Source organism: Anopheles ziemanni, chromosome 2 (assembly GCF_943734765.1).
Source record: "Anopheles ziemanni chromosome 2, idAnoZiCoDA_A2_x.2, whole genome shotgun sequence".
In the NCBI taxonomy this organism is placed as follows: domain Eukaryota; kingdom Metazoa; phylum Arthropoda; class Insecta; order Diptera; family Culicidae; genus Anopheles; species Anopheles ziemanni.
The window spans coordinates 72,859,966-72,913,343 of NC_080705.1; the positions used below are offsets into that span (position 1 = coordinate 72,859,966).

General features: G+C 45.0%; 3 non-coding genes across 3 annotated transcripts; 2 read left to right on the forward strand and 1 right to left on the reverse strand.

The window, feature by feature from the left end:
• Positions 1 to 36,555: 36,555 nt before the first annotated feature.
• Positions 36,556 to 36,629, reverse strand: Trnan-guu (transfer RNA asparagine (anticodon GUU)). The gene has a single exon. It is a non-coding gene; the product is annotated as a tRNA-Asn (tRNA).
• Positions 36,630 to 39,677: 3,048 nt separating this feature from the next.
• Positions 39,678 to 39,751, forward strand: Trnan-guu (transfer RNA asparagine (anticodon GUU)). Its single transcript has one exon. It is a non-coding gene; the product is annotated as a tRNA-Asn (tRNA).
• A 1,515-nt stretch (positions 39,752 to 41,266) lies between these two features.
• Positions 41,267 to 41,349, forward strand: Trnal-cag (transfer RNA leucine (anticodon CAG)). Its single transcript has one exon. It is a non-coding gene; the product is annotated as a tRNA-Leu (tRNA).
• The last annotated feature ends 12,029 nt before the right edge of the window (positions 41,350 to 53,378 follow it).

The following is a 53,378-nucleotide window of genomic DNA, read 5'->3' on the forward strand; positions in this document are numbered from 1 at the left end:
CTTTAGATTAAGCGCGAAGGGAGTTGCCAATTGTTTTCTTATATCTTGGACATACTTTATTCACTCATCGTGAGGAGCGGCTTGTTTAATAGTAATGGTACAGAATCGTATTGTAGAATGAATCAATCTATCTAATTTTAACCTGAAATGCTGCATGAATGAAACACCGAGTCAAGAAGAAAATCTTTTGTTTAGTATTTAAATTTTGTTTTAATTTGTTCTTACGTAGAAAATGTATCGTATATTGTACTATACGTTTTAAAAACGAGACAGTACACAAATTTTCTAAATCACTTTCACTTAATTTTCTAAATCACTTTTATTTGTTTGTAATAATATACACAAGTTTTACCCACAATCTTGTTGTACATAGCAATATAATAATCACAAGATACCTCGATTCATTTCGATAATAATTTATACAGTTCTTACTTACACAAGAGTGTGAAGTAATAAAATATATTTGACAGCAGCTAACGTTATAGTTCTCAAAATCACATTACACACAGCAAATTGCAAAGCAAAATGATAGTAACAAACAATTGTGACAAATTAAGGTAACCAATAGTGGTGCACTTAGTAATACAACTAACAATATGATGTAATTTATAAGTATGAAGAACACAATATTTTACATATTGGTACCAATTATGATCGACACGACTTTTCTTCTGGAAAACATCTATTTTCACCGAACACCATTAAAAATACACGAAAAAAGCGAATATTTCTTCTGATTTGGTTGCTCCTTTTATGATGATATGGTTTCTATAGCAGTGGTATCGTGTTCCTATAGTGGTGGTAGTACTTGGAAATGACTGAAGATATTCTGACTGTGACTTATTTTTGAAGCAAATTTAAAACAGAACGGCCAAAATATTCATAGGCCAATACATTGGCCTCATAGACTTATAGCCTTAAGGAAATCATGGCATACCTGATAAATTCTTAAGAAATCCAGTATATTAGAACAACCTGTTTGGAAAATATTTATTTTAGAGCCTTAACTTATTACGGAATGAGAAGGTTTATCTTTTAAACGCTCAGCAGAAGATCAAAAAACATTTCATAGTAGAACAAATATCCCCATTGTATTTATTTCGTCCTAGAGCTTGAATTTTGTTCCACTACATCCACTATTGGTACTAGCACCACTATAGGAGCACTTTTACCTTACAATTGATAGGAAACGATAAATAATTTGATAGATGTTAATGTTTTGCCAAGAAATTTGATTCAACGGCAAAGACAATTAAATTAGTGGTATAAAGTTTAACATAACAAGGAAAACATGTGAATAATTAATCATATCCAGTATCATGTAAGATCCTCTTAATCTGTAGTAGCAGGGAATGATTGGGACGTTATACTGGTTGTAACTATATGTTTTTCAACGTGTTTTAAAGTTAAATGCAAAACCAATCGATAAAATCCATCAAATTATGAAGTTTTACCATATTTCGGTATTTATGATACTTAGCTTTTCCAAGAGATTCGAAAATTATGAAAACGAAGTTTGATAATTGAGGTTTACGTTGATTCACAGACATGGTTTTGAGAAATGATTTAAGTAAATTAGGTTTCGAACTAAAAACCACCAATAATTATTATACAAATGGTTCCAACCAACCAGATTACGTATCGACGACGACTCTTGATTCCTCATTCCAGCCCGAATGGTTGGTGGAGTTGCTTCACCCACCGCCATCCAGTCACTCCATTTTGATCAATGTTAGTTTTCTCGATATGTTTTTCCCCCTTTCGCAAGCCGACGGCTGGGTTGGGGAAAAGAACATCAGCAAACCGGGCGACATGAAAAATAATCAATCCCAGAAAACGCACGGCCACCGCGCACTCATTACGCATTACGTGCGTTTTGCACGATCCGAACCCGGTTTGTCCGGGTCTGAGGCGGGAGGACACCGAGACGGATTCCGGCCACAACCTTTTCGCTTCTGGTCAGTCAGTCGGCGGCCAGCGCGGCCCATTCACTTTTATTTCGACTTTGTTTCTTTTTTTTTACCCCCTTTCGACGCCCGACCGGTGCAGTTGAAATCGTCACAAAAATCGCGTTTGAAAAACCGGTGTCGAGAAAATGCATTCCATCTGTGCTTTTCGCAAGTGCGTGCGGCATCAGGAGGGCGATAGAAGTGACGAAAGAAATCATCTGGGCGGGTAGAGCAGTCGATAAAGCGACCACGACGAACATTGCATAAAGTAAATAAATAAAAAGACACTCATTGCAAACTATTTCGAGTCGGCCAAGCCCCGCCATTTCCTAACACGTAAAGCAAGGCCGGTTTATGTTTTCCTCTTATTTAACGCAGGTTTTGGGGGTGCCGTTTTCCACCCCTCCGGCGACAGGATCGAGAAGAGGAGGAGGGGGGGGGGGAGAATGGGAAGAGGGGTTTGCGAGAAAGCCGGACGGCAGCATTCCGGGCGGTCGGTGGCCGTAAATCAATTTCCAACCTTTCAAACATCGTCCATCGTCCTGGCAGACCGACTTGTTGTCCCGAAACAAGATGAATGGATGTTTTCCTTCTTCCTCGTGGGGCTCCGCGAGACTTCTTGGTTGGCGTGGGTTGGTTGCGTAGGAGTGTGAAGGAGTACGTGGTTCTTTTTTTTCCTCCCCGAGCGCTTGGCTGCACAACCATGAATGTCGCCTAGCATTCATCATCGCACGAAAATGGCCTTCAAATCGACGACTGGACCATGTTTGGCTGATTGGAAACAGCGTGTCGGGCGAGCGCGGGAGTGCAATAGCTGTTTCTATGTTGCGCGTGTATCGACGAACGTTATCCAGCATAAGGGCGTAGAACATGGCACGCAGCAAGATTAGGGAATCCTTTTCGAGTTCGAAATTATTTCAGTGCGTTTTGTTTCACTTGTCTTTGATTCCTTGTCGTACCTAGTTCCTCGAAACTCACTGTGTGTGTGGGTAGTCTCATGGAGTTGTTTTTCAGTTTCTTTTAGTTGCAAAATAGTTTATCACAATCTCAACCCAGCGTTCGTTTAACGACTCAATAAAAAAAACCATCGTACCGAATAACTTTGGCTAACTTCACTTTCCGTCACTTTTCCATTTCCAGGTACGTGTTTTCGGGCCCAAGGACGCCGACGGAAGTGGAACAAAACTCGCGACGGTAGAGTGGTGAGCGGTGTTTGAACGTGGGGACGGATGACTTCTCGCAACCGGTCAGCCGGAAATGTGGCTTTTGCGTGAGAGTTTCCCATTTCACGCGTTTCCGTTTGCCGATAAGTCGCACTTGATGGGTGTTTCTTGCTTCTCTTCTTCAGCTTCCCTTTTTTTCCATTTAAGACGTTCGTGTGAAGTTGTAAAGTGGGTAGCAAAGGAAAGAGAGAGAAAAAAAGGTCCGAACGGCCAGCGAAAGGCATTTCCTTCCAGTGAAACTTTCCGTTTGATGCGTGCGTTCTTTGCGAAATTGGAATTCTTTTTCGCATGCCCAAGGATTGTTGGCAAACCCGTCTCACCCGGGCCACCTCTATCCTCTCCTCTCCCCCCACCCCTTGGACCAAAGATTTCGGTTCGGAAAATGACACAAATTCCGCAACTGGAATTGTACGTTCCTCGCCCACGCCGCCACTCTTTCCCCCGCACGATGCTGCGCTCTTCCGGAGCACATAAAAATCACGCCAAATTGATTTGTGACCCCCCCCCCACCCTCCCCCCACCCTCTCCCAAGCAGCCCGGAGCACGCACCCGCCCGCAACACTCGAGCGCTCGTTAATTGATCTTTGTTCTCGATTACTTACACGACAAGCAGCTCCGTTGGCGTTGGCCATGTTTGGCGCGCCTGGAAAAAGCGGTACGCCATTTAAATTTATTGGAATGTTGCCTTTTACGATTCCGATAGCATAATGGGGGCTGGTTACAGTTTTGGCAAAGACTCCGAAAAAAAAGGCTTATTAGATTATCAGCTGCTTGTTCGATTGAGCTATTTCGTTTATGTAGACGATTTATTACAAAACCGTCGTTCGATGTCTAGGTGAGGCAAAACAACCCGTGGAGGACCTTGAGATTTGAAATATTCTGTTGCGAATTTGACATGTTTTGAATCTAAAAACATGCCATTGTGCGTATTTCTATTTTATTTGTGAAATGAAGGCATGAATTATTACGGCGCATAACAAATTGGTCAAAAATCTATTCCTAATATGAGCAAAGGCAAATACTTGTGCTCTGTTGTGTAAATTCCTTTTTGTTTTAATAAGACAAGATCTCCATGATTTCATATACTGCTTCTATGTTTGCCTTGAGTTTTCTATGTTAAGTAAATAATATATTGATTAATATATCCATGACACTTTTCAGTACGTTAAAACCATACTTAGAAAAGGGTTTAAAAATGTAAATCAAACTATAAAATTTGTGCATACTTTATGGTTGCACTTTTGTTTCCAACTGAGATGATTAGGAAATATTATTACTCAATCCGATCATTATCATCTTTTTTACTGATTTATTATCATATTGCTTTGTGTTTATTCGTTACTCGTACATATCAAAGTTAAAAACTAACACGGTATAATGATGTATTTTTTCCATTTATATTAAGTTTGTTTGGACTCTATTTAAACTATCTGATTCAGGTTAATTTAACGTTTTTCAAAGTTTACTGTAAAGTAATTGATCAACATAAACACCCTACATTGTATGAAAACAAAAAGTGAAGAAATTAAACAAACAAACTCATTTTTCCTTCTCATTTCCTATCGCGCATCATTACCACCACCAACGTAAGCCAACCGCATCCATTATTACTCGGTTGGCAGCATAATGAGTCCAACACGGCGTCGTGGGCGCACGACACCCAAACCGCAACCAATGACCGAGCGGCGAAGAAGTTCGACGGTTCAGCTCAAGGAAAACTCGCTTTCCCAGACAGAAAAGGATCCGGATTTCATTTTCTTGCCCTGCACCGGGAGCGACGGAGAGCTTTGGTGTTCGCGACGGAGCGAAACCCCGCGACGGGTGTCTCCGCGAAGGGTTTGTCTGGGGCATTTGGTTTAGGCGACTCCCTTTTCGGCTGTTCTTTCAACTTTATCCTTTTGTCTCACCCTCGTGGACCCCCTTTAGTGAGAGTGCGCCACAAGCGTGTTGCCGTTGTGGTAGGCCATGGGCATCCTCCGTTTTCGTTTTCACTCTGTTTTTTCCCCCCGCTTTCCATTTCTCGCAAGAACAGTTTCTCTTTCTTTCGCCCGCAAAAGGATCGAAAGGGAAATCCCGCATGGAGTATGGGAGTGAGTGCATCGGGAGTCGGCGCATTGGACCGGGTGGTAAATAGTCCCGCTTTTGGGGGAATCCGAGCCTCCCCGACCCGCAAACTATGAAACCCAGACAGCCCCGCACGGGAACAGGGACACGCTGCAGTCGGGTCAGTTCGGGTTTGTTTCGGGGTTTTATTTTCGGGAGCACCGTCGAGAATGGACGCAAAAGCCGACGGTCGGATTCCCGTCTGAAGGTCGGGCCCGTGGCGGTGGCTTGGAAAATGGAGCCGCCTGGTGCCTCAGACCGAGTGGGTGGTCGTATCACCACGCGCTACACGCCCACACTGTTGCATGTGTTTGTTTTCGTAACGGTGGTAGTGCTGGTCGCTTGCCTGCAGACATTGCTGACGACGACGACGACGACGACGACGACGCTCCGGCTGGCAGTGAAAGTGATTCCGATTATTTATTCGCCTCATGAATTTTCCACCCCCGCACCGTGCACCGTCCGTCCAGTTTCGCTAGACGGGACGGTGGATGGGGAAGCCTTTTCGGTCGGTGAGTGAAGGTTGTTCCAAGGACACCGCCAACGTTCCGTCTAGCCTGGACATGAGTGCTGCTTTCCTCTCTTTCGCTCGCCCAACTGGTTTTCTCTATTTTCCGTCTTCATCCGACACTAGCGTGTAGTGGTGAGCGGCAACCAAACCGCCGGACGAGATCAGAATTTTCCTCGCATTCTCCGGGAACGTGCACGTCTGGGCACTCTCTTTCGCCGTACGAGCCGACAGGAACTCCCGGTCGGAGGACGCTTTTCCGTTCGGAACCAGCTAATAGGAGCTACCGTTACGGGTTGCTTTCCTGAAATTCAGCATCAAACAAAGCACACTCGACCCGACACGAACCGAAACCCGAATGGAGTCTCGAAACGGATGGGGCACGAAAGGGAAAAGAAGAACGGGGTTGGTTTTATAGAACGTAACGCAAACGAAAAGGGCGTTTCACTTTCACTGGTCGTTAGGGTGGCTCATTGTACGCTATTGCACGATGGTACTAACAACGGCGTCGACAATCGATGGGGTTTTCCGCAAATGAGTTTCGCGTTGAGGCGAGCGGAAAACTTGCGCTTTTCGGTGGGTATGGTCAGCCAACTCCTATCATGGAATCTTGATGATATAATATATGTTTTTTCTTGTGGGAATACTAATTTTTTATCCATTCACAAGAACCGATTTTTAAGGGTAATTAAAAAACAATTATGGTTTTAACCACAGTAATTATTTATTAAATTTTTGATGCGATATTTCAAATTTTCCTGAAAAAATAAAAAAAACCTTACTTTTGTATTCACACTGTAATAACACTTTCGATTGATTAGGCTGCGTGATACAATCAAAGCATTTACTTATGTATTTGTACTAGAGAAATTTATGGTAATTTAAAATGAAACAACTTTGTCAATGTGATTTCTTTAAACCGGATTGTTAAATTATTTAAAGCAAACAATTTAGTGTTTCTTAATCTAGTGAATGACTTGGTTCGTTTTATCGCATGTACAAATGTGAGAGCTCATTTCTTCGATTGAGTCATGGAAAATCACTAGAAAACCACCAAAAAGGGAAACTTCCTTCGATTTCGGTGAAAGTGAAACTTCCTCAAAGTATCCTTGAGATGGGTGCTAATCAATGTTTCAGCACAATATTGCGTTCCATTTTCCTGCGGTTCTCAGTGGAGGCCGGAAGTTGTTCCGGGCAACCATGATTTATCACACCCGATAACCCAGCACCGTTTCGTCCCTCTGTCCACCATGGATGTGTGTGTGTGTTTGTGGCGTGCTGAGTGTACGGGGTCAGACGAATAAAGGCTGGACGGGCTTGGCCTCATCCCGCCTAATGGCCATGTGTTGCTGAATATTTAATCAGCTTTACGCAAACACCGGGTCGTCTAATGACTTGCCTTCGTCGGCACTATTACGGCTGTAAACTTTATTATCATCTAGTTACGAAACTGTAATACCTATGGAAGAGTGGTAATGTTGAACTCTTGGTTGGTAGGTTGAACTCTTAATCATGCAATGGTCCCCCGAACATACAAAAGCAGGATGATAACAGCGTTGGTGTGCAAGAAGGAAATGAAGAAGTTGAAAGCAAACGAGCGAACAGAGTGTAGGAAGGCGCGATCGTAAATAATTTGCTAAATCACGCGTCAAATGTTTTCTCCATCGGCCCTCCACCAAGTAGGAAGTAACCAAATCACCGCACATTGTAGGTATGAGAAACCGGCCAGGCATACTTTTCTTCAAACTCCGACCGGGAAATGAGTTCATACGACCTCCTACGCGCCCGTCTGCGTCGGTTGCCCAACAATCGGAAAAGCCACCATTCGGCGAACTTTTTTCTGCGGTCCACGTTCTTGCGGAGGTCTCGTGGTTGCCGGGTTTATTTTCTTCCAGCCATCCTGACCACGGGGAAAAAACCGGATGGGGAATGGAAGGCTTACGATCGGAAGGTGTGCGGGTGGTTTCGTAATGATTGTTTCATAAAATTTATTGAGCATAAGCAACGGAGCTTTCCTCGAATCGATTCGGTGTGAACCGCGGTGGCGAAACCGGACGAGTTGTCGTGCTGGTCGAGATATTTCGGTACCCGAAGCAAAACCCCGGGCCTGTACTGCGGGACGCAGACTCGGCGTGACCGTGAAGGTGTGAGAGCCAACATTTCTTTTGCTCCACTCCTGATTTTTCCTTCCGTTCCAACGAAAGTTCTACCCCAAACCGGTGGGCGGGCGATGAGGTGGTGAGCAATTTCTTCGGGTAAGGAAAATAACCATGACTTATGAATATTCATTTATTTATTAGTCAGTGGCCGGACCCAGTACCCTCCATCAGTTCGCGGTTTGTTCTGCTTCGTCGCGCTGCCCGCCGACGCCGTGCTCACGCGAGCGGCGCGAGCCGTTTTCCCTTTGTGCTCAATTTCGGAAATGAAAATGGCCAACGCTGTGTCGAGCTAGTTTTGGCCGAATTTTAGTTAGGCAGGAAATATGGTTTCCGTTTCTGGTGTAGCATTTGGAAGTGAACGACGGCGGGGAGGGTTGTTTTTACTCAAATTTGCTTGCGGCAAACCCCAATTGGCTGCTGGTCGGACCTTCGCAAGCTTTATTACCCCGAAATTAACGCGGCAAAACACGCCCGTGCTTGACGGCGTAACATTGATATGGTGGAGCTTTCTTTTTTGTGTACAAGCCTTTTTTGAATAATCTTTCCACCGTCAATTATTTCGATGTCATCGATAAGGGTGGAAGCTAGGATTATTTGTGTGTCGATTGGTTTACATTACCTGGCTGGAAAGTCAGCAGCGTCGGGGAGTGAACTTCGGGGAGTCGCCAAAGGCTTCGGATTGAGTTTCAATAAGCTACACTGAAGTACAATTTCCCCCCCCCCCCCCCCCCCCATGATACACTCCCCCCCGAGCGTGTCCAATGTTCAACGCAAGTGATCAAGCACACACACAAACACACACAAGTACAAACACCTCCTCCATTGGACGGTGACCGTCTGGTCCGATGTAATTTCCGTGCTAATTTGTTCATTAATATTCCAAAAATTCCGGCCTACATCAAACGGACCCGGTCGCTTCGGGACGGAGGGCGTGCGGGTGGTAACCGGAAACACGGTGGGTAAATTAAGGAATGCCCGGTTGCCATATCCGGAAGCAATCCGGTGGGCACGGAACTTTGGGATTCAATTTTATTTTTCCGAGAACTCATCACTCTGACAGGCTCGTTGGTGCGTTCGAGAATTCATTTTAAATTTCATCAAACATTCAACAGCGATCGGAAGATGTTGTTTAAATAAAAATAAAGCACACCAGCTTTTCTACAAGTATTACATCTCAGTTGGCTTGTAAAATCCGGCTGTCCAAATGGGAAAGTAACAATTTAAACATTTGAAAGAAGTATGCTGCTAACGTGCAGACAGTATTCAATGTGATACTGATCCCATCGGTCTGTTGATCGGCTCCCGTCCGGTTCGCAGCAGCTAATCCAGCTTAACAGGAAAGTCAGCCCTCCAACTTCACCATGAGCAATTCGATACGGGTCGTATCAGTGCACATGGTTTGTGATTTGCTTCCCTAGCGGACGTTGTTTTCCATATGATGCGTATCGATTTTCAAGCAGCGCTGTGGAAGCGGAAGACGGAGGAATGTAAATCTACAATAAATCAGGACCACGGTTCGCCCGGCCAAAGCCTTACATAACGCAGAGACGCCCGGCTGGCTGAAATTGGGCAGCGTAGCGAAACAACAATAATACTCCCATCGAACAATCGGGCCAATGTAAGCCAGCTGGCCGTTAAATCCTTTCCGCCACCAAATCGCTATACAGCAGGTCCAACAGACACTAAGCCTCGCGTTTGCACAGCGAGAAACAAACCGTTCGTGGTTGTGTATCAGTTTGCGAGGCAGATACACTAGACGTCTCCATTCTGGGTTCCTACTTGAGCATTTAGGGAATCAATAATAGGAGGTTACCTCATGAATCTGAAGTTTGGAGAAACACAGTCAAGCAATGAGGAAGCAATATGATGAATCCTTCTTCAACTATCGATGTTTTTTCGTTGAACAATTTGTAGATGTAAAGAGAATTAGGGTTGTATAAACCTGCGAGACAATATACACTCAGTTTTTTTTTATGCACACAGGTTATAAATCTCGTCTGGTTGTGTGTGTGTGTGTTCATGTGTTCATGTGCGGATCAACTACGATATCCCAAGGTAAACAAAGGCCTTTGGTGTTAAAACTTTAAAGGTGTCCAGGAATTCAGTCTATTGCCAGACTTCTAGCTCGAACATCACGAATTGCTCTGATAATTTTATGATTTCGTAGATAAATTTAGTAAACAAGAACTTTGGCTTCCAGAGTCTTAGTCGTCGGACACAAAACCAGACCAGTTTTTTGTAAACAATCATATTCATTTGCTCGGTTTAACAAATAAAATATTAATTATGGTGATTCATAGCAACATACAGGAAGACTAAAGTTCGCCCTGCTTAAGTTCCCTGCTCTGCTTAAGAGGCCGAATTAAAGATTATTGAAATCGTTGGTTTTTCATGCTTGCTAATATTAAAATGTTTTTATAATTTTTTTCTTATTATTTTATAATATTATTTTAATATTATTATAAATGATATATGCCAACACATGAAGGTTTTTAAAACCTTAACGAGTTGCACGAGAAAGTATTAGTCTTGGTTCATTTGATGTAACTTTACATCATTTACAACAGTATGGTGTGTGCAAGAGAATTCAGTGATTACCAATACATTGTAATACAAATTGGTAAACAATGCAGAAATTGAGATTCCCAGTTTTTCAATGGAAAGTAATGCAGTTTATGTTTTTATGGGTCCGTTAACAAAAAATGCCATGTACTTAAACAGCTTGATTTAGTCTTTTATGGTTGAATAAAGTACGCACAACATGTTTTCGCTATCCCCCTCTATTACTTCTTCGTTCAAAACTATTGGTGATTGTAAAACACTGACATTTTGTAGCTAAAAATACGACGCGCTCTACTTTACCATATTGGTAACAAATGCTCTGTCCAGAAATAAAAACAAAACGTCCAAAATGACGGTTTGTCTGCCGGAAAGACATCGCGATGAGGCCAAGGGAACAAGGGTGAAGGCGCGCTGGTGAAATCGAACAAACCCGCGCACGTGCTCACTCGGCAACGGCTACGGAAAGCCAGAGCCCTCCTAATCCTCGGGGTTGAAGTTCACATAATCATCATCATCATCCGAGGCAGCGTTGGGACAACGATCTGATCATCTTTCGACGCCGATGTCGTCGGTCGAACTTCGCCATTCGCCAGCCAGGCAGGCAGCCAAACGCCGGAAGCATTAAAATGAGTTTTCCTGCTCGGTCTCCACTCTCCACGGGGTGAGACGAGACGGTTGAGCATGGGCCAAAGGCGAATGGGAGACTTCTCCCCGCTTCCCGCCGACGCTCGTTCGCCTTTTAACAAAGTCCTTGCGAACGACCGGCACGGAAATGTCTCGTTTCCCGGGTGGAAACTCAACCGCGCGCCTCACAATCGCCCCACTCCGAAGCGGGCTTCCGTTACGGGGCTGTGTTTTGTCGATTTCTCGAGCGGAAACTCAGCGAAAGCCTCCGGCGCGGACCCGGCGTGTTTTGTGCGTTCGGTCTGTTGTTTATGTTGCTGTTCGCCGTCGTTATTCTTCATGCTCGAAACATGCGCGAACAATGTTGGCTCTTCCCGTTCCCTAATGGCCCGCGGCTGAACTCAACCACAACAGTCCATCAGCAGCAGGCGGACGGGCTGGCGCACGTGCCCACTAAGCCTACTAAACGCCCCGCCCTGGCGCTGCTTTCGCCTGCAAGGTCCGTCAGTAACATGCGGCGTGGTGTTGATTTTTGGAAGAATTCCACCCGACGCCGAGAGGGAGCCATTTTTCAAGGTCTCGGCCACGGCTCGGCGAAGTTTTCCACCGCTCGCACCCCAAAGCAGGATGCTAAGAAAACCATGACGTGCGGCCTATTTTTCCCCCGTTTCCCCCCGAACTTTTTCCCAACGACAGGAATTTGAGGCACCGGGCCCAGACTAAGGCAGACAAATTTTCACCACCAACGCTTGCGGCGATGCCTCAGACAGTCGGCCAGTAGGTTCGTTCGGCTTTTCTTTCGCGAAGCGCCGGAGTCTGGGCTGGCTCAGACAGGGTTCTAAGTTCAAGTTTTTCTTTTCCATGTACGCTTTACGCTTCGAGCCAACCGTGCCGGTCGTTTTGCTCTCGCTCGGCTGCCGTTTCGGCGATTTGGGAAACTTAAGTTTTTTTTCCCAGTGTTGCTATAATGTTTCCAGTTTAGTTATCATAAGCCCACCGACAGCGGAGAAAATAAAACTTCCAGCAAGCGCACACAAAGACGCACGGGAAGGTGGTCGGTTTTATTTTCATTGCAACAAACCTACATCAATCTGCGGCCGCTCTGATGCCGTTCCAATTTCAGCCAAGTCAATCGTCAAACTAAGCGTTGCGGCTGGGAGGCGATAAGAATGGTACAGGAAAAGTGGCAGCTTTTCGAAAGGCCCACCAGTTTGGTATAGAACAACCGCCTACATGGGGAAGGGGTGACCGAAACCATCAGGGGTACACTTGGTGGAACAGCCCACAGCCATCGACAGGCCAGCAGACAGACAGACAGACGGAAAGACCGACAGACAGACAGACAGACAGACGAACAACACTGGCACACGAGCAAACAAACCACGCCGGCAATAATAAACTCAGCTGAATAGCAGTCTCTCAGCAAAATCTGGCCAACGGGAAATATTTTCATTGGATTTTCTACACATTTTTTGGTTCTTGCCTCTAGAGAATTTTAAAATATGGCTTATAATGTTCTAGTACAGAGGAAATTAATTTGTTACATCGTTGGCTATCGGGTTTTTTTTTACTTTCATTGATCAAAGACCAGTATCAAATAACTCTCTTCACTCCTCTCTACCGATGAAACTCTTTTGTGCCTCTTAAACGCAAAGTCTTGAGTTCTTAAACACGCATTCTTTATTCTCTTGTTGTCTGTCAGGTATTCGAGAATTCGTTGAATTTTCGTTAGGCTTGTTCTATCCGTCATAACATTTTCATTTTTTTGGAAGATGTAAAAACAAATTTCTGTTAGATGAGTCATGCTTAAAATGTTAATTAAAATGTTTGTTCTGATGAACAACCGAGGGTATGAGCGCAACGAGATGCCATCAATGTTGCAGGAAAAGTATGTGTATTCCTTTGTAAAACTCGCATCTTCATCCGGTGCACGACCGGAAACGGACGAGATTTGTCGTTCCATTGCCGCCCATTTCCGATTCCTCGAAATCAAACCGACCCTCGGAACTGCCGGTGGCACGTGGGGCTGGAGTATCATCGCTTTGATCGTATGATAAACAAAAAGCAGCAAACAAGGTGATGGGTCCGATATCCGGTGCAAAGACGAGCGAGGGAAACCAACGACTGGATGGATGGACATTTCCTGTGCAAATTCTTTTATCCACCCTCGGTTGCCTGCACGATCCGGCTTTGGTCCTGTTGCTTGTCATGATCCTTTCCGCCGAACCTCGGCTTGGCGGTACGACCCGAGTGAAGTGGATGTTATCATCATGTTTGCCTTTTACGCCACCGTCTTAGGTCCTTTCCAGAGAAGGCTACAGTTATAAAGGTTGGATGGGGGATTAATAGATGCAGAAATTGTTCGTTTTTTAGATTTATCATTTCCGAGACAATGGTATTCTGAAATATTAGAGACTTTAAAACAGCAAAAAATATAAAATGAAAGTAGAATAAGCTGTATCTTCAAGCAAGGAATTTTGTGTTCCACCCTTGAACTTCAGCTCATCCTTCAACATGATTTTAGTGTATGGAAAACGTTAAAATTATGTAGGAAAACGTTGGTTTGTAATATGTTTGTAAAAATAAAACTCCTCTGTATGATAGGACTGGCTATCCTCGTACACAAAGGGAAAAATCTAGTAAGACCTTAAAGGGCAGCAACGATTAAAGACGTTAGTCACACATAGAAGATGAGCATTTAATCTCAAAAGTTTTTTGGTTCAAAAAAAGAGGCCCACGATAATGAAAGATCCTAGCAATGGAGCCGCCTGGTAGTTGATGCGGCAATTTGTCCACCTTTTGGGTAACCCGTGGGTGCGTAAGCCAACACTTCGGAACGATGATCTCCACGTGTGCGTTACATGCGATTCTCCGTAGGGCAGGTTAGGTTTGGGAGAACAACCAGTAAGCATTGCGGGTCATAGCGGCGCACAAATGACGACCCGATTGGAAAATATCCTCCATCAGTTTTTAGCTTCAATTTGTAGGTTCTCGATTCTAAAAGTGTGTATGCCATTGTCCAAGTAACCAACGAGGCTACCAGTGCTTTCCCAAAAACCAGAAAACCTGAAACGTTGCTCACGGCGAAATGGTAAAGTCTTTGGTTGCGTTGCTAACAAGCAAAGTTTCTTTATTTCTTATTCTAGACTGCGTTTTTCCTCCACCGCGTCCGCATCCGTCACGAAAATCATTAAAACCCCCTCCAGTGTAAGCTTTTCGGTGGCAGAATTGATAAGAAAAGCACCATCAACAAGCCTAGCGCGCGCCTTAGCACGTTGCAACAAGTGGCACCCGAGCGGCTACGAAGAAGCTGTCGAAAATTTACCATGCACCGGACGGTGTCTGGAAAGTTTTCTCGCTTCCCTGCCGTCGAAGGCAACAAAAGAAAAACACTCGTCGGCTGGAAAGGCACAGTGAGGGTGGCTCGGTTTTTTATTCACTTTGCTTCCAGCGGCCCTCTCCAATTATACGCAAACGAACTCTGAAATCGAGTCGAAAGCGAATGATTTACACGCAAGAAATGCATCGTTGGCGACTCCGTCGAGGGGACGTTGTAACCAGAAGGCAAAACGGAATGCCTCTTTTTTTCTCTTTCGTTCGAAAAAGTTATTACACCGAGCGCTCTTTTATCTCCGTTCAAATGGAAAGTCCATGCTAGCCGTTTTCGGGTGATTGATTTCGATAGAAAGCAAGACGTCGCGTTCTTTTCCAGCGAAAAAGCATTCTAAAACTTCCTCGGACACGCCAACATGGTACTCAAGTATTCGTTGTTATGCCAAAATTTTACAGCTTTAAATACATTTTAAAGATGGTTTTAGCTAGGAAAACTTTTGTGTTCTCTTTTCAATCAAAAATCATTTGCAATAGCAAAGTTTTACATTGTGGTTCAAACTTTTCGTATGATTTTATCTTTCATAGGGTCGAATCTTCTCCAAGAAAGACTTCAGTTTGGTTCCAAAGATATAGTTCGTTTGACCAACGATTTGTTGAAATGATTGACATTTATGTAAAGAGTTAAATTATTCTTGACCCTTTATCTTTAAATCTTTTCTAACCTTTTTTTCCTTTATTTTTTTCCAGGTAAGTTTCTTACATGCTATGTGATGCCAAAACTGTCCCCGTTTGATTTGGTAAGAGTTAATTTGTTTTTACGATCCGCGGCTGTGATATTTGATGATGAAATGTATCAACATTAAATGAGCCAACTTTTTCCTGCCAATTGAAACTCTATTACTTTCAACCGCGATTCACTGTGTAGCATAAAACAAAAACTTTTCTTCAACCAATTTCCCACGACAATCGCGCAATGGCGTTTCTTTATCCTAACACATCTACTTTGTGAAAGTGAAAGCAATCCGTCGCGAAGCAATGTTGAGCGGGTTGTTTTAGAATCCTTCTCCGAAACTTGTAGATGCGACTATCAACGACACCGTCGGTTCGTCTCCCGTAAGAAGCAGAAGAAGGAGAAGAAGCAATGCCGACAAGTTTATGTTACCCACTTGACTAATATATTTTTCATTCTTGACACACCGTGGTCCGCATGGAAACGGAAGCCGAAAAAGGGACAAATTGCACCAGACTGGTTGTGCGAGGGCTTGAAGGGATAGAATGGTAAAGGACTAGAGAGAGGGAGGGAGAGAGAACGACATCTTTCTTCAGTATATTTTTGTGTGTGTGTGTCCACATTACACAATGATGCCAGACAGTGTGCTCGAAATGAACATCGTTTCGGAAGAGAAATGGGCGAAGGAAGAAAAACTGGTCGGAAAAGCGTCCAAAAGATGGACGATCCCAAAATAGGACACTGGTATGCTTCGATGCTGGAGGAGGGGAGGGAAAGCTCACCTTCCCACCAGGTCCACCACCGTTCGAGTGCATGTCGCGTCAACGAGCCAGCCGAAAGCGATACCTCATCTTTAATGCACCAGCCAGGGGGATATCTAACGGGAGTGTATGAGTGTGTGTGTGTGTCTTCTAAAAATGGAGAAAAAGAAAGCCAAAAGCCCGACCGGTCCGAAGAACGTTCGATTGAAGTAAGATAACCGCTCGCTGACCCTGCTAGAAGGAGGTGGAAATGGAAACCGTAGGGAAAACAAAACAAAGGAAAACTGATGGTCCAAAGTGCAGTCTTACTTTCGCGGAAAGCACCCTCAACTATTCTTGGGTCATTACAAAGTTGAGTTTTCTGTTTACGAACAGCACCGAAGCACCGTTGGAAAACATGTTGTCATACAGCAGGGCGCCGCAAATGGGAAAGCTTTCCCAAATGGCGTGAAAACGGTGGACGCGAAAACGTAAGTTCAATTGTGCTCCCTTTCGTCGGAGGGCCGCCGTCGTCATCGCCGTCGCAGACATTGTTTGCACAATCCTTGTTAGGGTGTCGAGTGGAACCGAAGCTTTCCACTCGCCTGCCCGTCTCGACATTGGCGCAAATCGATGTCAAGGAAACGGAATTGAATGCGACGAGGCTCCTGGGTTTTGTTTTCCGTTTTTTCCTATTACTTCATGCACTCGTGCTATGAGGAATGTTCACACCATACCGTCCAAGGACACACTTTACTAAAGCATCTAATTCCCCCAAAAAGATGTACACGTGCGGCTTGAGCGCTCGTGCATAATTTAAATTTGGAATGTTGCGCCTTCGCTGGTTGATGATTTTTGTCTTGGTTTGCTTCTATCGCGGTGAGTTGCAGGAAAATTCTCGTGAATTTATTCGAGAACTCAGGAAAGAATTCATTTATTCAAACCTGTTGGTCGAGGGACGCTTAAACGGTTTGGTTGCTTGCGCAAGAGAAATGTAGGATTGTTCTATACTTGCTAAACAGCAGTCAAAATATTCATACTCCAAGGAAAACTGCTCTTTGCTGAAGTGGGGGGGAAAAACCGTCCAGAGAAAAATTCGGGAAAATGGAAAACACACGACCACGGGTCGGTAACAAGACGCCGAAAAGGTATAAACAAAAAAGTAAAACCCAAGACGAAAAGAAAACACTCGCGATGCAAAACTGTAACATCGCGTCTCGAGTAGAATTATAATTGAAGCGGAATTCATTAAGGGATAATGAGAGGAAGTATGCACGAGACCGGAGCGCTAGAAAAACAAACAGAAGGTGCCGCCGCCTAAAGAAGAAGGAAATGTACGACGGAATGCATGAATGATGAGGAGAATATTTCGTTCACCAAACCGAACACCATTTCACGAGGGACCGGGGAACTGGCAAAGGCGAATGGTTTCCGTTTTCGTTCGTCCTTTCGCTCGCGATGGTTGCTTTGTTTTTGTATACGACACCGGGCGTCTCCATCGTCGTTGGGCCGCGTCTTCCCGTACTTCTCAAGTGAGCGGAAATTAATTTTTTGGAAGAATGCATCCCACAGACTCCCGAGACAACGACGGGCGTGCAAACGTTTTTGTTTTTGTCACTCTGCTGCTCCATTCGCGTTATTCGCTCCGCGATGTCTCAGGTGTTCTGTGTCGATGTCCTCTTATTGAACGTTCCGGCATTGCGAAGGGTGGTTCAACGAACCTGGTTGCTGCCGGTGGGACAGAGTTCCCGCAGGTGCCTCGTTCTAGCCATACTGCCTCCAGGGAGCGTGTTCTCCTTGGTCCTTGGTTTTTGCCCAAAAATGCTCGCTCACTTTCGCTGCCGCCTTTTCACAGCACCTTCTCCGTGAGCTATTTTTTCCCCTTGCGCACCACAACATCGCCCCAATATTGTTCACCTTCCTCTTCGCTATCGATGGAATCATTCAGGCAAAGTTCCGTGCAGACGCAACATAAAAAATGCCACCCAACTACCTGGTGAACCCCATTCGCCTTCCTGAAATAAAAGCAAAACCTCGCGACGAACCACCTGCGTTCGCGAGTGGCAACACAAACGGCAACATCCGCTCGCAACATACATCACAACACATCCCAGGGCAAACCTTGCCCGAAGGGAAGGGCACGTAAGGTGCGAGCGGAAGGTTTTATGCATATTGTCACCGGCATCTGGCATGACGTGAAATGCTGATGTTTCGCGTGCCGCTCGGTAAACAGAAAATAAAAAAGGAGAAAATAAGCCAGGGAAAGAGGACAAGCAAATACGATGTAATAAAAATCAAACGAAAAACAGGTAACTTATACATACGGCCGCGACGCTCCGCGATCCCTTCCGAATCCATACCGTCCACATGCTAATGTCGTTGGCTTCTGGCGAGGTTTTAGTTGACATTTGGTTGCACATATGTAAGCAGGCGAACGAATCCTGAAGGTGGACTCATTCCACTCAAACCCAACGTGGCGTAGATTGCCCAGACAGGATGCAAAGCGTACGAAGCACAGGAAATTGGACGACAATGCAACACAAAATGATGGCGCCGAACGTGCCACGCTCCGCTCGGTGACTGTGTGAGGAAATTTATTCGATGGAATCGCTATTAACCAGAACGATTGATCTAGCATTGATTACGCAATACAATGAGACTAGGATTTAGTTTTAAATTATTTCTATTGAAAATCAATATTAAAACCAATCGTATACTAAACGGTATAATGTTTAAACTATAGATTGTTATCCTTTTTGGGTTTCCGAAAAAAAAGCTTGTAATAAGGCTTCCATCGTGAGTTTTTTTTGCTTATTACAATTAAATACAAATATGGTACATCACGGGGCCATTACACTCCATTTATGTTTTTCTTCTTTTCATCCTTGTTTAGCAAGGAGAACGGAGGTAAAGCAAGGCCCTGTCAGCGCCTCCGACTGGGAGGGCGATTCGATGAATATTTACACGGCTCCTTGCGTGCGGTTGTGCCCGCCGGATGGCATATTTTACCTGAACAATTTCCTTTTCACCTCGCTGTATTTATGTAGTCTGTCTCACTGGTTTTTGCATCCTTTATTAAATGTCGACGTAAGAAACTCACCCACGAGGCTGTCGCAGAAGAAGAAGCACTCCTTCCGCCTCAAGTGTAATTGCTCAGTGCAGTAGAAAAAGGAAGATGGAAGAGATTTGAAAGAGTTATAATTTTTCAAAGAAAGTCTTTTTAACTCATTAGCTTGTTCGATAATGTTATGTATCAATTCATTTTGATCGTTCATTGACTCATTATTTCCATTTAATTTAATACGTATGAGGAAAATGTTGGTGTTGTTTTCTTATTTACCTTAGCTTTTTGTGTTGATTAAAAAGTTTATCAATATGATTTCGACTGATGACTTGATTTTGAACAAAAATAGTATGCTGTTTTTAAATGGCAAATCCTCAAAAAGCGAAAAGGTACATGTTTAAAATTTTCTAAAACTTCCACTTTTGCTTGCCTGACGCACCTCACCCTTCGCCAAAGGGACAATTTTACCCTCTTTTCCTTGCAAACCGATGATGTTTACGAGCTGCCGATTGCAGTGATAAAAGATTACGATAACGACGTCGGTTATGATGAGCGAGGAGAAAAAAAGGACAAAGTGTCAACCAATCGAGCACCGATTCGATTCAATATGTTCACTCGGGACGCATCCCTTTCCATCGTCGGCTGCGGGGACGTCGAATCGTCTTTCGTTCGATTACGCTGTCAAAGCAACAAGAGCAACAACAACATCAGCAAAATAGACACCGAAGGTGGAAGGAAATAGATCTGCTCGTTCCACGTACGGGCAGCAAATCTGTTTAGCCGAAAGACTCACTCACTTGACACTGACAGCAAGCTTTAGTCCTTGTCTGTCGGGTTCCGTTGGATGATCTGGGCAGGGAAGGGTGGGGAGGTGGACGAGCCGTTTGGGAGGAACCGCATTACTGGAAACGCCACCAACAACCCATTTCGGTGAAGCTGTCTGGTTTGTCTGGGCTTCGGTCGGATTCTCGAACTTCTCGCCAGCGCTCACCCGGTGTGATGTGGGCTGACGCTACTCACCCTTTGCCCCAAAACACTCACATACACATACACACACACATACACACCTATATCGCGTTTCCGTTCGACACCAAATTAAAGCTTGCCCCTTCACGTGGTTCGTGGAAAGCCGGGCAGGATGTCTAAGTGGTAAAGCTAAACCTGAGCTGTCGCTCAGTCTGGCGTTTGTGTCGGGTGGCGTGGTGCGTAACAGGTACCGCCACATACGGCCAGACCACTCGACGGGAGCACACGAATCGAACGCCCCCTTTCCACACCGATACCGATATGATGGTGCCGAAGTGAATTCGCAGAGCCGTCAACGGCCGAAGCGAAGGGACGCGCGGGGGGAGGGATGAAAGTGATCGAAGCAAAATAATTCTCACCCAAAACCCCCTACCCTCGCCTCTCACGCACTTTGAAAGCGGAGAGCGACCATGGCAAGCTGGAGGCTGACGACGACGACGACGACGACGACGAAGGATTCTCTGATGATGAAGGATAATTTTCATCACAGATTGACTGACACTTGCTCGCTTGTACCTCTTGACATAACCGGGGGAGGGAGGGTGGGGTGTTTATCCACCTCAAATCGGTATCTACGTCTAGCTACTACAGATATTGTGTTTGAATGGATGAGATTTCCAAAACGGCCGCCATATTTAGAAAACCCTGTAACGAAAGAAGCAAGTGAATGAAATGTTTATTTTATTTTTATTTATAAAAGCTCTCTTGTGTGGTTAAAGTATTTTTCTAGATTTTCTATAAGATCATTACTAGTGTTGTGCTTAGTTAATCTTTTGACGAGATTCATTCTGATGGATTCATGAATGTTTGCGGATTCGAATCTTCAAAGTTTAATGAATCTTTCGAAACCTTAATGAATCTTCATGAATCTTTCATGGATATGTCATGAATCTCCCCGATTCTTTCATAGGCTTGGACAATGCGACCAAAAAAAAGGGTGTTCCTCAACCCATTTTTCGCTGGTGACTTTTCATCAGTTTGTGTGTCTTTGGTATTCATGAATCTCTCGACGAAAGATTATAAGGCAGTGATTCATTCAGATTCATATTCTGCCCTTATAATCTAAATCAGATTTACACAACTCTAATCATTACCCTAACTATCTGAACAGTTCCGATTAGCTGGTTTGCTCATAACTTCTTCTCTCTCTTTCTTCTTGACTTCTCTTCGTTGAATGTAAAAATTTTACCAATGACCAATCTTTTGAATGATATGTTTATGAAACTCACGTAAATCTGTAGAAATGATTCTATAAAGTACGGTCTTTACATGTATAAATGAAATGTTTGTTCATTTGGTATCTAAAGAACAAAACTAAATAAAAGAAATGTAGTGTATTTATCAATCAAAAATTATAAAATAAATAAATCTTTACATTTTGTACGAGTTTTTGAGAAAATGTTGATTTGATGATCTAAAATTCGTGCCAACTCCACACAAGTTCCATTAAATAATCCTTAATCTGTTTATCATAAAATCTTCTAAAGTGCTGGATGCCATCTGTTTGGATAGATTAGCTCACTCGTCCATCCTGATTTACGTTTACATCTATCAATCCATAAATACGTTAATTCTAGAACATCCAGGAACTTTGAATGGCACACATTGTACTCTGTCAACATTTGGATTAGATGTTCTCCTCCAATGTTGATAGTAGAAAATAGGCAATACGAATAATTGATTCGAATCGTCCTCGAGCAAACAACTGCATGAAAACGAGTGATCCTGCTGGTATTTTAATTTATACATAATTTACCTCTTTTGGCCCATCGGAAGCGTTAATCCAAAATGCAGATCCTTGTAAAACCGCTGCAAAACCGAAAGCTAAACCAGTTTTGCCATACGCGAACCCACACGCATCGTTTCCATCACCGATCATGACGTTCATCAAACGGCATCCGATATCCTTTTAGTCCCTCACAAATGCGCGCGTGATGACTGAAACTCGAAACGATAATCAGCCGCTCGGAAAAACCGGGATAAAGACCGCCAAAGGGGTGTCCTCTGGCAGGACTGTTCCGTAGAACGGTGGTTTCGGTTCTCGAAATTGTTCACCACACAATATCAAACACGTCGTACAGTTTTAGGTACAGAAGAAAAGCGGAGTTGGCGTTGTTGGAGGCGTGTTGTTTCGTTAGGCAACCATGATTTAGTTACTCGTGTGAGGTGTTAATCCGTGCACGGAGCACTGTCAGGTATGCGGATCGAACGTGCGATGGCGAAAAGGCTCGAGGCAGAAGCATGTTTGATGTTGATTTATGCTAAACCCGGGTGCCGCGTTTAGTTTGCTCGCAATCAGTTTCGTGTACGTTTGTAATCGGATAATGTTAAACTACCCGGCCAGATAACCATCGTGTGGCAGATGGATCCTATCGTAATACAAAGCAAAACTCGACCACACACAAATTCATTTCGATTCGAGCGTGGAATTAACATCCTCGTACCAGTTAGAAATCCCATTAGCCCGCAAAATAGTTTTTAAATACCCCAACATCGAAGTGATTACACTTCAAAAGGTTCCGCGAGCATGGTAAGAAATAATTATCCTTCCCAGGAGTCGCTTCCTTTATTAATGAGACTTTTCGCACAAACCTCATCATTATGAAACGGTCTCTGCAAAACGCAGTGGCTTCCATCCGGATAAACCAGGTGCGGTGTCAATCAGCAGATATGCATCCGTTACACTTACTCCCAACAAGAGGCAAAAGGCGAGCGACAACGAACGCTGGAGGGAAGCGCTCGGGCATGTGCAGAGTTTAATTGAGGGAAAAGGGGGAGGAAAATGTTTAATTAAATTCAATATCCTAAACGCTGCGGAAAAACCACAACGATCAAGCTAAAAACTTTCGCTGGCGCGCCGGTCGGAAAATGGCTTTTCATGGTTTGACACCATTCCGTGTGGATAACGATGGTGCGGATGGAGGGTGACGAAAGGGGGTTGGCCAGACACACCGACACACACAGAAGGAATGGGGGCCCCGAGTGGGGCGGGGTTTCGGTCCTATCTTCCGTTTGCCATCGTGCCGGCAAGCGCAAGCGGGAAAACATGACAAACTTTAATTTAATGACACATGAAACGGTTCGCTTCTCGCGCGCCATAACGCGCGAACCTGGCGTACCGTCTGTCGCCGGCACAGGACAAAGGATCCGGTATCCTGCCTGGCGTGCGGAAGAGTGCATTGGACTCTTTAATTTCAGCATGCTCTTTGCTTTGCACACGGCGGCTCCACTCGGTGGGAGCCTTTTATGCTGCCTCAGCGATTAACTACGGGCTGACTTTCGTCCAACGGCGCGGGGAGGGAAGGATGGAAAACCACAGCCAAACGATGATCGGCGGTTAAGGATGGAAACTCCCGGTGGGGGAGTCTGGGAGGTTTTGAACCTGGCGCTTGGAGCCGAGCGAAGGATATAAATTTATGTTCATTAAAAATTAAACGATTTCATGAATTTGCACTCTAGCACTTGTATTGGCGCGTGGAAAATAGTACCTCCCACCCCGCCCGAGTGGCCGTCACAGTTAGGAAGAATTTTCAATCAACCTTTCCCACCAACCTGTTATAGATCTTCGTTTAACTCCAGACCGTTCCTAGGTCGAGAAAAAACCACCATTTTCCGACCATTCCAGATGTAGTCCGGGGCGTCCTTCGACCGAACACCGAACCGACCACAAACGGAATGATAAGAATCCACATTTCAATTAGTCTGACTGCTGACCATTTGGGCTTCCGTTTCGTCTCGGGTTAAGTTTTCCTGCTTCTACTTTCCTCACGAACTCACTTTCGGTTCTCCCACATCTCCACCACTTGGTGGCTGAATGGAGCGTGCGGTTTTCCTCTTTTCTTTCATCCACTCGAGGGAAAACCAGCTCCTACCTCGGAGCAATTCTTTACAAATGTTTCGTTATTCTTTTTCGCGTGGTTCTATTTTGTTTTCCCCCCGTTTTTTTTTTTCGTGCCCACCGGATGTCGAGCTGTCTGAAACACTGCACGATTTTCCCAGCGGCGCTCAACCTGGAGCAACCTCAACGAACCGAAGGACCGAGGCCCGAGTAGCGCGCCCGTTCTCGGCAATGTCGTTGACATTTCCGCTTATGCTTGCGTTCGGTACAACGCTTTCCCAACTTCCCGCCGGAGCGTTTGAGAATTGAGTGACTTGTGACGGCAGGACCTAGGGCGGGCGATGGTTCCCGGCACAGGAAAAGCGACACAAACACGGTTAGAAGGAAAGTGCGCACTGGGAAGGTTTTTTTCTCCCCTCACTTCTTTCGACTGTGTGCGGTTTTACCCTGACTCGTACCACGAGACAAAACGTCCGCCAGCGGCATGATGGGGATGCTGATGGGGAATCGAAATGAAAATTTATTAAATTGAAGGTTTAATTTGGCGTGGAGTTATGGGCGAGATTTGAGGGAAAACTTTTGAGTGATGCCGGGTTGATGAACCTTCGCTGATGATGTCTGATTGTTGCGGAGGGTCTCGGAGAATGGGTCTCACCGGGAAGGAAAAGGTTTCCCGGTCGCGTTTTCGTGGCGTTTGGTTTTGTTTGTTTGTATGATTGTTGCGTACGTGAGGTTTTTGAATTTTCTTCGCAAGATGTGTACTTCAAAGGTGCTTAATATACATGCATAGGGTGTAGTTAATGTATGAATGCTTTTTTTAGTTGTCTGCACTATTTTTTTAATTTTTAATACTGCTTATGGAGAAAAGTGTTAGTTAGCCCTTTCGTATGTTTATAATGTTCTTCAAATGTCAACGACTAATTCTATCAAACGTTTTTGTTGATATGTTTTTTTGTGTTTTAAGAGGTATCTTAATACTTTAGTGCTCCTTTAAAATGTTGGCTTTCTAATTTGAATAGTGTTAAACATTCATACTCTTTTAATAGTTAATCCAGCATAACAAATACTTAACAATCATTAACCATCCTAAAATATCCTAGCCACACAGACAGAAACCTCATCTGCACGAAATGGTAAAGCTCTCCTTAATGAGCTCCTTTCGCTAAGTCGTTTACAAACAGGGAGTTCCAGATACATCCAAACAAACACACACAACCTCACGTTTACTAACAATCGTTAGTCGGTGAATACTCCACTGTTTGGCGCATTCCATTCCTTCCTTGTGCTCCGGGAAAATATTTCGACCTGCAACGGCTAAGAGTTTTCCCAAGCTCCGCTCTGAAGCGTTCGTTTGAATACTACCACACTCGGTCTAATGCAACCCAGCCAATTACGACGATCGACCACGTAAGGATCATAATTTCCGTTGGCGCACCATTATAAACGTGAAAACGTAAAAGTGGGCCCATTAAAAACCGAGTGAATTGTGCACTAGTTTTTCCAACCCCGGCCAACTCCCATGGAGGGAATGTAAAAACTTTAGAGGATACTACTCTGTAACGTCCTCCCAAAAAGCATCGTTCCGTACGGTGCACATCGGATCGTCGTCCGTTTTTCCTTTTACGTGCCGTGTGTAAAAAGCTCATCTTATCACCATGCCATAATCATTTTCCGCTGCATATTCCATTTTCCGATGCTGTCGTGTTTGGCAATGCCCGGGTTGAAGCGCTCTGATTTCCAACCCCTTTCCCCGTCCTGTCTGGGATGCATCCGGCGACCGGCGGAAGCTAAACACAACGCGCACACGATTTCCCGGGCACGTACAACGACAACAGCGACCCGGCGTCGACGTCGTTGCATAAAACCGTAACGCCTTCCGTTCCGAAACACATCCTTTCAGTCGCATCGTTGTCTGTCGTCATAGTGCCATCATCGTTAAAATCATCGCCATCATCATCATCATCGTTCCTTCGGAAGAAAGGGGAGATCGAAACGTCGACCGAGCGTCTGGTGACGGAAAGCGTACCTCCCGATGCGGTACGGTACGGTACGGTTTTCCCTCGGGCCAATCTTGTTTGATGCAATAATGATCAGTAAAATCATTTTAGCCACTTTTCCGCCCTCCCGTTCGATCGCTTTTCAATGTGTTCGGCTCACGAAACGTTCGCCGCCAGTTCGGAACGCACGTTCGAAAAGGGGAAGCCCGCTTTTTTCCCACGGTGGAAAACTCGACAAATAGACCGGCGGAAGCTCAGCATGGTGTAGGTGGATGTGGGGGGGGGGGGGGGGCTTTTTCAGTATTTGAATGTGCCCTTTTCTATTCAATTGCGAATGGTTTTCGGAACGGCATCACGCGGGCGTGCACAAGAATGGAAATACACGGTAGACGAACGCGCACACACATACACACACATACAATGTCGTCCTTGTGCCAACTGGAAGCGGGAACGGTTTTGAATGTTTTTTCCGCTCCCCTTGTAAGGCTAACCGTTTCCCCCGCCGTCTGGCGTGTTTGGGGAAGACAGAAATTTCCCCGTTAACTTTTCTAACTGCATTTTCTCCCGGGGCTCCAAATAAACAAGGTTTGCCCGTGCTCACCGATGCCTGTTTGTATTTGTTTCGATGATCTTCTGTCGGAAAGCACTGGCTTGTCTCATTCAAACCCGGTCGTGTACATCCGCCCGAAAACGGAAAACGGTTTACAGTTACGTGGGAAAGTGTTTCCAAAAGTTGCTACAGACGCTTTTGCTTCGGTTCGTCCTTCGAGCGTCGTCCTTTTGAGGCGGACTGCTCCCAACAACACCAAAAACAGCGACGCCAACGACGATTGCAGCGAACGAGCGACCAGTGACCGCATTGTGCACGCCGCCACCTCCACCTCCCGCTTCCCGCACACCTCCACCCAGCCCGCACGACACTCCATCGGGACTCGGTTGCGTTGTGGTGTTTTCCCACAGGCAACATAACCTCGCGTGCTGATGCTCCTTGCCACGGACACGGAATACACACACACACACACACACACACACCCACACACACACACACACACAAATGAGACGGCACCGTTGTTGGACCCCATAAAACCTGGCGGGAGTGTTTCGCTTTCAATCAACCACCGCAACAACGCTGCCCGTTTTCCGCTCGGGCTGAAGTTGAAAAGTTTTCCCCGGCGCTAGCGCGTCAAATGTTTTTCCTTTTCCGCCCGGAGGACGGAAGGCGTGGGAGTTTTGGTAGGAGTTTGGCGAGCGAGTTCCGTTGGTGCAGTGAAGATTTATTTATTTTCTTTCAAGAAAACCACCTCTTATGCAGCAATTTACATGCGCTTCATTATTTGTACACCAATAGCCTTGGGTATTGGAGAGTTTTGGATAGAATATTATACAAGTTCGTAGTCTTTGAAAACAAAAGCTTTCGTGTTTTGTTTATGAATACTTAAAAGTAAAACTTAGTCTTCAATTTAAACTATGATTCTACTAAACGTTAAGCTGGAATCGCTTTAGTATAAGTATCATCTATTCGGATCAAGATAAGTATCATCTATTCGGATTAAAGAAAAAACAGTTATTTTTCTCCTCTCCTTAATAACTTTTAAACAAACTTTTTTTTCCTGTTTGATGAAAGTTTTGAATGAATAATTATTCGAATTGATTCACTAATAAATTATAACATATTTTCTTGCAACTTACAATTTATTACATTTTAAAACTCGAACTTAAAACATTTCCAAAACGCCATAAATCCGGGCCCACTGTGCGACTACGATGTTAAACATCCGCAAGCTAACTCTCTCCTTCCACCTGCCCCCCCCCCCCTTCCTTCCTCTCTCGTCAAAACTTCCACCCGCAAAACCCCGTGAACGGTGCGCCATGATCCCGACAATTTGTGTTCATTTGTTCAACTGAATCCGACGCCGTCCGGAGCCGAATTTTCCTTTCGCGCTACCCGTCGAGTAATCTCGCTTCCGACGTCGTCCCAACACTGCGAAAGCTCTCCACTACTCCTCTTCCATCACCCCCAGGCGAACGCTTGGAAGAGCCATCCTTTCGCTCACGCTAACTAGACACACAATTTTCGGAGCCGTCCGCCAAATTTCCACCACCACTTGGCACCGGTTGGAAAACCCCCGCAAAAGTTCAGCCAAAGAAAAGGACGACTTCCGTTTAAGCTTTTACTTTCCCTAGACTTTCCCCGGGAATTTGTTGCCAGTGAAAGTTACCCCTTGCTCCCGCCCAGACGGCTGGGTGCAGGGGGGGAAGGTATAGTGGGAACCGTCGCTACCGTTGAATCTTTCAGTTTTCCTCGCCTGATTCTATTTTCGTTGAAGGAAGGATGAAACATTTACCCGGGTGTTTCCTCGCTGGGAGAAAAAGGAACGACAGCTGTCCCGCGCCGTTGGTGTCCCGCGGTGAAGATGTTCCGCAAGTTTTCCCTCCCCGCCCGCCTCCCGCACTCCTTCCCGATCCGGCGCTGAGGCGAGCGGATAAGGTTCTTGGTCCTTATCATCCCGATACCGTCCTGGGCGTCGTCGTCGTCGTCGTCTGCCTTTGCTGCCGTTATCCTTGGCTGCCGTTGAAGCATTTATTACTATACCAACTTCCCCCTCCCCCCCCATCCCACGCGGCAGCTGCCACCTTCCGCCACGAAAGTATTCTGTTGTTCGCCGAGCAAGGATACGTTCCAGTTTCCTTCGTCCATTCGTCCTTCAACCAGCAGTCGAGCCATGCAACCGAAATTCGGAGGAGACGTTTCAATTTTTTAGGGGTGCATTAACCTTCTTTCCGCTCTCGTGCGCCCTCCCGAACAGCTAGCCCCTTCTCTCACTCGTTGCCCACACTTTCTTTTGCTACAGATCGGATTTTCACCTCCCACAAACCACACCGCTGCACTCCATTTTGCACTCAACGGAACTCAACCCTGTCGCCCGATCTGGACGGTTTGTTGTGGACCGTGTGCCTCCAACCCCCGGGATTTCCCGGGGACTTTGCCTCACGGTTCTATTCATCGTGCGACGATTCTTTTGGGTCCCGGTTCATCCGACAAATCCTGCACCAGTGGGACCTGGAGCCAAACCAGGGAACCTGGAGCCACAGCAGAAGATTTGCCTGTGATTTCGTGGAAACTCAGATACAACAGGCAACCCCTTTGCCGAAACCGTATTCCTGCTTTTTTCTTCTGAAAATGACTTGGACTACAACGAGGACACACAAACACAACTCACACACACATATTACAGCATCTCCCATAATCATCCAGACCTGCACCACATCACCGACGAAGAAGTAAAAGCTTAACACAGGCCGGTGTGGCGAATGGAAAATGGGGACGAGCTTTTCCTTGGTAATTTTCCCGTTCACTGCTCAACTTTGTGCTTGGCTTTATCGAAGTTGTCAGTGTATTCATGACTGAAGGATTTTCATTTCCATTTCTTGTCATATTTAAGCATTTTTTTTTCTACTCTCCATCCCAAGGGATTTTCGGGTAACATTTTCCTGCCGTTCCTGGATGACTTTGTGTGTGTAATATTGCTATTTACACATAACATTGATTCTTCAATGTTGATCTTTTTAATGTGTTTAATGATTTCTAATGTTCCTCTCTTTAAAGACAAACTTTTTGTAAACCATCTAAAAACGAATCGTGAAGGAAAGAATGTACTCATCTTCAGTATCGTTCCGAAAAATGGTCCGCCACGAAAACACGATGCCAGACGAGACATGAAAGTTCTAGTAATTAAATTTATCGAAAGTTTCCACGTTCTGTGGCGCACGACACTCTCTTCAACGCCTTCCTTTGTCCAGAATAAAGCATCGACCAGCAATACCGAGCAGGCCAAAAGTCGGACAGGGTCCATACGTGAGCTGTTTTTCGTAGCGTTTCGTTTCGGTGGCGAAAAATAAAATAGGCGAGCAAAATAAACCATCAACGGCAGACGAGACCATTTACTTCGCATTTTCGATCTGAAGACAAGAATCAATAATTCAGCAGACCGGAATTGTGGGCATCTAGAAGGCCTAACAACTGCAGTAAAATGATGGATGAGCAATTTAATTTTCGCTCGGAAAATGAATTGTAGTTTTGCCGGTGGCAAACAAAGATACGAAAACAGAAAGAATATTTTTAAGAAGGGAAATTCCAAATTAAAACTTTTCTGAAAGAAAGATTCGAACAACGTTGGCATCATTAGCGAGAAAGCTTCATCGTAGTAGATAAAGAAAGGTAGATTAATGTATCCAACTATACTTACCTACATAAAAATATGACATACAAACAATAATACGGTCGGCTCAACAAAATATCAATCAAATCCATCATCAAAAATGCAATCGTAATAGCAAGGTTTCTAATTATTTTTGTTTGGCTTAATTCATCTCAAGGGATGCCTCCTGAGCCTCTCGAACATTGGCTTTTGATTAGAAGATATTTCATTTTTAGCCTCCTCCGCTTTATTACGCCTAGGCAAACGACTGAGCCATGTTGAGAGTCTAGAGTCTAGACGGACGATAAAACGTGGTGTTGCCTTGTGCCAAACAACAATCTTATACAAAATCGTCTGTTGGATGTGGCTCAGAAAAGAAATGTGCAGTGAACATCGTTTACACAATATCTCGCAGTTCCATGCATTGATTAATACATTTTTAGTAAGATCAAGCATATAATAACTTCAAAATGTATTTTTAACACAATTAATACGCAAACAGTAGGTTGTTGTCTTACGGTCCAAAGCTAAGCACAAAGTTAACTAATTACTGTTTAAATTACATTCAGTTTTATTTTACCAGAAGCGATGTTTGTGAGCTGTTAATACAATTTCTTGTCATTGAATTTGCTTTTTAAACTTCCGGCAAAGTTTCAACTCCATTTCCGTTTTGTTTTTGTATTTTATCTGTCACGAAAACAAACGACATGTCTTGCAGGGCATCCCAAACACCCTCCATACTGCCCCTTCACCCGCGAACGCTACCTCCGGTCCGATTCGAGGCCAATCGGCGACGTTGCGTATAATAAAATCTAGGCCACCGGAGATAACTTATGCGTATGTGGAGTGGAGTTGTCCCTTGTTCCTGCCAACCGGCGTGTGGTGTCTGCTGGTTCCAGTGGTGGTTGTGTACATCGACGCTGTCTCCGATCGGTTGGATTACTCGCCGGAACAGCATGAATGATGATAATAAAAAAATAAAGGTATTGACCAACGCAATGCAGGCGCGTGATGCAAGCCGGCATAAGAACCGCGTCTTTGGCCGCGGAGGGCTGCGGAAGACGTCGGCCGAAGGGGCCAAGGGGCGGATATCGATTGTTGACACCTATCGAGCAACGCAACAGCCGAGGAATGTGCCATTGCGCGCGGCACCACTTCAGGCCAATCCGTTTCTTTCCCCACGTCTCACCCGGCGGGCAACGCCTTCGAGCCGCTGGCCACCGTTTAGCACCGACTGAAACGTGGCACGGGGGAAAAGTCAGTCAAGGTCCGGAAATGTAAACCGAAGCTATTGCAACTCGCCTCCCGAGGGCTGATAATTGCCCATCGCTCTCCGATAACGGTCGAGTCTTGATTTGTGTTTTGATTTTTCCTTAAGCCCACGATCCACACAAGCCCGAGACATGCACCGAAGCCTGCAAGACAAACTTCGTTAAGAGACTGGTCATAAAAGTGAAAAACTGGTAACGTTGACATCATTATCCAAATGTAGGCTTTAAGATTTTTGTTTGTTTTTTAACAGTAAAACGCACTTGTGTGAACAATTTTAATTCACGAAGCAAGAGTGCATTAACAGTTGCATAATATATTTGCCATCGTGCTGCACACACACAAACACACACACAGAAGCACACTGTAGGAGCTAAACGAGATAAAAAAATAAGTACAAAAAAAACAAAACATAAATCGTATCCTCATTTCCATTTCGTTGAACGTGCTTTTCCGTCCAATCCCTTCGTTTGCTGGGAGGTAATTGGCGAAAATAGTTGCACCGGTCGTAAAATATTACTTTTTGTTCACATTGGACTCCCTCTGGCTTCGAGGGGCCGTCGGGTTTGTGTGCATTGGACTCCGAAATTCTCACCTCCTTGGGGTGATGAAGACCTGAAGCTACGATAAACCTACTTCCACCTACCCGAAGGTGGTTCGTATTTTGCAATATGAAAAAAAAGTATTTATGCTTTTAAGTAAATGTGTGCACCTCCGAAAGTGCATGTGTGGGGAAGCGCAGTGAGACCACTCAGAAAAAAAACCCAGGAGAAGGTCGTCCGTGGAAGATTATCTCATTCATAAATAATTAATTGCTTGGCACGGATTTTGGACCGGAACGGCGTTCGTGCGAGCGAGTGCGTGAATCGCTGATGATCGATTAAGGGATGATGTGAAAGGTTAGTGTAGCCACATCGGTGAGCCACATTATCACATTCATTCAATGGTTCGCCCATTCGCTTTTTCTTTGCGTCCAACCTACAACGCCTTCAGTTCTTCGAGTCCCACATTATGTTTGATTTGAATCAATGTCTTTGCTTTTACCCCGATTGGAAAATATACTTGGCCAGCCATCGGGGAAGGACAAGGTTTTTATTTGTCGACAGTTTGCTTTGCAAACGCCGGGCATATTTTTCAAATCAGGCAAATGGAACCTCAAAGGAAATGGTGGTAGGTTGGTGATTAAAAACCAATCAACCGAAACCGGGCGAGAAAATGAACCAAACTAACGAGAATTTATTTTGAGCATGTTTGATGTGTGCATGTTGGGCCGTTTTACAAGTATTTCAACTTTACGTTGGTGGACTCGATGCGACAAACTTTATTACAGTCCATTGGGTCCGAAATTAAAAAAAAAGGGTTTTGTTCTTTTTTTTAATTAAACTGATGAATGATTTTTCTTGCACGATTTTTTTTTACATACGTATCTTGAATCTTTATTCTCTTCGAATGGAAAGTTTCTTGTCCTTGCCGAATCTTGTAACCCCAAAGGAACGACAACATTCTGAACAAGACCATGCACGCGACTGAATCACTTTAAATCGATTGAATTTAAAGATGAACAGACGAAAGTATTGAGCAAAAGAACCAAACATAAAAGATACACCTTAAGGGCTCCCAAATTATCATTCATTATTCCGTCTGTTAACCTAGCGAAGCGCAACGATGGGAGACAACGCAATTTAAATGTTCCACTCTTCTTATGTTCTTTAGCATAAAAAAAAAACATCCAGTCCTACGGAAATTTCCAATCGAAGCATCGTTGCGACGGTGCGCTCCCTCTTTGCCGTTGTTTATTTGGGCCAGCCCAGTAGGCCTAATATTAAGTGTTACATCATTCTCGCGGCAGCACAACTGGGGGAAGCAAAACAACAACAACAACAAAAAAACGCAAGTAAAATGGGTTGAAAACCCCACAGCGCAATCATGGCGGTTAAGTATGGCGTTCACGCAGCCGGTAGCAATCAAATGCCGCGGGCCAAACAAAACGCCAAAACACTGCCTCCGTGTGTACTACAAATTGACTCACGCGCAGTCACCTTGTGCCGTCCACACCGTGCACTCCCACCAGCCCACCCCCCACCCTTGGAACCAAATTGATCCGGACCGCGTCCAAACCGTCGCAACCGTCGTCGAGGGAAGTCTCCGTAATACACATATACGCACGCACCCAAACTTGCGCGGATGCACTAAACTATCAATCGAGTCGGTTAAAATCGTGCGCCTTACTTTCGATAGCCACCCCGTTCCAATCGGGGGGACCCTTAATCACCCGTCAAACGCAGTTCCTCCATCTTGGGAAGTGTTGTGAAAATTCTCACACAGGTAGCGTTTGTGATCCGGCGTAAACTACTTTTTATTCTACGAAGAGGGGCAGGAAAAGGAACCGTCCGCTTTTTGTTTGTCGATCGGAGCGAAACCCAAACATCGCCCGCCATCGCACGGCCGAACGAAGGTGAGCAAACAACAAAATGTGTAATGTGGGGAAACCATAACACAACAAAACAAAACAGCAAAAGCCGACCACACCACTTGCCACCTGTCATTTTGATCGCGGGTGCGCGGGAACCGCCAACCAAACGCGGGGTTTGCCTAATGCACGGCGAAACGTCAAACATGGCATTGACACAGAAAACGGTCGCTGGTGGCCGTCGAGCGAGGAATTTCCGTTTCATGCTGGTAAACAAACGGATGGGGTGTCCAGATTTGTTTTCAATATTTTGGGACGTGGGTTGATTAATGAGAAAAAAATTTACAGTAGCTATCAAAATGCAGGTAAAAAGTATAACATAATACAATAACTATCTATCTGATGAAAGTACGGTCTAAAATTTTTCGCGCCACGCAACTTCCAATGCAATTTCCTAAGTTGTTGTTTTCGTACCGTGTGTGTCGTTCAATGCCACCAAACCATCCAAATTTTAACGCGCCGCAGATACATTACGACGCAAACACTTTCTAGGATTGAAGCGATGCGATGCAACAGAGATTTCGTGGTTGTGTTTTCTGTTGATCATTGCTCTTCCCATTTCGATTACACTTAACGTCAATCACCAAGGAGGTTTGAAAAATGAGATAACAAAGTAAAAGTTTTTTTATACATTGAGGAACGTTTTTCTACGATAATTTTTGTGGCAGTTTGATGTAACTCGACACATTTCTGATCAAACAATCACTTTAAGGCGTTTCATTTATAAATAAATTACTTAAAACTTTTGTGATATTTTCATATTGCTATAGGCTATCTTTCAGTTCCTGCATTCGCGTTATTTATGTTGTTCAATATCTCAACTGCAGGCTGCACTGAATAATGCATTCATCCTGTACTGCTCCCGATCATTACTCATTAGTCACACTTGTTGCGGTGCATCGCAGAAGCTTCTTGAGGCAATAACTCTTCCAATGACCGATCAAGTCCTGTTGTTGTGGGCACGGTGCGTCTTCTCATTAATCAACTGCGTATCGATCGCATCAACACTAGCTGAGCGGAAAGCGTTAATACTAGTCTCGGTGGAATGGAGTGTACTGCGAGGAACTTCCTGTGTGAGTCAGTTTTAGCTGAGGTAGCATTGAGGATGGTAGGCACTCTAGGCCACCCTTTCCCATCCTTAGTTTAGCATAAGGAAGAGGTGATATTTATGCATATCAGTACACGGTGTACGTACCTCATGCTACGTTGTTCTGTTCTTGTATGTAGAGGTCGTAAATCTAGCATAAAGATTACCGTGCGTCCCATTCCGCCGAGGAAAAATGTTTACCCTAGTATGGTAATCATTACTGTTCCAACCTAAGGCAAAACGGAGCATCGGGTCCGGAAAACGGAGTCAGGATCAGTATGAAGTTGATCTTGGGCATCCGGCGTCGCCCTTAGGATTCTTTATTTAACTAGACCACTCATCATTCTTGAAGTGAGGCGTTGGGCGTGAAGGTTACTTTACATATACGAGAAGATTACAAGTGCAGGCGATTCGAACGAAAATGATAGTGTAGAATCGATCGGAGTCAAGGTTCGCGGGAGCTAAACATCTTCGAGTTCACTTCTAGTGCAGGAAATGAAGCATGTACTTTTTTGTACAATAATTTTTATTTTTATTTACTATATTTGTCTGTTTGACAATAAGAACATTTAAAAATATTTACTTTGTTGGTAAGTTGTTTATTTTATCATTTTTATGGATGAAAAATTCAATTGCGAATCTATTTTGATTCATTCACAATGACAGCATAAAGATGCAGCTTTCGTCCATCTATTGGTCGTTAACAAGAGTGGTTTTAATTAATGACAATTTTCCCTGCACCTCAGTTGCACTCACAACGTTTTCCGTAAGCTGCTCCAATAGAAGAGAAACCTCCATGCGAAAAGGTAAAACAAGTTCCTCTTGCTTGATGGAAAACGCCTATCTTACACCGATATGGCCCACAAGAAAGTGAAAAGAAACCCGTCTCTCTATTGTAGTTATCGCGCAAGACCACCCTCGAAACTATTCTTATGTGGCTCGATGTTTACCAGCTAACGATTTAATGAGATGAATTCCTCGATCTTTAGATACGTCCCATTTAACATACCGTATCCGTGCGCATCGACGATGGGGCGTATGAAAAACCAGGCCACATTCCCAGCGCAACCCGCTCTGAGTCGCACGCATGGCCGGCAAACCATTTTTTCCCCTCCTTACATCCACCTTCCAAATCGTGTGAAAACATTGCGCAAATCCTTTACCGACGGAACTGCGATTTGCATACTCCATTCATCATCGGATGTTTGAGCTAGAAAGATAACTACATTCTATTGGAAAATCTGAAATACTATCTTTTGCACCGGCGATGGACACCATCTCTAATGGAATGTGTTCATTTTAGTTGGAACAAAAAAAACCACTTCCGATTATTAATGCCGTAAGCATTGCGTTCATGGATAATAAAAAGTAAGCGAACACAATTGAATCTAATTCTTGCTGTTCACATTGCCGTTAAGTAGATTACGGCGAAAAGGTAAGAATTACTCCTTATAAAATCCAGAAATCTTAATGCAATTAGTCTCCCATGGCATGGGAAAAATATAAATAGTAATAACAAGCATATAAAAAGGTGTACTAAAGACTAGTAAAACATGATATTATCTGTTTTACGCTGTACGAAACGTGCTGCGTTTCGGGTGAAAAATCATTATTGCTTCAATGCCTAGAATCATCACCAAACGTGCAAGATTGTTGTAATAAAAAAGAATTTTCCGCCCCCGGGTGGACTCGAACCACCAACCTTTCGGTTAACAGCCGAACGCGCTAACCGATTGCGCCACGAAGGCCGCTTGAAAAACGTTAGATAATTTGAAAGCAGAACCCAATCAGTTGTCGTTATCCTCATCTGCTTTCAACCACGTTATATTTGTATGTGTCGCATAGGAAGTTTTCCCTTAGGAATGCGATGTAATGAATTAGTTTTTAAAAGATGTGTGTACGTCGTGTATACTAAAAATCGATTCTTGCCTCAATAGACAAGTTGCTAAACGAAGAGAAAGCAAACCAAGCTGCTTCATGTCATCAACTCAAGCGAAACGGGCGGCAAAGCTTCTGCCCACTGAACGGGAAATAAAATTTATTCACTTTCAATAGCAACCGGGGAGGGGTTGGTCCGGATGGAAAAGGCTGCAAAATAGAAACACTGCAAGCGTGTAGGGAAATCGAATCAACTTATCTCTTATCAGTGAGAAGCGTGTGCAATGAGCGTAAGATTTGCTAACATAGCTATGCACGTGTCTACCTGCAATTGCAATGTTGGAAAGGGAAACTTTTCGCATATTTTCCCGCCGCATGGAAGAAAGTGTGAACAATTATACTTCTTGTTTGGAAAACTCAGTCTTATATCCACAATGATCTTTCAAACACCATTTCATGGTTTTTACACGAAAAATATTAGGAGCGGCCATTAAAACGCAAGCACACGTGACCAGTTTTATGTTTAACAGCATCGGAAAATCGTACTTTTCAACAGTAATGTCTCATTAGCTTCCGGGCTTTAGGGCTCGCTACGCAAATGGGCTTTACCGAGAATGTGGATTCTGTTTGGCATTTTAGCATAACATTTTTGCCAACATCATCCCCCAATAGAGCATACACGCACACTCTAATCCCAACCCGCCATCATCGTGCCGGGGCCGATGGATTGGGCAAAAACACGGGACATGTTCATTCGGATATGAAAATTATCTCTTGATATGCTGGCTAAGCCACGGGAGCACGGCCAACGCTAAGCTTGAAGGTTGCATGTTGTGGGATTTTCCCGGAATAAAGAACCGATCCTTGTTACCGTAGCTGATACTGTTGCGTGCACCCGCAGGACATGTTCAGTACCGCTTGTTTGAGTTTGGAATAACAAAAACATTTTCAAGAGTCTATTTCCATGCGCCGATGGCGAAATTTTCCTTCGCCTCCTCCCTTTACGCCGCCTTGCTCTATCTATTAGTTAGTATGGCTCAGCTCGGTTTGGAGTGCTTCCGAGAAATTAGATATGCGCTTTTCCATCTCCTCATCCTCCTTTTGAGAGGGATAGGCGGCCCACCCCTACTAAACCCCCCTGGACAGGCGCATGTTCCGGTGGAAATGTAGACCTGAAATGAAATCGAAACCACAACCGAAGCCGGTGGAAATGGTTGCTCGGATGACAAGCGCGGGCCCCGGGAATGGTCGGCCTCATTTTCGATTTCAAACTGCAAAACCACGGTAGCCGCCGATGTCGTCGTCGTCGTCGTCGCATCCAACCCTGCAGCTACCCGGGGGAGAATTTAGCAACACTCGCCGCACATTGCACATTAGACGACGAAGGAGGACGGGGAGGAAATAGAAGAAAAATAGACAGAGGAAAAAAATGTTCCCCATCCAAGCAGTCTATCGAGAGTGGCAGGAAAGCGGATAGGAACCGGAATGTTTCTCTTTGAACACATGCACACACAGACACACATACACATTACAGTAGCATTACCATCAGAAGGTAAGCGACCACTAGAAGGGAGTGGGTCAAGGGGAACTAGGGAGGGGAACGTTTCCGCTGAAAACCGGATCGGGCAGAGAAAAAGAAGATGAGCCTGTCCGACGTTTCACCTTACCGAACGAAGCCATATTCCATACACGCGAACCGGAAAATCTTCTTTCCCTTTCACGGTCATCTAGTTTTTCAGCAAATCAGTGTAAATCTGCGTGCGTATGTTGCGTTTTTGAAAGTGTGTTTTTGCAAACGTTTTTATGTATAGACAATTTAAAAAAAGACATGATTTGCAAATGTCTGTAATAGTTAATATAAATTAAATTATGAATAGTTAATATAAATTAAATTACAAAAAACCCACTTCTGATATTTGTTTCACTTCGACCACACTATTCTCTTACTGTTTTACTTCTAAAAATTCAATATCCATTTTGAAAATATAGAATATAGATGCATCGTGGAAGAACCATTTGGTGGGAGTTCCGTTTCGCCCGACGCCTTATTAACCGACTCGAGGCAACGAACAACGGTCGTTCGCTAGCGTACAGCGTTTTAGCGCGATGCAATTGATGCACACGGTGGTTTTCTAATGGCCTAGTTTCTGGATGGTCTTTTTCCGCCCCGGGCCCGCATCGTCGCGCCACTTTCTTCCATGCCAGTGTGTGCTGCACCAGCTGCTGCATCTAACGATTAGCGCTGCAGCTACCGCACCGACCCCGCATTTCCACCACTGCATCGTTTCACTTTTACTTTGACTTTCTCATTTCGGTTTCTGCCTTTCGCGACGGCCGGAGCTACCGGAGTTACGCTTCGCCAGCGGGGATCGGGTGATCGGGTGCAGGTGCAGGAAGGCAGCGGCATCGACTGCATCGGTGGAAATCTTCCTCCATCTTCGAAGCCGTGGTGTAGTGGGTGCGAAGAAAAACTTTACGGCAGGAAATTGGCAGGATTCTGCATCCACAAGAGAGGGAGAGCGCGGGAGGGAACCCATTTTTTGCCACGGAAATGTGTATGCATCTATTTTTGAACGGTTGTTTTTTGAGGTCATGGGGATAGTTTGGGAAAATTTATTGCACACTCCCACCACGGTGCGTTTTCTTCGCGGCAGGGCAGATTTAATGAGTAGTAACTGACATTTTCGATTCGCTCGAACACGGTGTTGGCACTTCTGAAATGTTCCATTGCGCAATTAATTTGCAGTTCCGCTAAATCTGAACAGTCGTTCACTTTCAGTGCTTCTTGGAAACTACACCTTTTTCTTGCCTTTTAAAATACTTTAAATCCTTCGAATTACATTTCTTTGTTCAGAGTAAAACGCTAGTCGAAGAAAAACTGTTACCAAAATCCAAATACTTCCTCGAGTAAACAACCAGCCTTCGTGGCGCAATCGGTTAGCGCGTTCGGCTGTTAACCGAAAGGTTGGTGGTTCGAGTCCACCCGGGGGCGGAAACACATATTTTATTTATAAAAGCTCTGGGATAGATAATAAGAACAGAAATAATAAACAAAACCACGTCCAAAGTCGAAGTAAGTTAGGAATACAATAAAACTAGGCCTAGGCTTATGATTTTCTTCTTCGCAGCTAGAGTTATGTGTTTCTTCATAATATTTCAATGGTATTAAGGGTGTTTAAGAAGAATAGGGTATTCTTTGAACACAACCCCTCAGACCTGGCATTGAATAATCGTCTTGCCACGCTCATTTTCCATAATATTAATTATTCTTTTCTCTTCTTTTTCGTTTTAGGTAAGACTACAATTATTTCAATATCCTTGGAAGGAGTACAACGTAAAGTAAGCAAAGGGGGAGTCTTTATAATATTGTACATTTATTTCTCATGAATTTAATTACTATGCGAGATTTTCATCACTTCTGCTGGTATCTTTTCTGCACGTTACTAGTATTCAGAACCTGTTTTCAGTTGGTTTTAAGACGTACCAAGTACTCCAACCCAAAAGCATCCCTTCTCGACTAGGTGATGCACATTTCGATGTATTTCTTGCTATACTAAATCGCCAAGAAGAAAATATACACTAATAGAAACTCGAAGGAATAATTTGTCAACGCAAAAATGACACGTTATCAAGACAACCTCAAACACTCGTACATAAATTCAGGGCTCGCAACATCGGAAGCAGCATGTTAACATACCTGTTGACAGCTTACTTCCCCCGATTCACACGCACATTCCCCCAGAGACACCCAACTTTCCAACCATCTGTTGATTCAGACCCCATTGTATACGTGACGGACCTGCTGCAACCTCCGACTTATCACGCCGAGGGTTGCCTCGATCGGCATTGTTGAGTGATAAGAGCCAAGAGCGCTCCTCTTCCGACGACGGAAAGAGGGGCCGGATATATATATGGTTATGATTGAGCAACGCACACCGTGTCTTAGTTTACTTCCTTCATGCCATCGGCGGAAAGTATGCTCGAAGGGCGCCGGAAGGGTTTGAGCGATTCCTTCGGATGCAGATAACGCACCGTGTTTTTGCTGAAGCTTCCGATGGGGGCCCAGTCATAGCCGGAGCTTCTTGACACCCCGCCGCTCGGGGTGCCGTTTCGCAACACTCCTGCCCACACCCGGACCCAAGACCTCGCATTGGAGTGGACGTGCTCCGGGAGCTCTTATCTAGAATCACGAGCGGCGGCGCGTGTTTGCTCACGCCAGAAGTAGTCCAAACCTTGGCTTAGATGTTGTGCCCATTCGGTAGGCCCGCGGACCGGCTTATCGCATCTTCGTCATCACCACCGCCGCGCCATCATCGCCATCAGCATCGTGGAGGGTATGACACCTCACACTCTCCCCCTCGCTCTCACGACTGGTGGCGCTGTGAAGTCGAACACCTTGGCCACTTGCTGATTACTCAGCAGCATCGATGTTGGAAGCGCTTGTTGAGCATGTGGCGTTACGCGCTAATCGCAACCGCGACGGAAATATGCTCACCTCACTCAACAAGTCAGGATGGCCGAGCGGTCTAAGGCGCTACGTTCAGGTCGTAGTCTTCTCTGAAGGCGTGGGTTCGAATCCCACTTCTGACAAATCAATATTTTATTTTTAAACATGTTCTAACTTTTAAGCATTGCGGTGCTAATAATAGCGCAACTGGCGAAGCGACACGACGCCTCCAAGATTAACGCAAAAAAATTGTCGTCTGGTAATTAAAAACTGTATTCTCAACGCGGAAGCTACGCTACGAAACACGCCCTACAAATAACGGCTTGGTAGGATATTTACACTTTGAACTGATTTATTTATAAATCTTACGTCGAAATTAAAGGGGCTTCTCGTTTGTCGACAAGGCCATCGGCTCGACATACCATTTTATTTCTGCCATCTCATATCTCAACGCGGAAATTTTCTCCCTCTGTTCGAAAATTGTTATCGAACGCGTTTAAGAAGGTCAGACAAAACACAGCGCGATTAAATTACAACACCTATGGTTTTCAGGAAAAAGAAGCGTAACATGTATGAGAAATGATGATCGGGTTGAAAGAATCCACACAACCGTACTACTCAAACAAGTGGCAAGGTTGTCAGAAATTTGTTTTCAATAACTTCCATTCCACAAGCAGTGAGTTTCAATCGCTCTAGCGGTTATGCTTCGGGTTGCTGGTTCGGCCTAGTCATTGCGCCACGTGCCACGACCTTCAACATAAAAGTGTTAATTAGAATGGGGAAATGCTGCCCACTTACCGTAGGGTTGTGAAGTGGCGCAATGTTGCACCTGTCTAAATTGACCTGCAACAACGAGAAAGCATTATGTTGTTTTCAAAGCGAGATTATTCTGATCTTGACCAAGTGAATACATGTATAAGCAAATTCTGTTTCGTTTGTCATTCTTAAAAGATTTTGTACACTATCGCAATAAACTAACATCTTTTCCTGCTCATTTATTTGAAAAATCGTTTTGATAATACGATGTTCTTGTGAATTATGAGGTTAATTATAGTTGTACTTTGTCGCAAAATCTTTACTTCAGAGGAACGACAAAACTCCTCAACAGTTTCATCTTTAATTCCACGAGAAGCCACTGACTTTTCTAACGCTCACAGCCAAATATCAGAGGGTAGCTTCCGTGAAGCAAATCACACTGCCCCTTGCAGACGCTCACGTAAAAAGGGCAGAGACCTGATCGCAACCGACTTAAGCAGTAGCGTTGAGTAATAAGCAATCTAATGGGTACGATTCCACTCGTTTCATTCGTCCCACTTCCGCCGTGGCGAACCGATGCCATTGCCACGGAACAAACCGGTAGAAAGGGAAACCCGGAGAAAAGCCTTCGCAGTACCGACGCCGTAGAACATGACGCGTTCCGCGGAAGTCACGAGACATCGAAAGGGAAAGAAACAAAGAAGCCGTAAATTACTCTCCTGCATCCTCGGTCAGCGCAGGCAGCCATTTAAAACCGGCGAATGGGTGGTTGGGGTTGGAGGGAGGCGTAAGAAAAATGCATCCCTTCTAGCGCTACGGTGCAGATTATCATCTCCATTCGCGAGGAAGAAACAGTGGTCCGGAGAAGGCTGGAAAGCGCTGTGGTAACATCCTTACGTTTCTTCGTCTTCTGCATGCAAGAATGCTTCACCATCCGGCTGCAACTGACTGCACCGATGGGGATTGCATTCTTGCATTGGCGTGGATGCGCGACGCACGTACGAACACCGAACTCCAGACTGAGTCTTCCAGGCGTTCTGTCACGATCGGCGTATTTCATTGAGCGTCTAGGCCTTAGAGGCAGTACGCTCCTTTGCGCCGGTACGATCGAGCCTCCATCCGGGAGAGATGGTTGCATTTCCCCACCAGTCCGCCCATGGACCATTCCTCCAGCAAGGTTGGATCCGGTTTCTGGGGCGATTTTCAGTCCTTCCGCGCCTCCACCGCCGCACTAAATTACCCGAGGAGGATGCCCGCCTCCAGAACGAGTTCCAACCGGAGCCAACTTCCTGATGTCGTTCGTCAGTTCTTCTCCTCCAGAAGAACCAGCTGCACATCGACGCCAAATGGGCGGTTTAAAAGCCCATCTTGTGTGCCCTCCTCTCGAACGAGTTTTTGTGGAGTGCGTCTGGAGCACAGGTCCCGCCGGCTTCGGTCACTTATCCGTCCCATGCCTGTCCATTTTCCATTTCCTCACAACCGGTCCGGCATGAGCACGGGCAGGATGGAGTGCTCCGATGGCCAGGAAGTTTCATCGCTGTCGATCAGTATGATTATGATACCGATGTTCATAAGCGTACACGGACGTGGATTTTCTCGCACTCGGCGAAGGTAGATCCTTCCCTTGGGGACACGATACCGGGAAGCGTTTAATGTGCTGAAGATGTGCTTCATTTAATGGTACCAGCCTTCAGACAAGGGGGGGCAATAATCATTATATTTCCCTCCACAACTCTCGAAACACTAAAGTTTCTTCAGGAGTTTCTTGAACTTATGTTCGCATTTCGCAAAGGATCCCATTCTCGTCAAAACGACACAAAAATATACGGATCAGTGCTAAGAGGACCCTGACACGTTGCACTCTGGACCGTTTCAACCGTAGTCAATCTTCCACTCGAACTGTCAAACCAATCCGACAACGTTGACACTCAGTCCATCGTTCGAGGAGGTTCAAAAAAAGAGGGTGAGAATAACCGAAGAGTTCTGGCGCTCGTAACATAATCGGATCCCTTCATCAGCTGTGACCGTTCGAGACGGAAATGTGGCTCATGAAAATTCCGCACATAGACGTCAATTAAACTCACCACTACCCTAGCGATAAGTTCTAGTCTGGTGACGAATGTTTAATTTTTCCAGTCCGCTGGTTCACCCACGTTTTCTACTGCTTCGTACTTGGGGCGAGTTTTTCTTCTTCTGTTTTTCATTACATCTCACCACCTCAGGTGTCAGAGCACGGATCGGCGCGATGGCGACATTTCCGCCCGTGTTGTTCGTTGTTTTTTTTTTTGTTCTCCTCTCCATGAACCCGTTGAAATGACCGCTTCGGGAGAAGGAAAATCGTTGCCTACTTTTTTCTTCCAGCTCTTACGTTCGTTACGAAAATTTCGAGTCGATTGCCGAAAGGAAACTGACCGGTGAACAACAGCACAACAGCCCTCTCGAAACCGTTTTCGGTGGTAGTGTTTATTTTTTTATTGTTTTTCGTGTCTTTCCGTTTCCCTTTCCACGGTGCCCGACGTAACCGCCTCAACAGGCGAGGTGGTTCAATCGCGAGATCATGATGCATCACAATAGACATCCCATGTTCGCGGGGAAGGGGGGGGGGGGGGGGGGGGGTGTTTGGTACACGAAATGGCTGGCAGTCACCGCCAGGATGTTGCCCAATTTTCCAACCACCAGCATCACAACCGGTTTCGATGTTGCGGGCACTGTGAGGAAACGCCTGTGTGTGCCTGTGTGCGAACATGGCCAACGTTGACCACCGTATAGAAAAAAACTCAGTACTTCGTCATCAAAGCTCCAAAAATAGCTGACCAATTTTGGTGGGAACTTGCCAATAATAAAAAAAAGTAACAGCCCCCCAAAAAGACCACAAGCTGTAATGGCTACTTCATCGGCGGAGTCATTGCAACTACTAACACAATGGCACAGTTTTGGCCACCTTTCCCTCTCCTGCTGCCTTTCTCTCGGCATCTTGTTCTGCCAACCGAAACAACATCCCTCATCCGGCGCGCAGGTCGGCATCTTTCTGTGGCTCGAGGTTCAATTCACTTTTATGCTGCTTTTACCACCCATAGGCGAACGAACGGTTCAACGTACGTTTTCGAGGTAATTTCGCTTGGTTTCAGCGTTTCGGGGGGATGTGGGTACATTTTTTTTTCCTGCCCGGTCTTTCCTGACTGAGACCTGAGCCTTAAGCAATCTCCAGTGAAGGTCACACAACGGATTTTTTTATTCAGTGTTGTACTATGGCTCCGCACTGCACTTTGCTCGCTCACCCTTCTTTCACCCCGTGATCTGGAGCTGCGTGTTTCGGCGGGGGTTGTTTTTTTGGCAACATTAGGAGCGCAACGAATCTTCAAAAAATCTCAGCCTAGAGGCTGGCCGGGTCGATGGTGCGCAGAAAGCTCCGGTGTGGCATAGACGAATGGAAGTGATGTTGCAATGTTGCGCGCTTACGACTTAAGTGTGGCAAACTGCTCGTTCGGTGAGCAAAAGGGAAATGTGTTGCTGATGGCCTGGTTACTCTGGAGGCTTCCCGTTTTATGGTTGTGTTTTTTGTTTAAATAACGCTTCCTCTCGCTTTAGGATGCTTGTGGTAATCAATGCAACTAACATTTGAAAGGTGCTAACCTTTTCTTAGAGTTTGAGACAGGTTCTTTAAACACGGTGTTTACATTGGTTTTAAATCGAAGACGTTTTCTTCCGCTATAGAATGTTTGCTTTGGTCAATAAATCTAAGATCTAAAAATGTTAATCCTTGTTAATATCTAGAGTAAGATATTTTCAACAACAGTTTGATTTAAAATTGGAAGAAATTAAGTAACAAGTATCAGAGAGATCAGAAAACAAGATAAATCTTGTAAAACACTAAATTTAAAGTCTATAATTTGCTGCTCTAGCTATCAAATGTTTGCTTTAATCAATAAATCCATGATCTAAAAATGTTAATCTTTGTTAATATCTAGAGTAAAGTTCTTTCAACAAGTTGTTCGCAAAACCAATTTGATTTGAAACTAGAAAAAAATAAGTAACAACCATAAGAGAGATCAGAAAACAAGATAAATCTTATAAAACACTAAATTTAAAGTACATCATTTGCTGCTCTCGCTATTGAATGTTTGCCTTAATCAATGCATCTAAACTTTAACAATGTTAATCTTTGTTTATATCTAGAGTACGGTTCTTTCAACAGATTGTCCGCATAACAATTTGGTTTAAAATTGGAAGAATTTAAGTAACAAGCATAGGAGAGATCAGAAAACAAGATAAATCTTATAAAACACTAAATTTAAAGTGCATAATTTACTGCTCTCGTTATTGAATGTTTGCTTGAATCAATACATCCAAGATGTAAAAAATGTTAATCTTTGTTTATATCTAGAGTAAGGCAACAGATTGTCCGCATAACAATTTGGTTTAAAATTGGAAGAATTAAAGTAACAAGCATAAGAGAGATCAGAAAACAAGATAAATCTTATAAAACACTAAATTTAATTTGCTGCTCTGGTTATTGAATGTTTGTTTTAATCAATACATCTAAAATGTAAAAAATGTAAATCTTTGTTTATGTCTAGAATAAACTTCTTTCAACAAGTTGTTCGCATAACAATTTGGTTTAAAACTAGAAAAAATTAAGTAACAAGCATAGGAGAGATCAGAAAACAAGATAAATTGGTTAATACACAAAAGGAACTAAATTTAAAGTGCATCATTTGCTGATGAATGATGAACAAAGATGAATGAAGACGCCATCTGAAGTTCAAAAATTGGTATTGCATAATTTTCGTGGGCATTTTTCCTACCGGTTCGTTTTCCCAGGCTGACCATATTTTCACGTCGATCGTCAGCTGTTCCTCCGCGCCAGTTCAACGCACTTTAAGAGGGCAAGGTCGCTTCGGTGGCTCACTCCCCCCCCCCCCCCCCTTCCCCCTCCTTTCCATCGACAGTCTCACCCCCGTACCGTAGACCAAACCCGAGGTGGCGACACGATCGATTGCGGCTCGGACGGGAAATCGCATCGTATTGCACTGCGTCTCCTCCAGCCACTCCCCCTCCAATCGAGCCTTACCGGTTCAGTGCATCGCGTGGGTACGAGCGGGTATCCACGCATCCGCGCTTTCGCGCAACCTCCGGTGGTTGTTTTTCCGGCACCCGAACCCACGGCCCACGACCCATTTCACGGATGAGGGAAATCAGCTGATCTTTTTGTCGTGCGCGATCGTCGTCCGAAGCGAAACAGGCGTTTCGAATCCGGACCCGGGTGGACGAAGGACGAAGCGGTGGTTACGGTTGATGGAGCCGCAAACAAACAAACAACCAGCCGAAAGACGGCGAACGAGGAGGGAGAGAGCATAAAAAATTCCTCCATAGAAGCATAACACGAAAATAAAAATCGATGTTAAAAAAAAAAAAATTAGAGAATGATTTGCCCAAGGTTGCGCCCAATCAGCTGTACCGCAAAAGGTGAGCATAGCGCTTAGCGGACACGTCTCTTCAATGTGTGTGTGCGTGTGTTTGTGAATGTTTTCTTTCGGGTTTTATTGTACCGTTTATTTTTGCCACCGCCTTTCCCTCCCCACGCCACGCTTTTTCCTCCATTTTCCGTCACCGATTGCGCAACTCGGACTTCGACAACAAACATCGTGGAACGGAACGGCTGTTGCTAAACTGTAGCGCCATTTGCGTACGTTGACGACCCGGCCGATCGGAAAGCCACCGGTTTTTGGTGGCGTTTTCTCCACGCCACCTAACACCCGCCCCGCCCCTCGCAGTCGATGGCAAGATTCGTAAAACCTTGATTTTTGGGTGTTGCTTTCCCGGCGTTGACGTTCGCCGATTCCTGACGGCTCCTTCGCGTGTGTTTCTGTGTGCCTGTCGGTCATCTGTTCTGTCTCCAGCAGAACTCCCTGTTTGCGGCCGGCCTTCGGCGCCGGAGTTCCGACGGGGTGAAAGAATTCAAGTATCTTTTTAAGTAGCCCAAAGGGATATCGATTGTTGAAGCTGAAAACGGTTTATCCAACTGCTCGTTGCTGCAGGTGAAAGGCATCCGCTCGTGTGGCTATAAAACCACGTATTAAGTGGAAGATTGATTATCCTTTTTTTTAAGTTCCTAGACTCCAGCGCAACGTTCAAGGATGCACAGTTATTACTCAGCCTTATGTGGGAATATCAAATATTTTTGTTGCAACTTTCCTTTAAAGTAGTGATTCCTTCTTCTAGTACCATTCCAAATTCATTGCCAATTGAGATGAAAAATGAATTAAAAATGTTGATTTAGTTAGGGGTTTTGCCTTTTTTATGTTCACTGTAACGGTAGGTTGCAATTAATGCGCCAATGGTTTAATTCAATGCAACTCTTTTTTGAATCGTGTCCCTCACGTTCTTCGCCTTTTCTGACGCGAGTTTCGAATACATATGCACTTAAAGGAAAAAAAAGACTATGAGCGAAAAAAAAGCGAAACAAACCCCAATCGGATGCAACTGATCGCATCTTTCGTGACGGAGGACGTTTGATGAGGTTGATGATGATGAAGATCGCTTTTTGATTGAAATCGACCAGTCCCGATGGAAACAAAAACACCACGAGCTCGTTGGGGCTAACGAATGCTGTGGTGAGCAAAAAAAACGTATACGTCTGCTGCACTCTCGTGAAGTCAGCAATGAGGAGAACAAACGCGAGCATCACGATCATGAAGCGATGATGATGATGATGCAGAAGTCGAAGATCAAGAAAGGGGCGAGAGCAAAAGCTGTGAATATGAGCTACAGAAGAAAAAAGGGAGGAAACGGCGCATCCGAACCATCCGGCCACCCCCCCCCCCCCCCCCACCGCTCGAGGAACGTCGGGGCCCGCGCGGTCAAGTGGAGCAAGCCCACGCACACCAGCTCGGCCCCATATGCACACCGAAAAGCGCAGCAGCAAAGACGGCGGCGCGCGAGTGCAGCCGAAGTCAGATTCGCGCAATGCGAACGCGCCGCAATCGCAGCCTTGAATTCGTTCGTCGAACCGTCCGCAACACAGCAACACGCATACACACACACACACACACACACGCAGAAACAGCAGAAGCAACGGAGGAGAAGCAACAACACCAGCAAAATGGCAGTAGCATGGATGTATTTACCGTTCTTCGCGACCGTAAATATATAAATATAGCATCGCTGCTACCCCTATTGCATTTGCAAGCACCCCTCCCCTTAAGCCTCCACCCCCTCCCACTCACCAACCCATCGACTCCCCCCCACCGTTTGGTTGGAGCTCCAGAAGGGGCGCGTTTGGGGTGTTCGTAAAAAAAAACGCGGAGATCCTTCTCGCACTCGCGCGCCTCGGTGCACTCATCAGCACGCGGCGTCTTGGGTACTCAACGCCGATCCGCGCGATCTTCATCCTCTCCGCCGTTCGCGGAATCGCGAGAAAGACAAATCAACCAACACACAGACCAACGGTGATCAAACGTGTCGAATGTCGGAACCGGACAACACAAGGAGAAAAAAAATGCCTAAACCAACTCGCAACAGTGCAGCAGCTTTCGCGCTCACGCAATCGGTTTTGCGCCATCGTTGTCCCACGGCGATGGATAAAGGGTGAAGAGGGGAGAGGAGAGAGGATGGTGGTGGAATGGGATGTGGTTCGATGGGTGGTTTGAACCTCCAGCGGATGACCATATGCTGCAGCTTCCACTGTTGAAAACAAGTCGTCGTCGGAATGCATCACCAGAAATAGATCACATGATTGAAGTTTCGATGTGCGGAAGACTCGTCTCTGCAAAAATGTTTTCAAAACGTTTTCCTTCTTGCAGCAAGAAAAATGTTACTTGGCTTAAAAATACAATATCAAAAATGCAAATCAATGTGCTGGTTTTAAAATAAAACCAAGTAGCATTGTTCTCTAAAGTGTTTGAATATGTTTACATTAGTTAAATTGGTCATTCAAGTGGTTTTTAGATGTATTAAGCAATGTTCCCATTTTACTTTCCTATCAAATTCATTTGGCGTTAAAAATATTTTCGCTTTGACATTGCCGTTTTTATATTGTTGCTTAAAAAATCGATTAAATCTAAATCAATTTAAAAATCGTATGCATTAAAAATCGTAAAAACGCATTTCGTTCCGCTTTCACATTACCGCAAAACATTTAAAACGAAATATTTTTACTCTTCTTTACCTCAAACTGAAAAGTTTTTATGAATATTTTCTACGCAATCAAAAAAGAAATATAGTTGTTCTTCCGGTGTGATTTTGCACTCATGTTTCCAGTTTTCTTCAGCAAAATAGTCTTTTTGTGTCAGATGATCAACATCTAATTACCAAGAGAGCAGATAGCGAGGAAAAAAACCCTTCCGTTGCATTGCTTGTTTCTTTGTGCGTCAGGTTGTCGGGCGAGCGAAGTTATCAATTATACATCGCTATCGCAATCAGAAAGGGGTTGAAGGTGGCAGCCACCTGCAAGAAGTACATCCTCGTAATAAGTTCCCCACCTCGAGAAAGGCTCGAGAGAAGTAACAAAAAAAAAAGAAACACACACCTCGAGATAATGACATTTGCATCCTCTCGGCGTTGCACCCATTCATTCGTCGCCCTTATCTATGCTGTTAGTTACACGGGCAGCTCTCTGCACTTCGCCTGTGTCGTCACCCATGCATTATTTTGCATGATTTGCTCCCCCCAATGGCGTCTAGACGACGACGGTCAAGGCGGACGTGCGAATGAAAACCACTGCAGCTCGCGCAGTGCAGTTTCGGGCATTGTTTTGATTTGCATTTCCTCCCCTGGCCGAGGAAGCGTTAACCTTTGCCACGTTTTTGCACGTACCAGAAGGGGGCAAGCTCCCAACCCAAACCCCACCACCCCCCGGGGACCCGTCAAGCTAGAGAAAAAAAGGTGAATGAAATGGCGCGCGATCGTCGATCGTCGTTAGGTGAACGAATCCTATATGTATTTTGTTTTACCGTCCATTTCCGTTACAGCGAAAGGTATTCGCACTATCTGCTAGTTTACATCTCGGCGGTCTGTGCCCCAGGATGTTTTACGGCTTGATAATCGATGCGCTTTGCCGAGTCGCCACGTCTGCCGTTTGTTTTCGGAGTGTGCCACGAATCGGATGTTATAGATAGTTCAACTTTATAGCCATGCCACAAAATGAACTAATATGAATGAGTTACAAAGAAAAATGAAATGGTTTTAAGCTCCGAAAGACAGGCAAGTGAAAAACAATCACGTGCCGAAGGGGTGATCAAGAATTTGATCGACCACAAATGCCCTCAAATCTTGTCCTTGTCTTCTAAGATGGAACACCTTCGTCGCTGCTTGTCGATTCCAAGCGGTATCTTTCCGTGCTCCATAAAACATGCTTCCAGTTCGAATCACATAAACATGGGATTTGGTTCGAAGGTGAAGGTGGCTCGCGATCACTTTGATAAGCAACTTGTCCGCCCGAAAAGGTTTCGGAAGCCTCGGCACATGACCAACACGTGGCATGTATAATAAGTCAAAACCTTTCGTCGTCGATAAACTTTCCTCATGTTTGTTTTGTTTGTGACAAGCGAAACCACTAGATTTTTTGTTGTCGAGAAACCTTCAAAGGTGACCAAGAATGTATTCATGCTGAGTATCAGATGTTTTGGGAAGGTAAAACAATTCCCGCAATACGCACACCATCACCGTCCACGCGTCAGCTAACTGGGTCAGTACCACCGTCCAGCGTAAATCCATCATATTTACACTAATTTACGGTCGCCGGCCTGCCTTTCGCAGGTCTGCTGGACAAATCCCAAATGTCACACCGTAAAACAACAAGCGAACATCATCTTCTTTTCCCGCACGGGTTGCGTCCTACGGCTTACCGAAAAGGGGAGTGGAAAGTGGGGTGGAAGTCGCAGTCACCCGCAGAAGGAGTTCGAGGAGGTTTATTGAGGATAATTTTTGCGACAGACATCGGGCCAACCGATGGCGATGGCGTGCGGTGAAAACAAAGTTTTTGACATAAAAATAAACAACCGACCGGCGAGTGCATGCATGCGGGGTTTCCCTCCCGCCTTTCGGCCCGGGCAGGGTGGATGATGGGCTGAAAAGTGGGCCATCATCATTATACGCTTTCGATTCGCCCCGTCAAATGGTGGTCATTAAGTTTTACGAGCTAAAAATCCTTCCGAATGTTGTAGTTCTGGCTCGGGCGGGAAAACGGTTGCTTGCATTTAGACGTTCTCTGACATAATAATGTACAATTTTCTTGATACTTCTTCAGTTGATGTATTCTTTAATTGGATTAGTAACCACCATGATACACCCATCCCCGAGCGTTTGATCCCCCGGCTCTTCCGGATGATATTTTATCCTTTTCCAATTTTCCACTGCCAAAGCTGCTTCGACCGACACGAATGTTTACACGGCTCGGGCGCGTATGATTAATTGCGCGAATTGATACGCCTGACTGCCAACACGCTGTTTTCATTTTCACGCCACATCAAGCCAACAACACCCGCGTCGAAGATCGGTACGAGAAAAAAAACGGCAACTGGAAAAGGGAACCGGCCGGGTGTGGGATGGAAGACAAACGCACTACAGAGCAGCGGAACAGCATCGCCGCACAAGAACGCGCTTTGTTTCCGCGCGAGGGATATGTGTTTGGAGGGATGAATTTGGGTCAAATGTGTCGGCTCGGAAACGTGACGCAGGTTGGAAAATGCACCCCAAGTTGGACAGCTTGGTGTCGGACGGCGCTTGCAGTGGTCGCTGGCAGGTGGCTGAAAAGGCAAAAGAGACTTTTTGAAGTAAACCAACATTTTTCCCTTCGCCACGTGGTCAAATGGAGGCGCACGGTCGCTCGTGACAAAACCTGATGGATTCGTCCATCCGAACGCCGTTTATTTTACTTTGCCTCATTCTCGACAGGAACTATCATTAAGCAACCATTGCCCTCGCCATCGCACGAACGATAATGCCCTCAGCGAACGTCTCAAAATGGAGGAAGCGACCACCCCGGCATACGAAACCGGCGTTCCGAAATGGCCGTAGGCGGCCGGTGAGATGTTTGTAGGGTTCGTTCGCCTCATTACTGCCCTGTGCATCAGGCACTTGCCGTCGTCGGCCGCCGCCCACAAGCTGTGTTCAATTACTGGCCGCCGTTCACGAGTTCACGATCGAGTGATATTTATTAATCGCAGTCGATGAGCGTGCGAGTGATAAAAATTAATTTTCACCATCGTCGTCAAACGCACAAGAACAGAAGCAGGATGTTTAACGCTTTGCCAATACGGTTGCGAACCCTTCGAGAAGGACATGTTTTAAAACTATAAATTAGCCTTGATCTACGAGACACAATAATGTGTATGTCAACAATAACAAACTTAAAATAGAGAAAACTATAAATCCTTTGGCTTTTTGCATTTTATTCTGATCTATATTTTACAAAGAT